This window comes from Salvelinus sp. IW2-2015, linkage group LG15 (assembly GCF_002910315.2).
Source record: "Salvelinus sp. IW2-2015 linkage group LG15, ASM291031v2, whole genome shotgun sequence".
In the NCBI taxonomy this organism is placed as follows: domain Eukaryota; kingdom Metazoa; phylum Chordata; class Actinopteri; order Salmoniformes; family Salmonidae; genus Salvelinus; species Salvelinus sp. IW2-2015.
In genome coordinates this window covers 34,192,708-34,264,796 of record NC_036855.1, presented here as the reverse complement: position 1 = coordinate 34,264,796, position 72,089 = coordinate 34,192,708, and the positions used below count along the sequence as shown (strand labels likewise).

The 72,089-nt window shown below is 43.7% G+C and overlaps 2 protein-coding genes across 4 annotated transcripts; one reads left to right on the top strand and one right to left on the bottom strand.

Moving 5' to 3' along the window:
- Positions 1–19,374: 19,374 nt before the first annotated feature.
- LOC111974042 (rapamycin-insensitive companion of mTOR) lies at positions 19,375–45,041 on the top strand. 3 transcript variants are annotated; one of them, XM_024001545.2, is made up of 39 exons: positions 19,375–19,477; positions 19,603–19,650; positions 21,368–21,465; positions 24,057–24,121; positions 24,338–24,469; positions 25,313–25,376; positions 28,533–28,659; positions 28,756–28,925; positions 29,710–29,777; positions 29,885–29,952; positions 30,222–30,304; positions 30,424–30,511; positions 30,647–30,737; positions 30,984–31,050; positions 31,163–31,243; positions 31,450–31,550; positions 31,648–31,813; positions 31,919–32,020; positions 32,129–32,175; positions 32,270–32,405; positions 32,579–32,778; positions 33,031–33,157; positions 33,296–33,460; positions 33,582–33,658; positions 33,775–33,853; positions 34,409–34,518; positions 34,826–34,913; positions 34,996–35,088; positions 35,318–35,424; positions 35,512–35,741; positions 37,560–38,598; positions 38,950–39,117; positions 39,395–39,463; positions 40,792–41,051; positions 41,180–41,398; positions 41,508–41,657; positions 41,831–41,954; positions 42,931–43,069; positions 43,412–45,041. In XM_024001545.2, exons 1-39 carry the CDS (start codon positions 19,429–19,431, stop codon positions 43,490–43,492), a joined length of 5,376 nt encoding a protein of 1,791 aa, XP_023857313.1. In that variant the 5' UTR covers positions 19,375–19,428; the 3' UTR covers positions 43,493–45,041. The 3 variants fall into 3 exon arrangements, with proteins under 3 accessions (XP_023857313.1, XP_023857314.1, XP_023857315.1); XM_024001546.2 differs by lacking the exon at positions 39,395–39,463; XM_024001547.2 differs by lacking the exons at positions 38,950–39,117; positions 39,395–39,463.
- Positions 45,042–47,009: 1,968 nt separating this feature from the next.
- On the bottom strand, positions 47,010–67,064 carry LOC111974972 (very long chain fatty acid elongase 7-like). Its single transcript, XM_024003088.3, has 8 exons — positions 66,860–67,064; positions 54,369–54,457; positions 53,826–54,016; positions 53,486–53,566; positions 53,090–53,146; positions 49,959–50,064; positions 47,872–48,008; positions 47,010–47,739 (listed from the first exon to the last, which is right to left on the bottom strand). Exons 1-8 carry the CDS (start codon positions 66,877–66,879, stop codon positions 47,476–47,478), a joined length of 945 nt encoding a protein of 314 aa, XP_023858856.1. The 5' UTR covers positions 66,880–67,064; the 3' UTR covers positions 47,010–47,475.
- Between the last annotated feature and the right edge of the window lie 5,025 nt (positions 67,065–72,089).

Sequence of the window (72,089 nt, the reverse complement as noted above, 5' to 3'; positions counted from 1 at the left end):
TGGGGAATCGAGGAGAATTGGAATTTGCAGCAAAGTAGCATACAGTGATGAGAATGTCCCTATCTTGTAGGAGTACGTTTTGTTAATGAGGAGCAGGTGATTGGATTACCAATTTTGAAGAATCCAGTTGATATATCCTAACTGGTGGAGAGAGTGCTGGGTAAAGTGAAGGCTGTGAGGATCACGAGAGGCAGGCTTGTTTGGATTTTTTGTTCTTCTGAGGTTCAAGAAGGAGCGTGTTGCGACTCACCCGATTTKAGAAGTTTGTCTCTTTGAAGCAGGTCACCCCTCAAGGGGGTAATATCTGGCGTTTTGTGGGAAGTCGATGTTGCAGAGATGAAAAATATGTTCAAGTTGTTGAAAAGATAATGTGTTTTAAAAGTGATGAAAATGATACAGGGTGCAATTGTGGTGGGAACCATGAAGCCACGTCTTTGGAATGCCCAACAAGGATAAATGATAATGAGCTGGCCAATGTAAGGGCTGTCCAAAGCATTTCATATGCAGGGGCTGTTAAAAGGGTTGAGGGTTCGAATGGTGCTCCTGAAGAGTCCATGGTGGTGGATAGACCTTCACTGAAGGCTACCGGGGTTGTCGCTTAACAGCAGGGCCCAGATATGTTAAAGGTTAAGAAAGTGGACTTTGTGGCCTTTATAACTATGGTGATTAATGGCACTGCCAAGGTGGAGAGGAAGTCCAGGAAAATAGACATGATTGTGGATGCGACGGAACGGTTCCTGGGACTGAGACTTTTTCGGCTGAGGAGTTGGATGGAGTATTGTCAGAAGCCGTACCACCCCACCAGGTCATAGAGCCTGAGAAGGGAGATATGGAGATTTGGAGGAAGAAATGGGATTTTTTTTTTTTTTTAATGGGGGGGGGTTGATTAAGTTAGTTTTTCCTATCACGAATGGGTTTTATTTATCCTTTAAGAAAGAAGAAACCTAAGGAGGTGAAGAAAACAGAGTTGGCAAGAATAAGGGCAGTCCAAAATGTCTCCTATCTCGAGGTGTTGAGAAGAGTGGAAGAAAGGAGTGAAGTTGAAGAAGTAATGATCAAATCAAACTATATTTGTCACATGCGCCGAATACAACAAGTGAAGAGCTTACTGTGAAATGCCTACAATCCCCTAACCAACAGTGCAGGTGAAGAGTTCAAATATTTACCAAATAAACAAAAGTAAAAAATAATAAAAAGTAACACCATAAAATAACAATAACGAGGCTATATACAGGTGGTACCGGTACTGAGTCAGTGTGCCGAGGTACGGGTTAGTCGAGGTCATTTGTACATGTAGGTAGGGGTGAAGTGACTATGCATAGATAATAAACAGCAAGTAGCAGCAGTGTACAAAACTACCTTGGCTTCCTTGGGCACAGGGACTATGGTGGTCTGCTTGAAACATGTAGGTATTACAGACTCAGTCAGAGAGAGGTTGAAAATGTAATTGAAGACACTTGCCAGTTGGTCCTTGCATGCTTTGAGTACACGTCCTGGTAATCTGTCTGGCCCCGCGGCTTTGTGAATGTTGACCTGTTTAAAGGTTTTGCTCACATCGGCTACCGAGAGCTTTATCACACAGTCATCCAGAACAGCTGGTGCTCTCGTGCATGCTTCAGTGTTGCTTGGCTCAAAGCGAGCAGAAAAGGCATTTAGCTCATCTGGTAGGCTCGCATCACTGGGCAGCTCGCGTCTGGGTTTCCCGTTGTAGTCTGTAATAGTTTTCAAGCCCTGCCACATCCGACGAGCGTCAGAGCCGGTGTAGTAGGATTCAATCTTAATCCTGTATTGATGCTTTGCTTGTTTGATGGTTCGTCTGAGGGCATAGTGTGATTTATTTTTATAAGCGTCCGGATTAGTGTCCGGCTCCTTGAAGAGTAGAGACATATGATATGCCTTGTCAACAGAGGAATCCTGACATGTTAAGGTGTATTTTGTAGTGTTTATTACTTTGGTTATCAACTGCATAGCGCAAACGGAGAGGAAACCGGAGAAAATAGACATTGTGAGTGCTGCTGAGCGTCTTTTGTGACTCAGGGATACAGCGAATCCTGTTGATTAATGCTCAGTCCTCACAGACACGGCCTGTGTAGGGATGTGATTTGAATGTGACTGAAGGAGTAGTCCCCTCCTTTTCCCGCAATGGAATCTTTTTTTGTTTCAATAACACGTACAGTAGGTGGTGGCAATACATCAATAAGTGTAGTTTGCTATAAAACTTTTAAAAAATAATTGGAGGAGAGATGCAACACAAAACAGACAGGAGGAATGAATGACTGTTTGGTCAGGTTTAAGTAGGGTGGTAGTGGTGATTTAAGGAGAGTTAGACCAGGTCTGGGGGCTGATTTGCAGCTGTAGGTTGTTTGAGGAGTTACGTTCAAGGCAACTAGTTAAGTGTTGCAAAAAATTGTTGAGGCCGATTGACAATGGGTAGCAGCTGGTGCTTGTTGAGTTGCTGGCGCTGAATTCAAGGCAGCTAGTTAAGGGTTGCATTCAAGTCTGGTCCTTTCTCCTGAATTGTTGTTCATCCTTAATGCCAGGGGGGGTCAAGCTCATTCCATGGAGGGCCTAGTGTCTGCTGGTTTTTGGTTTTCACTTTCAATTAAGACCTAGACAAACAGGTGAGGGGAGTTCCTTACTAATCAGCAACCTTAATTAATCAATCAAGTACAAGGGAGGAGCGAAATCCAGCAGACACTCGGCCTTCCGTGGAATGAGTTTGACACATTCTTAACGCCATGAAAAACTATAAAACAGCCCTTTACTAATCGTGACTTGTCAATATTCTAGGACCTGAATGCTTGATGGTTTGAATAAGTATGCGACACGACCTTACCTACCAGAATAACTCATCCCTGACGACCACAGAAAGGTACCTAGCTAGCTTACAAACAGTTTTGCTTGCAATTAATTTTGAAATTCATTACAACATTATGCCTTCGCTTAATTTGTGTAATTGGGACATTTTTAAGTCGTATCTTCACATACAATTATCAAACAATTTCACCTGTGTAACACTACACTATTTTGCCAACAGTTGTACAATTGCCACCAGGAAACTAGTTAACCTTTTACCATTGAGGATATGCTTCTCATCTTGTCTTCCAGCAAGTCTTCAGCATTGACTCAGGTGGAGTGGTCTGCATGTGATTCCAGTAACGCTGAGGTGAAATCAAACGGAGAGAACATTGTCAGCTCAGTGGAGGGGATGGCCAGTCTGCTGCTTTCTCCCTCTGGAGAAGAGTTCTCCATAGGCTTCACCTGCACGCTTAGTCACAACACCACAGGCCTTGGAGCCAAGAGCCCGTCACTGAACACACAACAAGACAACCAAACCTGTAGGTCAAAGACTCCTTCTCAAAGAAGTAACACGTGCTGAGCAGCCCAAGGTAAGGCTTGCCATGGAGCAATGCTCAAAGTGCTCTGTRTTCTTGAATGTTTGTTTTTAATTGTAATGTGAAGCCAAGGGCAAGTTTCTTCACGTGGACAATAAACTATCCTATTCTAAGCCAAGAGAGGTATATCTGTCCACCAGAGTGGTCCAGCACCACTGTCTCCTGTGTTCCTTTGGTGTGGTGCTGCCCTCTCTCTCTGGCCCTTCTCCTCTGGAGCACCCAGCCCTCTGGCGAGAAGAGCAGGGGAGACGGCAGAAGAGCCAGGCAGGGAGAGCGAGCTGCCACTTCAGTCAATCGGATCATGCCTCTGTTCCTACTCCCCGCTTACAAGCAGAAACTCAAGAGGGAGCCACCAACACAGAGAATAGTGAGGCGCTGGACAGAGGAGGCGAAATCAGTGCTGCAAGACTGTTTTGAGAATACTGATTGGAAAGGTTCATCCACCCAGGACTCATCCATCAACATTGAGGATAATATACGGGGRAAAAATATAAGCGCAACATGTAAAGTGTTGGTCCCATGTTTAATGAGCTGAAATAAAAGATCCTAGATATTGTCCATATACACAAAAGCTTATTTCTCTCAAATKTTGTGCACAAATTAGTTTACATCCCTGTTAGTGAGCATTTCTCCTTTGCCAAGATAATCCATCCACCTGATAGGTGAGGCATATCAAAAAGCTGATTAAACAGTATGCTCATTACACAGGTGCACCTTGTGCTGGGGACAATAAAATGCCACTCAAATGTGCAGTTTTGTCACAATACCACAGATGTCTGAAGTTTTGAGGAAGYGTGCAATTGAGCATGCACCAGAGCTGTTGAATGTTAATTTCTCTACCATAAGCCAGCCTCACAACTGCAGACCACGTGTAACCATGCCAGCCTAGGACCTCCACATCTGGCTTCTTCACCTGCGGGATCGTCAGAGACCAGCCACCCGGACAGCTGATGAAACTGTGGGTTTGCACAACCTGTCAGAAAACGCCCCAGGGAAGCTCATCTGCATCCTCACCAGCKTCTTGACGTGACTGCAATTCGGCGTCATAACCGACTTCAGTGGGAAAATGCTCACCTTCGATTGCCAGTGGCACGCTAGAGAAGTGTGCATCTCACAGATGAATCCCTGTTTCAACTGTACCGAGCAGAAGTCAGACCACGTGTATGGCGTCGTGTGGGCAAGCGGTTTGCAGATGTCAACGTTGTGAACAGAGTGCCCCATGGTGGCGGTGGGGTTATGGTATGGTCAGGTATAAGCTATGGACAACAAAAACAATTACATTTTATCGATGGCAATTTATGCACAGAGATACCGTGACGAGATCCTGAGGCCCATTATCGTGCTATTCATCAGCTCATRTTTCAGCATGATAAAGCACGGCCCCATGTCGCAAGGATCTGTACGCAATTCCTGGAAGCTGAAAATGTCCCAGTTCTTTCATGGCCTGCATACTCACCGGACATGTCACCCATTGAATCGACTTGTACGACAGCGTGTTCCAGTTCCCGCCAATATCCAGCAACTTCACACAGCCATTGAAGAGGAGTTGGACAATATTCCACAAGCTACAATCAACAGCCTGATCAACTCTATGCGAAGGAGATGTGTCGTGCTGAATGAGGTAAATGGTGGTACCACCAAATACTGACTGGTTTTCTGATCCATGCTCCTACTTTTTTTTTTTTTAAGGTATCTGTGACTAACAGATGCACATCTGTATTCCCAGTCATGTGAAATCCATGTATTAGGGCCTAATGAACTTATTTCAATTGATTGATTTCCTTATATGAACTAACTTTGTAAAATCTTTAATTGTTACGTGTGGCGTTTTTGATATTTTTGTTCAGTGTACATTGTCAGTCACGGGCTTCATTAGGAAATGTGTTGATGTTGTACCCACAATAACAATCCAGACGTACCCCAACCAAAAACCCTGGATGAACGGAGATATCCGCACCATGCTGAGGCCGTACTGCAGCATTCATACAGTATGTGGCAACACCACAGAATATCACAGACTACAAAACAAATTCAGCTGTGTGGTGCCCACCGAAGCCTCCCTTCCAGACGAGCGTAACACCTTCTATACTCACTTCGAGGCAGACCATACCGAACCATCCAGGAAGATTTGCATCTCCGGACGACCAGGTGCTTTCCCTCTCCGAGGCTGACGTGAGTAAAACTCTCAAAAGAGTGAATACGTTCAAAGCAGCCGGCCCCAATGGAATTCCTGATCGCGTCCTCAGAGCGTGTGCTGGCGAGCGTCTTCTCAGACATCTTCAACCTGTCCCAGGCTGCTTCAAGGAGACCATCATCCCAGTGCTTAAGAAAAACAAGGTGACATGCCCAAATGACTATCGACCCTTCGCACTCATGAAGTGCTYCGAGAAGCTGTTCATAGCCCACCTCAAGGCCAGCATGCCAGGCACACTGTACCTACTCCAATTTGCCTACCTAGCCAACAGATCCATGGAAAATGCCATTTACRTCGCTATTCACATGGCCGTAACACATCTGGACAAGAGGAACACCTATGTAAGAATGCTGTTCATTGGCTACAGTTTAGTATTCAACAATATTGATTCCTCCAAGCTCAACACCAAGCCCTGGGTCTGGACACCATCCTCTGYGACAGATTGTGAGGATTGGCAACAACACCTCTTCCACACTGACTCTTAACACAGGGCCCCGACAGGGGTGTGTCCTCAGCCCTCTGCTGAACTCCCTGTTCACGCACGCCTGCGTGKCTTTGCAAGACACCAACTCGAAGTTTTCTGATGACACCACGGTTGTAGGCCTGATAACCAACAACAATGAGTCGGCCTATAGGGAGGAGGCAAGTGAACTAGCGTTATGCTGCCAGGACAACAACCTCTCCCTCAATGTCAGCAAAACAAAGGAGTTGATTGTGACTTCAGGAAGCAGAGGAGGGAACATGCGGGAGAGCAGTAAAGAGAGTCAGCAGTTTTAAGTTTCTCAGTGTCCACATCACTAAGGACTTGACATGGACCAACCACCACCACTCTTGTCAAGAGGGCGCAACAGCGTCTCTACTTCCTAAGGAGACTGAAGAAACCGGTTGCATCAACGCCTGGTGCCGAATTGCTCCGTCCACGACTGCAAGCCTCTCCAGCCGGTGGTGAAGACGGCCCAATACATCATTTGGGCGTGTCTTTACTGTAGGTGGAGGTTCAGGGACTCTGGTACAAGGTGAACAGGAGCTGGACCAAGACCTACCTACAGAACTGGTTAGATTGATGTTGTGCCAAGGGGTGCTGTACAGGTACCTGTATGCAGTATGATACATTAACTTGATAAGGTTTGATGATTAAAGATACTATATTCCGCTTTTTAAATCATAGAAAGCATGTTAAACCTTAACTCTTTTAGAAAGAAGGAAAATAAAAATWGATGTTTCTTAGTCGACAAACCTTGTCCAGATATTTTCTTCTCTTTAATCATTCGATCCATCTGTCCCTGTCTGTCTCCTGTCCAGGATAGTGTATGGCGCAATCCCAGTCAAGGTAGTTTCTCCAGGGGATAGTTCAGTCATTCGGTCTAATGGAGTGCTGGCTACTTCACCCACCACAGAGCTGGCCATGGGCCACATCTCACTTAATCACACTTCAAATTACAAATTTACTCTTGAGGGTGCCCTAAAAATAGATGTTGATACWYTWKWWWWWMWARWGTATGTGGACAGCCCTTCAAATTAGTGGCTTCGGACATTTCARCCACACCCATGGCTGACAGGTGTACAAAATCGAGCACACAGCCATGCAATCTCCATAGACAAACATTGGCAGTAGAATGGTCTTACTGAAGAGCTCAGTGACTTTCAACCTGGCACATCATAGGATGCCACCTTTCCAACAAGTCAGTTTGTCAAATTTCTGCCCTGCTAGAGCTGCCCCGGTCAACTGTAAGTGCTGTTGTGAAGTGGATACATCTAGGAGCAACAACGGTTCAGCTGCGAAGTGGTAGGCAACACAAGCTCACAGAACGGGACCACCGAGTGCTGTAGCACGTACAGATCTTCTGTCCTCAGTTGCAACACTCACTAGAGTTCCAAACTGCCTCTGGAAGCAACGTCCGCACAAGAACTGTTCGTCGGGAGCTTCATGAAATGGGTTTCCATGCCCGAGCAGCCCACACAAGCCTAAGATCACCATGTGCAATGCCAAGCGTCATCTGGAGGGGTCTTAAGCTCGCCGCCATTGTACTGGAGCAGTGGAAACGCATTCTCTGAAGTGATGAATCACGCACGCTTCACCATATGGCAGTTTGATTGACAAATCTGGTTTTGGCAGATGCCAGGAGACTCCTACCTGCATGAATGCATAGTGCCAACTGTAAAGTTTGGTGGAGGAATAATGGTCTGGGGAAATCTTAACGCTACAGCATACAATGACATTCTAGACAATTCTATGCTTACAACTTTGTGGCAGCAGTTTGTGGGAAGGCCGTTTTTCTGTTTCAGCATGACAATGCCCCCGTGCACAAAGCGAGGTCCATACAGAAATGGTTAGTCAAAATYGGTGTGGAAGAACTTGACTAGCCTGTACAGAGCCCTGACCTCAACCCCATCGAACACCTTTGGGATGAATTGGAATCGGCCAACATCAGTGCCCGACCTCACTAATGCTCGTTGGGCTGAATGGAAGCAAGTCCCYGCAGCAATGTTCCATCATCTAGTAGAAAGTCTTCCCAGAAGAGTGGAGGCTGTTAATAGCAACAATGGGGGGACTAACTCTATATTAATGCCCATGATTTTGAAATGAGATGTTCAAGCGTGTGTCCACATGCTTTTGGTCATGTGTATTTCCTTGAGACTTGTGCTACCCTGTGTGCACCCCGTAATTCGAACCGTGCACTGAGTTGAAGTCTGTCCTCATTTATGCGGGCTATATTCTATCCTTCAGCATAAAGCCATCTTTCTTTATTACCATCTCATTCTGCTTTTATTGGCAGTAGACTTGTACAGATGCTTCCATGATTATTTGTGGTATCTTAAAACGATATTTGGGATGCTGACACAAATCGAATAGGAATTGCAGTATTTCTGGAGCTATATGTTCTAAGACAGACTAAAAGCTATGCTCATGTTCTGGCATTTCCCTCTGGTAAAGGATGTGACCTACCACCTGAGCAGTCTCCCTCCTGACACACCTGTGCAGGTCTACTCTGTCTGCTCTATGGTGACTCCAGCCAGCAGGTGAAATACGGCCGTAGACTTGGACCAACTCTGAGGACTAAGGCTAGCTCACCTGTAGTCATCAGGCAGTGCTACTACCTTGCTATTAATCATCAGTAACATTGTTAATGATAAATTACTGTACATCAACAATACCGTCCATGATTGTGGCTAATTCCATTTTAACTCTGTCAATTCATGTTATATTCGTGAGTATAGCGTTATTGCCATAGTTTTGACAGAATCCTGAACTGCTACAACCAGCCAAGGTACTCTGAAGCCCCCTGCTACACCGAGCTGTTTGAAAAAGGTTAGACCATGCACATGTTTCATCCATCCATCTTTTAAATGTTTTTATTTTTATTTAACTATTATTTAACTTGGCAAGTCAGTTAAGAACAAATTCTTATTTACAATGACAGCCAAACCCAGGTGAAGGCTTTATATTCTCTTATATCATCTTGTGCAATTTAGTCCATGTTGTATTGGCCCATAGAGATACGTTGTATTTATCTCTGTGCAGGCGGCTAGTTCAGCGCCAATGTCATTTGTACAGGACTCAGGACAAAGCAGGTCCGTTTTTTTTTCTTTCCCCCAAGCAGGCCTGTGTACCTAAGACATTGAAGTGTTGCACTTGCTAGCATAGCTATTTTTATTAGGGGTTTGAATGTTACCATTTGTTTTCAGTTTCAGGCCTAACTGTGTTGCTGGAGAAGATCAAACACTTCAACTGTATCCTTAGTGTCACTATTCTGGGTGGTGGTCATGGATGATGATCCTGGGTAGGGTACATGACTGTTCTGCATTCTACAAAACAGTTGTGTCTTTAGCAAGACAGCACCAAAGTTGGCTTTAGAAGAAACATACCAGGCTAATGCATCAAGGCTAACAGGTACCTGTCCTTGATTAGCAATCTGTGTTCCTTTAACCAGCTCTGTCCAGTTCTATTGGAGAACCGTCATCTTCTCGAGAGGGGTTCTACAGGGGTGGGCTGTGGTTCGAGTGGTTCTAAAGAGAACGTGGCCCACTGAGCCGGTCAGCAGGAGAAGCATCGCGGAGGCCCTCCAGACCCAGGATATCGACAACCTCCTCCCTGCATGATGGGTAAAACAGTCCTGCATGAAACAAGACTTCTTGAAAATGAGGTACATAAATATTAATTGGTTTCATTAAGTAACACTTGTCAGCATCAAATGCAACATCATCTAGTGCAGTTTTATCGCTTCTTTACTTGCAGTTGAAGTACAGACTGCAGAAAAAATTAAGAGTTTCCCATGATTGTGAGGCTTAGATACAGCTCAGTTGGTAGAGCATAGTGCTTGCCACGCCAAGATAGTGGGTTTGATTCCCGGGACCATCCATACGTAAAATGTATGCAAGCATGACTAACTCGCTTTGGATAAAAGCGTCTGCTAAATGGCATATATATTATATACAGAAGGTCATGGTATTGGCGCCTGTAACTTTAATAGATGCTCAGCAACAGCCTCAACCCATGGATGGTTAGACAGTGGTTAAACCAGACTCAATAGAAAGAAGATGTTGTGTTGAAACTAGGCAGCAGTTTGTAAAAATAAATATTCAATAAAATTGTCTGTCTTAATTTGGTCACCATAGCAGCACCCACCYGTAGCACGCGCTCCAGCAGGTATATCTCTCTGGTCACCCCCAAAGCCAATTCCTCCTTTGGCCGCTTCTCCTTCCAGTTCTCTGCTGCCAATGACTGGAACGAACTACAAAAATCTCTGAAACTGGAAATGCTTATCTCCCTCACTAGCTTTAAGCACCAGCTGTCAGAGCAGCTCACAGATTACTGCAACTGTACATAGCCCATCTATAATTTAGCCCAAACAACTACCTCTTCCCCTACTGTATTTATTTATTTATTTATTTTGCTCCTTTGCACATTCTTCCACTGCAAATCTACCAATTCCAAGTGTTTTACTTGCTATATGTATTTACTTCGCACATGCCCTTTTTTTGGCCTTTACCTCCCTTATCTCACCTCATGCCTTTTGGCACACATTGTATATAGATTCTCTTTTTTCTACCATGTTTATTGACTGTTTATTGTTTACTCCATGTGTAACTCTGTGTTGTTGTTCACACTGCTATGCTTTATCTTGGCCAGGTCGCATTGAAAATGAGAATTGTTCTCAACTGCCTACCTGGTTAAATAAAGGTGAAAAAAAAATTTAAAATCATCATATGAGGCTTCTTATAGAGCGACAATCAGAACTAATAGTAATGTTAAAATAAATTAAAAACTCAACTCATCCTGTGGGTTCCCATTTGACCTAGAGTTGTCAGTGCTCTTTGAGAGGTCAGTTTGTATGATTTTGGAGAAGAAACAAGGTTGGTTGACATGATGCCGCCTGTATCGGGTGCTCGATACATTTTTTTTTTGGGTGGTCCTCATAAAATAGAAATGAACACAGAAAAGGAGCTCAAAGTGTACTAAGGGAGCTATAAGGAATTTATTACTTTGAAAAAAAATGTTTTGGCCTTGAGACAATAAAGCTATGTTTAAAAAAAATGGAAGTGACGTTTTTTGTGTTTGTGTTCTGTAAGTAATACAGCTGTATGTGTCATTTTTATTATTTTTATGAATACAATAAAGTGAAGAATGCCTTACAGTAGAATAGGCTAGATGTGTTTTTTGGTGTTTAATTTTGCTGTGGCAAATTTTAGAGCATGTAGAATTCTCCCTATTTAATTTGTTTGATGCTCATGCCAGCAAAGCCACTACAGCAACACTAAACAATACATGTTAATTGGAACTAATAACGGTGAAAAACCGTGAACACAAACTGTTAAAGGCCTACATCAAAGCTCTCCCAACAGCAGAGTCCCACAGCAGTCCAACATCCTTACCAACTGTTACTAAAATAGCGAAGCCTTGCCTGCCTATTTCACATTTATGCAGCAGCATACAATACATTTTTGGACTTACCTTGTTGTGCTGTGCTCACTTGAACAGGAAGGTGGCACAGCTGTCCTTAGTGGGCACATTTTGTCATCAAACTTTGTCATCAAAGTCTAACATTCTCTGGATTTATGGTGTTTTCAAGACAACTGTGAACAAAGAAAAAAAACAAGGTTGAATCATGACGTTAGTGATCTTCAGGTGGGAGCTCTGAAAAGAGACCTGAGTTCGAGACTTGGAATTCTGAGTTGGATGACTGTTCAAAACTCATTTTCCCAGTTAGAACTAGTTTTTTCCCGTGTTCCCAGTTCTCTTGAACTCACTGAAGTCTAAGATTTCCCAGGTCCGAGTTTCCAGTTGTTTTGAAAGTGGCAGAAGTCATGTTGGATTGACAGCATGACTAATGTTGAATGTTTATCCTTTTAAGCTTGGTAAAGAGACCCTTAAACCCAGACTTGGACCACACATCAACTCCACTGAATAGCAGGCTAGTGATTGCTCTGCAATGCTTGCAGTTAGCCACTGATTCCTTCCAAATCACTTATTGTTGAATTTGCGATTTCCAACTTGTGTGATGTCTATGTCCAATAGAAGATGAGCACTGATACGTTTTATCTATAATTTCTCTTCATAAGACAAGCATTGAAAAAGATTTGCCAGTAGATTCTCGACTTGATTCATGATGACGACTGCTAGCTTGCTAGCTAAGATTTTGAAAGTATGATGTTGACATGATTAGCCCAATCAAAACTATTGTAGATATAATGTGATTTGACATCATTTTATCTGTGACCAATTTTTTTATTTATTTTTTTATTTCACCTTTATTTAACCAGGTAGGCTAGTTGAGAACAAGTTCTCATTTGCAACTGCGACCTGGCCAAGATAGCATTAGCAGTGTGAACAGACAACACAGAGTTACACATGGAGTAAACAATAAACAAGTCAATAACATGGTAGAAAAAAAAAGAGAATCTATATACAATGTGTGCAAAAGGCATGAGGTAGGCAATAAATCGAATAATTACAATTTAGCAGATTAACACTGGAGTGATAAATCATCAGATGATTCATGTGCAAGAAGAGATACTGGTGTGCAAAAGAGGCAGAAAAGTAAATATAAATAAAAGCAGTATGGGGGGTGAGGTAGGTAAATTGGGTGGGTAGTTTACAGATGGACTATGTAAAGCTGCAGCGATCGGTTAGCTGCTCGGATAGCAGATTTTAAAGTTGTTGAGGGAGATAAAAGTCTCCAACTTCAGAGATTTTTGCAATTCGTTCCAGTCGCAGGCAGCAGAGAACTGGAAGGAAAGGCGTCCAAATGAGGTTTGGCTTTAGGGATGATCAGTGAGATACACCTGCTGGAGCGCGTGCTGCGGGTGGGTGTAGCCATCGTGACCAGTGAACTGAGATAAGGCGGCACTTTACCTAGCATAGCCTTGTAGATGACTGACAGGACACATGTAGCGAGGGCCAGCCGACTAGGGCATACAGGTCGCAGTGGTGGGTCGTATAAGGTGCTTTAGTAACAAAACGAATGGCACTGTGATAAACTGCATCCAGTTTGCTGAGTAGAGTATTGGAAGCTATTTTGTAGATGACATCGCCGAAGTCGAGGATCGGTAGGATAGTCAGTTTTACTAGGGTAAGTTTGGCGGCGTGAGTGAGGAGGCTTTGTTGCGGAATAGAAGCCGTTCTTGATTTGATTTTGATTGGAGTGTTTTGATATGAGTCTGGAAGGAGAGTTTGCAGTCTAGCCAGACACCTAGGTTACTTATAGATGTCCACATATTCTAGGTCGGAACCGTCCAGGGTGGTGATGCTAGTCGGGCGTGCGGGTGCAGGCAGCGAACGGTTTGAAAGCATGCATTTGTTTTACGAGCGTTTAAGAGCAAAGTTGGAGGCCACGGAAGGAGTGTTGTATGGCATTGAAGCTCGTTTGGAGGTTAGATAGCACAGTGTCCAAGGAAGGGCCTTCCCAATGATCTTCAGCCTTCTTGGATGGGCACTTCTAATATAAATCTATGGCAGCACCCAAGGGGCTTGAATTTTCAAGGTCTCCCGGTAGATTTTGCGGTGACGTAGTGTCCCCATGARTGACAGAACACTGAGCCAATTACGGCGCAACTAGAGAACATCACCAACCCCTACGCTCCATATTTTCCGCTRGCTGCCCCACCACATAAAGCTCTGAGCTAGGCTGAAACACCTGCATTTTGGAGCTGCCTTACTCAAGAAAGCAAAAAAGAGACCATGTTTGTATGCAGGTTTTTAACTCAAGGATTATAATTTTTTTTACATTGTTTGCAAACTGATATGTGACACATATTAATGCCAAAATAACATTTAAAACAGGCAACAGAAAATGAGCTAAACCGGTAGGGCTAGAAATGTGTAAAACCAGCAGTGGGAGGACCTGTAGAAAGTACAGTAGAGGGAGAGCTGTGCTGAGAATCACCTTTAGTGCTGCTTTCCCCTCAGAGAATCATGGTGAGTCACTTACTCTTTCTCATGACACTTAAATTACAAAATGATGGCCAGACTTCATCAACGCAACTATTTTCCTACAGTCCCAATGGATTGCTGATACATAGAAACATAGCCTACTATACCTACTAGAGATGCCTACTAGAAGCAGCTATTCTGATAATACAGAATCTTCATTAAGAGTCTAGGCGTCAATCTAATGAAAATCCCCATCAAAATCTGACAATTTAAGCTAGAGATATCTTGTATATCATATAGAGATATGTTTTTGCATGTGGTGCATCTCAAGCCACCTCATCCGAATATGTCGCCCTTATGCATCTGTGGTGGAAAGTGACAGCTCTACAGGCTGTTTGTCAGACCAGGAGACATTCCGAAAATCGGTCTTCTCACGAAAATGGAAGCATTATTCTATTCTATGTGACAGGTCCAAAGTTGAGGACTGTGGGCCCTCCTCCCTCACCTCCTGCCCCCCCATGCCAGCAGTTTTTCTGTCCCTCTGCCTCCTTGCCTTCTCTCTCGCTCCCCTGCAGCTTTGTAAGTACACTACTCATCTTGTGAGAATTTTTTGTGTTATTATTCACAAAATGGCTATAACTGTAGAGGTACAACTATGTTTATAAAGTAGTGTAGTGGAGTAACATGTATCGCAGTATGTAGCTTTCAGGGCCAATTCAGGTGATTCACACAGCCAAGGCTTGGGCGGACTGTGAAGGAGGAAAGACTGACTTGCCACTAAAGCAGGGAGAGACTATAGATAGCATACGCATCACTGACAACCCAGAGGGACGTTGGCTGGCCAGGAACAATGTAGTAAACTGTAAGTGTATTCACATACCGGTAGATATACAACAAATGCACACATATACACACACGGCAAGCGCAAACTCTCACACACACGCACACTCTCACACACACACACCACCCTCCACCCTATCTTTACCTGTTCTTAATGCCTCCTGCTCCTTGTGGGTTCTAGATGGGTATGTAAGGACCAGTGGTGTAAAGTACTTAAGTAAAAATACTTTAAAGTACTACTTAAGTATTTTTGGGGGGTATCTGTACTTTACTTTACTATAATATTTTTGACAACTTTTACTTTTACTTCACTACATTCCTTAAGAAAATCATGTACCTTTTACATAATCTGACACTCAAAAGTACTAGTTACAATTTCAATGCTTAGCAGTACAGGAAATCGGTCCAATTCACACACTTATCAAGAGAACGTCCCTGGTCCTCCCTACTGCCTCACATCTGGAGGACTCACCAAACATAAATGCTTCCTTTGTAAATTATGTCTGAGTGCTGGAGTGTGCCCCTAGCTGTTATAAAAAAGGAAATTGTGTTGTCTGGTTTGCTAAATATAAGGAATTTGATGTATAGCATTTACTTTTACTTTGTACTTTTACTCAAGTATGACAATTTAGTACTTTTTCCACCACCGTACTTAAGTACATTTAAAATCTGATACTTTTAGACTTTCACTCAAGTAGTATTTTACTGGGTTACTTTGTCTTTTACTTGAGTAGTTTTATATTAATGTTACTCAAGTATGACAATTGAGTACTTTTTCTACCTCTGGTAAAGACTAAGTCAGTGGACCTTGACTTTGACCTTCTGAAGCAGGTTAACAATGACGTAGCCATCCAGGACAAAACCTGCAGGTAAAATAAACAAAATAAATGACATGTTAAATGTTAGAGGAATATTTGTCAATATTTGTCAACGTATGACAGTTTCTTATCTTTGTATAGTATTTGACTGACATCTAGCGGTCAGAAATGTTCTTGCAAAAGTCATGCTGAAACAGTGGTGCATTGACAAATAGTTGAGTCTTTATCCCTTCTTTCCTTTATGAAAGCCCCTGAACCCCTTCCCATGTATAATCTCAATACAGCCAATACATCATCTGGATCTTTTTGTTCAATAACGGTTTAATCTCGATTCTCAGATTTCCCCCTCCACCACCTCCACTGTTTACAGATGGAGGTAATGATACAATCACTTGTTCATTGGGAAAGTGAAGCTCAACCATTTCTTTCCCAGTCAAATGATTTCCCTGTATTCTATAAATAAAACCCCTATTCTATTTGTTGTTCTGTACAGTGTAAAATGTAAAATCGAGTTAAAGAAGTGTGTTGCTTCGTTGGTTTAAAATATGTGTTCAACAGTACTACTGATGACCTTTTTGTCTTTATGTCCATAGACAAGATATATGACAGTGTGGAGTCCCAGAGCGTCCCTGCCCCTCCTCCTCTCAACAGGTGAGAAGATGGTCACAGTGACATAGTTGGGTCGACCAACTATACTCTCGAATAGTCAGCTCAGACACAAATGAGCTTGAAATCAATTCCTGAGTTGAATCATTTTGTGTTTCTCCATTTCAGTCTCCTTCAGCTGACACCTAGGGAAAAGCAAGGGGGATTAGACAATAAGAAGAAAAATAAGTTTGAGAAAGAGGAAAAGGAAAAGGAAACCGGAAAAAATTCAAAGATTTATAATTTTGACTGGAGAAAACAAAGTAACTTAATGTGTTAGGCTGGCACATAACTGTCTCCCTTCTCGTTTCATACTATCTGATTAAAGTGAAAATACAGAGAAAAAAAAATATATATATATATAAAAAAACAATGTAGTTACTCCCAGATAACATTCTTAAATGTTGATAAACAATTTATATTTTTTATATGATCAGATTGATATTGTACATAATTTGTAGTAACACTGTTGACATTTTACACTGTCAGTTTGAAGGGGAGATCCAGGTGTTATATGATGTTACTATAGCTCCTACATTGGCCAGTAAGAAATGGGGGAACAAATACTTGCAGTTAAAGCCAGGAGAGGTGATCGATGTCATTGTGAAGGCAACAGACGGCAAACTGATCGTCAGGAATAGAGACGGGAAGTGTAACACCTTGCCCAAACCGGCTGCGCGCGTGCGCCATCGTGCGTATCGTGCAGAAATTTATTTTTCCCCCCCCCACACCAAACGCGATCACGACACGCAGGTTAAAATATCAAAACAAACTCTGAACCAATGACATTAATTTGGGGACAGGTCGAAAAGCATTAAACATGTATGGTATTTTAGCTAGTTAGCTTGCACTTGCTAGCTAACGTTAATTTGTCCTGTTTAGCTAGCTTGCTGTTGCTAGCTAATTTGTCCTGGGATATAAACATTGAGTTGTTATTTTACCTGAAATGGACAAGGATCTGAACTCCGACAATTAATCCACATATAAAACGGCCAACCGAATCGTTTCTAGTCATCTCTCCTCCTTCCAGGCTTTTTCATCATTTAAATTATATGGTGATCGCATCTAAACTTTCATTGTATTACCACGACTACCGGCAAAACAGTTTTCRTCTTTCTATCACYCACGTGRGTATAACCAATGAGGAGATGGCACGTGGGTACCTGCTTCTATAAACCAATGAGGAGATGGCACGTGGATACCTGCTTCTATAAACCAATGAGGAGATGGGAGAGGCAGGACTTGCAGCGCGATCTGCGTCAGAAATAGGAACGACATCTATTTTAGCCCTTGGTGTCGCAGACGCTCGTTGGCGCGCCCAAGCAGTGTGGGTGCAATAATTGAATAACATGGGTTTCTAAATTTATTTTGCGACGCTCGCGCACGCGACGTGTCCGGTCTGGTCAGYATGTTAAGTTGGCATCAGTTGTGATTGCGGTGGACGAATTATTCACAATCATTATGAATGAACCTTGAAGTTTGATTAATTGCCATATTTATCCCTCTTTTCCACTTGGTTATGTGTCCATGGTGAATGTTGGACAGTGAGTTCAAGAGTTATTTCTGTTTGTAGAAACACACATGTGTAACAGTATAACTTTAAACCGTCCCCTCGCCCCGACACGGGCGCGAACCAGGGACCCTCTGCACACATCGACAACAGTCACCCACGAAGCGTCGTTACCCATCGCTCCACAAAAGCCGCGGCCCTTGCAGAGCAAGGGGCAACACTACTAATAGGTTTCAGAGCAAGTGACGTAACTGATTGAAACGCTACTAGCGCGTACCCACTAACTAGCTAGCCATTTCACATCCGTTACACTCACCCCCCTTTCAACCTCCTCCTTTTCCGCAGCAACCAGTGATCCGGGTCAACAGCATCATTAGCAACAGTATAACTTTAAACCGTCCCCTCGCCCCGACACGGGCGCGAACCAGGGACCCTCTGCACACATCGACAACAGTCACCCACGAAGCGTCGTTACCCATCGCTCCACAAAAGCCGCGGCCCTTGCAGAGCAAGGGGCAACACTACTAATAGGTTTCAGAGCAAGTGACGTAACTGATTGAAACGCTACTAGCGCGTACCCGCTAACTAGCTAGCCATTTCACATCCGTTACACTTGCATGCATGGGCTCACTCAAAAAACATTTACACGTACATGCGGACACACACACGCACACAAATTATACACAACTAATGTTTTGATATATCATTTTACTTCATCGGGGACGGTGGAGATATTTATAATGACATTAGAGAAGGTATGCCTCTTAACCATTCTAGAAAATATTTTACATTAACTGGACAAAAATTTGTTGAAACATTTGCATTGCCAGCTGTACGGACTGCTTTCAATATGTTTGTTTGCAGTGAAAATTGGCCTACCTATAGAATCATGACAATGAAATAACATATGCCTTTTTTATTGTATGTGTTTCGAATACAATGTATAATTTCAAACATTGTCATTGGTGCTCCCGAGTGGCGCAGCAGTCTAAGGCACTGCGTCTCAGTGCGTCACTACAGTCCCTGGTTTGAATCCAGGCTGTATCACATCTGGCTGTGATTGGGCGGCGCAAATTYGGCCCAGCGTCGTCTGGGTTTGGCCAGGGAGGCCATCATTGTAAATAATAATTTGTTCTTAACTGATTTGCCTAGTTAAGTAAAGGTTAAATAAAAAAATAAAAAATGACAGCTTCATCAAATCAAATTGTATTAGTCACATGCGCCGAATACCACAGGTGTAGACCTGAATTACAGATAAATGTGCCTTGACTACTATTGTTGTTGTGTTTATTCAATTTGAATGAATGGGTTGCAATGTAAATGTATGTGTTTAAGAAAAATTTCTCTCTCAGCATGTGAAACATTTGCTGTGTAKTTTAGTTGGTGTCTTTATATTAAAATATGCTCTCAGACCGGAAAAAGGCTATATAAAGACACTCCTGACCTGCAAACCGATATTTAATTTCAGAATTGGTTCAAATTAGGTTACGATCAGGGTTAAAGGTTTGGTTAAGGTTAGTCGTTTTACAAGTCAAGAGTGTCCTTATTATTGCCTCTCCCTAAAACCATTCGTACTAGTCAATGCGCGATAAACCAATCCATATTATCTCGCGAGATTTCACGAAGTTTCCGGGGTTGTGTATGTTCCTGGAAACATGGCGGTCAGCATCCGCGGCCGTCCGATCCGAAGTCTTCGGATGCGAGGTAAGCTTGAAATACTCACCCCGACATAAGCTTTATAAACTTGAAATTGTAAATTAMTATTTATTCTAGTTTCTGACGACCCAGGTGTGTTGCCTTACAATGTCCCCGTTGTCTATTTTTGACAGGTCGGAATGACAGTGGGGAAGAGAACGTACCGCTCGATCTGACCAGAGGTAACGTTAAGCAGAAAGTATTYACACGAAGTGAAAGCGGTTATTGTACAAATGGATGCTACTGTTTGCAGCAATATATGGTGTTGATGGGGCTGGAAAAGGGCTCAAAATACCTTCTACTGCTTATTGGTTGTTGAATACTTTGATAACCAGCTTGCAGAATCTTAAGGAACACCAAAGAGGCGTAACGTCAGCAAGGGTGTATGTTTTACGCTGATTATGTTAAAAAACGTTCTTAAACGGATGCAAACTGAACCATACCGGGAGGGAACTAACTGATTTTGTCCAATACAAAATCTCGTTTTAGATGCAAAACGCAACTGTTTGGACTAATTAAACCCCAGGGCGTATTTATTACGCCGATTTTGTTGCAAAACGTTAATTAAACGGAGCGAAACGGGGAGGGACCTAACGTTATCTGAATATGCCGAATAAACGCTCGTTTTGCTCTGTTTGGTTCTTAAACAGTTTCCGTAATGAATACGCCCTAGCTATCACACGCAAGATAATGCTCCTGTGTTGTTTTGATTAGTGACTAGTATTAGCTCGCTTTCCTATACAGTGTATTTGTTATGACTGGGTTGAGTTAGCTGGTTAATTATTTGGGCGTGTGGCTAGTTTTATATAGCTAGCTACATTCCTAGGATTGTAATGTGGTAAGCTAGCAAGCTATTAAAATATTGTAGCTAGCTAACGTAAACACGGCCAATCATACAGCCGCTAGGTTTGTTTGAAGGTCGTTCACAACTCAGTTGYTAGCTAACGTCCAGCTGAAACCGGCGGTGGGCGTCACATTTTGACAACTCGAGTTCATGGTTAAATAGACATTGAGTATGAGTATTTACTAGCCAGAAGTCAATACACTCTGATTGCTTTTCCAGCACAGTGTGTCAACTCCTGCCCTGCCAGCGTTTCACTTTTCGTGTGAAAGAAGCCCCTGACTCAGTAATGTCCCTATGCAATCACTTGCATCCTACAACCATGCCCTCAAATTGTTCCCGATGCTGCTTCCACTCCTGTGACAGAGTGWAAACAGATTAATAGGAGTTCATCAATCATGTTTTCAATAAGGATAGAGCATGTAATGTTAATTGTAAACAACTGCCTTCAAACGTTGCACTATGTATCTTCACTAACATCAGTTCTACCCTCACAGTATTTCATGAGATGGAAGGGGGTACCTCGTCAGTTGAACAACTGAATGCATTCAACCAAAATGTGTCTTCCGCATTTAACCCAACCCCTCTGAATCGGGGGGCAGAGCATGGATATACCTGTGGGAAGTCAAATTGCATCACATTTTCACTGTGCCATAGAATAGGTTGCAGTTTGGGATCCAAAGCAGCTTAGTTGAGTGACTGCCTGAGCACCCTTTTCCTCTGGTACATTATCATTAACAGCCCCAGCCTGACACAGATGGAATGGAATTATATGAGATACTGTAGCTAGATGTGTTTATGTGCATGTATCTTTTAGCTACCATGTAATGGTTGAGGTGAATGAGGTGAAAAACAGAAGGAACTTCCTACTTTTGACCCTGCCTAAACATGCCTTCTATTTAGATGTCCAGAGTGTGTTTACTGTTCACAGTGCATTGGTGTGACCAGCTAAAACGAGTTAATGTTAGATACCGATATAGGTACATTGGTTCAGTATTACTGGAATATCAAAAAGCTTTGATGTTTTGTTAGTATTTCAACTCCCTTCTTTTTTACAGAACCCTCTGACAACTTGCGTGAAATTCTTCAAAATGTTGCCAAGCCACACGGCGTCACCAACATGCGGAAACTGGGCCACCTGAACAATTTCATAAAGGTATTACAGATTTATGTAATGATGACAATGGCAGTTGCCCTCATTATTGAAGTGCATGGTTTAGCTTTGCTGTGCCCCAACGTAACATTGTTGGACTGTCTGTAATAGTTTAGKGTCAAAGCTCAAATAAAATGTCACAGCTTATAAGTGCCGACATGGCCGTAATCGTATCCGTAAATTGACATTCGGATCAAGTGATACTCGTAATCGGGAAAAAACAAGTGTTTTAATATAGGTAGCGCAATTGCTAACTAGCGTTAGCGCAATGACTGGAAGTCCAATCATTGCACTAACGCTAGTTAGCAATTGCGCTAGCTAAAGACACAATAGTATCCACGATTTCATCTGACTCTGGGGAAGTAGATAAAGGGCCTCATTGCCAAAATCTGAAAGTATCCCTTTAACATAAGATCAAACTAATGAAAAGCACAAATGGGACTAGTAAGATCACGATTTATGTTTGTGTGTGGATAATCAGAGGAAGCGTTTGGTCTGCTGAAGCTGGTCATGAAGATCCATATATTGTTAATCGTATGGCCTATTAATGACACACATACACTGAGTGTACAAAACATTAAGGACACATTCCTAATATTGAGTTGCACTACCCCCTTTTGCCCTCAGAACAGCCTCAATTCATCGGGGCATGGACTCTACAAGGTGTTGAAAGCATTCCACAGGGATGCTGGCCCATGTTGACTCCAAATGCCTTCCACAGTTGTGACAAGTTGGCTGGATGTCCTTTGGGTGGTGGACCATTCTTGATACACACAGGAAACTGTTGAGCGTGAAAAACTAACGCTGCTGGGTTTTTGACAGTACGCCTGGCACATACTACCATACCCCGTTCAAAGGCACTTAAATCTTTTGTCTTGCCTATTCACCCTATGAATGGCACACAATCCATGTCTCAATTGTCTCAAGGCTTAAAAATCCTTATTTATCCTGTCTTCTCCCCCTCATCTACACTGATTTTGAAGTGGTTTTAACAAGTGACACCAATAAGGGATCATTGCTTTCACCTGGATTCACCTGGTCAGTCTGTCATGGAAAGAACAGGTGTCCTTAATGTTTTGTGCACTCAGTGTATAGCTGCATCTTTAGTTGTCAAAGTTTTGTTTGGTGTAGGTGTCTGGTGCTGCATTGTGCATTCAAGCTCTTAGTTGGGTCAAATTTCACCTATCTTCACCTAGTGACTTCATCATCCTGACCAACGTGATACAACTGGTCAGGTGACATTTAATTACTGGCAGATATACACTATTGCTTTCACCTAGCTTTTCAAATCTGTGCTGATGGAGAGGAGATTAAACTACTTTAGGCTGCTGATATCCACCTAGGGCTGATCAAAATCACATGACATGCAACCTTCATTTAGGTTAATTTAGCTTTTATTTAGGAAGCAACTTTAGAGTATTGAGATGCGTCTGCTGAACATATTCTTCTATGTGTAGCCGTTGACCTCTCCTTGGCCCACTGTTCCTCAGCTCCTGTAGTCAGGCCTAGCTGAGTTTGTCATTGTGATGCTGACAGTGATGGTAATAGGAGCTCTGGCCATGGGGCAGAGCTGTAACCTCATGTGCGTCAACAGCACTCTGACTTTGAAACCAGAGATTGTTGTTATTGTTGTTCTTTTGAAACTGGAGATGTTGCATGTGGTCTCTGTTTTCCAAGGTTGTAGCAAGTAGATCTGCAGGTTTAGTTTCCCTCCAGGCGCCACACCATGTCAAGGATATTATTCTGATAGTTGCGGCGAGGTTATCGACAATCAGGTGTTTGGTGGAAGATGTTTAGTCAAATTGTATGGTGACTTTTTGAAACGTTCATGTCAAAGGAGAAACATTGGTATTCCAAGCCTGTGACATCCCCACTATAACTTAGCATGTCCTGTCCTGATAGGTTAGTGTAAGTGTTATTGTCCTATGTAAGATTAGAGAGGTGAAGGCAGCTACCAGATACAGTTGGTCTGAGCTGTGTGTATACACCTGACTCTCGGTTTACCGCTGGACAGAGTGAGTGAGTGTGGTGTTGAGGCCTGCAGCTCCTTTTAAGGATTCCAGGACAGCGAGAGGTGACCTAATCCCCCTGTAGCATGTTCAGTGCCCCCCTTTCCGCCCCCGCCTGCCTGCCTGGGCTCTGACATCACTGCTGATTCCAAACTCCCTCACACACTGACCTACTCCCTATCCCTCTCACTCCGCTCCCACCCTGCACTGGGTTTTACGGAGTGTGAACGGTGGCTTCTTTTCAACCCTACAGCAAACTGTATAAGCGCATTGATTTAAAGCATTAAAACACTATGAATTGAAGCTTTTGTCAGTTTGTCACACTGTGCAAAAGATGCCATGGCCATACAAGCTATGAACAAGTAATAAACGTGTACTTGTTGTAATGTTGCCATACTAAATATCAGGGAAAAAATCCTTATGACTGTAAATGTAATGTACATACCCCAAACATATGGGTCTCTGTCTCAATTCATATGTTCGCTATATATCAAAATGTCTTCGGTCTGTATTGTTATGGACAGCCAAAGGATCCAATGCATCCTCTGTCAACTGATTGTAAGTTCAATCCTTTCTCTGTTTCAGCTGCTAATCAGCATTGGCCACTGCGAGGAGAAGTTTGGGTTTACATATGAAGAAATCATCATCTGGTAAGTAGTCCCATATAGTGTAACCTAAAACACTTTAAATGCTATTTAACAAACGCTTTTATCCAAACACTTCATTGTTTGTGGAACATATCCAAATTAGTGATAGGTCATTGTAACCTATTTTTGGGGCCAAGCTATGCGAGTGTCCATTCTGTGTCCGTAAGTGTACGTTGCCATTTAGTGTCAATCTAAGCTGTGTTTTGTGTCCCTCCCTAGCYTGCGGTTAGCCCTGCTGAATGAGGCCAAGGAGGTGCGTGCTGCAGGCCTGAGGGTTCTGAGGTACCTCATCAGAGACAGCAACGTGCTGCAAAAGGTCCTCAGATTGCAGGTGGACTACTTGATTGCCAGGTGAGAGAGATACTCTGTCGCGTCACCACACCTGCGCAGGGACACACTGGATTCATCTTGTACAATTTAGCATGCAGGTAACTGCCAAAATAAAGGAAACACCAACATAAAGTGTCTTAGTAGGGCTTTGGGCTAGCATGAGAAAGAACAGCTCGAGAAAGAACAGCTTCAATGTGCCTTGGCATAGATTCTACAAGTGTCTGAAACTATATTGGCGGGATGCGACACCGTTCTTCCATGAGAGATTCCATAATTTGGTGTTTTTGTTGTTGATGGTGGTGGACAACGCTGTCTTAGGCGCTGCTCCAGAAATCTCCCGTAAGTGCTGAATTGGGTTGAGATCTGGTGACTGAGACAAATACACACACACAACCTTTAAAACCTGTATGCTCCGTTGAGACCCCTCTTTTCAAAGTCACTGAGATCTCTTCTAGCCATGGTAGCCAAAATAATGGGCAACTGGGCATTTTTATATATGACCCTAAGCATTATGGGACGTTTTAATTGCTTCATTAACTCAGGATTCACACCTAAGTAGAASCACCTGCTTTCCATATACTTAGTATCCCTCATTTACTAAAGTATTTTCTTTATTTTGACAGTTACCTGTATGTTACATATGTTTAACATATTTTACAACAATGTAGTTCATAAAAATAAGGGAGTTAAAAGTTTTTGCACTCGAGTATACTACTGTGGTAGTCTGTTGCTTGCAAAGTTGTTACTACATCAGCGGTACCATAGAATCATGGGGACTATTATTCCATAGGGATAGCATGATGTATAACCTGGTGTAATATGAACCGTGGCTGTGATGTCATACCCCCTGTGTGCTTTGATCAGGTGCATTGACATCCAGCAGAGCAATGAGGGGGAGAGGACTCAGGCCCTCCGACTGGTCAGAAAGGTAAGTCTGCTTTCTTCATATTGCACTAACTTTATATTTTTTTCTGTAATATCATGTGTATATTAAGCAATAAGTCCTGAGGAGGTGTGGTATATAGCCATTATACCATGGCTAAGGGATGTTCTTGAGAACGACCCAACACAGAGTGCCTGGACACTGCCCTTAGCCGTGGTATATTGGCCATATATCACAAACCCCAGAGGTGCCTTATTGCTATTATAAACTGGTTACCAACATAATTAGAGCAGTAAAAATAAATATTTTGTCATACCTGTGGTATATGGTCTGATATACCATGGCTGTCAGCCAATCAGCATTCAGGGCTTGAACCACCCAGTTTATAATATAAATTATTGCTGCCCACATGCACGAATCTTCCCTACCAACTACGCAATTTTCTGTCCATGTACGCAGATACGAGATCGAGTTAAAAGTAAAGCAGAAATTAGTAAAGCAGGGCCTGATTTGTATAATTATTTTTATTTTTTTACATTTTAATAAAAAAAGAAATCCACTGACTAGATATAACATCCCGATTCTCGAGTTGCAACACACAGACATGTACAGAGTTTGTGTCAACGGACATGGAGATAAATACATCATTATTCGACATAGCTATCCCTTGTCTGCGCCTCCTGTTTGTTGTGATGCTGCGTCATCTGTACGTAAACACATGGACAAATCCCTTTTCGACTCCGTGTGTTGTAGAAAGTTAAACACTAATTATTTCAAGCTAACGTTAGCGAACATAAGATTGACATTCAGTGGGCTCTAAAGTGCCAGCAGTTCACTCGCATTTGCTAGTGAAATAAATAAATAAAATGCAAATACGAAAAATAACTGGTCGCATTTGTGCGAGTGTGATATACGTTTAATTCTGCGCCCCATTAGTTGTATTTCCCACGTAACATTATGAGGATCACGCAACCTGATAGACTGTAATTATGATCCACGTATAAGTATAATCAAAAATAAATCTAAACATATTGGCATTAAATGGAGTCTGGAGTTTAGAAGACTGCGCGATGAAGAATGGAGTGTCCATTATTGGCTATAGAGGCAATACTTCTAAAATGCATTTGCACTAGATTTGAGATTTTATCAATTTCGAAAACCTGAAATTATGTATGTGCTGCAAAGAAATACGAAAGGCACCTTTACATCGGCTGAAACACCGGACTCTTCTAGCGAACAGCGTTCAGATTCCCTTTGCGGTAGCCTACTTAAGCTTTGTGTAGCCAGTTTGCGGTCTGTGTCGATGCAATCATTTGTTCATGTTTTCAAAATTATTTTGCTTTTAGTGTTGATTAGGAACCGTGTCTAAACAGCCAATACTTACATTTACATTTAAGTCATTTAGCAGACGCTCTTATCCAGAGCGACTTACAAATTCTTGTGAGTTGGCCCTATTGATTGGCCCTGTTTGAGAGGTGACAAGCGTTTCTCTACTATAGAAACTAAACTTGGGGGCATGTGCTGAGAAAAATGTTATAGATAATGATCTCAATTCTACACTGTAGATTACACATGTAATCTCCAGTAATAACGGCCCTTTGTGTGTTCTTTCTAATTAGATCTTGTTAGTGACTTWTACTATATGTGTAAATGTAAAATATCATTTTATTTCAATGTTACATTGCTACATAGCCTACAAGAATATACTTTTTTATTTTTTATTTAACTAGGCAAGTCGGTTAAGAACACATTCTTATTTACAATGACGTCCGAACCCTAACCTGGAAGACACTGGGCCAATTATGCGCCGCCCTATGGGACTCCCAATCATGGCCGGTTGTGATACAAACATTACATTTATACATTTTATTAATTAACACAAGTTTTGAGTGCACTCCAAAAAAAATACATTCTGTCTCTGACCACGCCTTATTGTTTGTCAATCAAAGCGGCTTTACAGTCTGAGGCTCCATAAGTTATCTACCATACCATCTGGTAGTGCCTGTCATGACCGCATCAAATCGTTGTAAAGAAGCTAGCTAGCTACAGTAGCCAGCTAAGTTAACCAATTCGCTAGCTAACGTAGTAAGGCTAATTGAGGCTATTTTTCCGCGCTCCCCGTACTTGTCTACAACTCCATTCATATTAAACAACAGCCTACCTGTTGGTTGATCGTTTTAGCCTACTCCTTCTCATTTAGCCAMCTTAATGCCGAAATTTTAATTCCATTTTGCATCGTTTAGAAATCTCCCACTTCACTTCCTACACATGGAGCCTCTGACTGTAGCGCCGCTTTTGATTGACAGACAACAACAAGCTACAAGTGTGAAACGGAAATATTGAATGTAGTGGTCTATCCTTGTAGGCTATGTAGCAGTGTCACATAGAGGAATTTTRGACAAAGCCTTTTCATTGTTAAAATAGGCCGTCATTTATTTTTTATTTTCCATTTCGAACGAAAATGAATACTCTCCCAAGTAATCGAATACTAACGTCCGTTCTGAGTTTTGAATATTCGAATAACGGTGCCCATCCCTACAGGATATCTGAGAAAATATCATGGTATTATTTGAATACTGAAATAATTTTAARTGCTCATCCCTAAATTGGGTTGAGATCTGGTGACTGACATACACACACCCTTTAAACCTCCTATGCTCCTTTGAGACCCCACTTTCAAAGTCACTGAGATCTCCTCTTCTACCCATGGTAGCCAAAATAATGGGCAACTGGGCATTTTTATGCATGACCCTAAGCATGATAGGATGCTAATTTCTTAACTCAGGAACCGCAACTGTGTGGAAGCACCTTCTTTCAATATACTTTGTATCCCAAATTTACTCAAGTGTTTCCTTTATTTTGGCAGCTACCTGTATACTAAGCTACATTGACAGTAGCCTACTTAGCCCAGGTTGGTTAGCCAGCTAGCCTCTTCCAGCTGGTGGTCTGTGTCCTTGCCAGTTAATGTGGCTTAGCTTGATTAGATTAATCCGGAGAAAGTGTCTTGGAGGAAGGGCCTAGTCTTTAAAGACTTGCTCTACTCGCACACAGATTAGACCCACCACCTTCTGAAAGTGGCACTCATGCTGTGTGACCTATTTGCTGTAATGTTGCTTCTAAAATAAACTGAAGTGCAAAATTAGTTCTGTAACCTTTGCTCTCAATCTCTTTCTCCCTCTCTCTCTCTCTCGTTGTCTCTAGATGATCACAGTGAACGCTCTACTGTTCCCCAGTTCTGTCACCAACTCTCTGATCGCCGTGGGAACAGACGGGCTGCAGGAGAGGGACCGCATGGTGCGCGCTGCCATTGCCATCGTCTGCGAACTTGGTGTGTGGAGCCTCGGCACTGAGAGAACCGTCCTGAAGTTACACACATAGTTACTGTGTAATAACACTGTGTCTTTATGTCAACCATACTCTGCAGCGTTGAAGAACCCAGAGGTAGTGGCCAATAGGGGGGGTCTCAGCACCATATTAAAGAGTGTGATCGACTGTCAGCTGAGCCGCATCAATGAGGCTCTGATCACCACCATCCTCCACCTGCTCAACCATCCACACACCAGGCAATATGTACGCAATGATGTGGAGCTGGAGGTACGCACAGCCGCCATGCACGTGCCAGTATGTACATACAGGCATCAAACTAGAGGTTCACACACTCCCAGTCACACATCACACTTTAAGTCGGCGGTGACTTTCTCTCCTCGTCTCCAGGATAGGTAAAAGTAATATGGTGTGTGTTCTTACTCATTTTCATGGGAAGCCTCTTGGGAATTGGCTTTCACCGGTACCGTTCTTTCCCATGAGTGCAGAGTGCAGGCTGAGGAACAGAGACTAGGAGAGGTCAGTGTAGACTATTTAGAGCAGCCACTAGCCATGCCAGTGAGGATTCACCCTTGGGTTGTTTTTCTCTTTCCCAGGGAGATTACAGTGATCAGTTACATCAGCCCTCTAAAGCCTCTCTCTCCAACACATCCTGTCTGTGTGTAAACTGATACCCCCCCCCTTCCTTCATACCTGCAGCATGGCCACTCCAGTAACCACTCAGTCTTAACACGCTTATGGAAGAAGAATGCAAATATTATAATATGGATTATGTGATCATATGGATGAATACGGATAATGTATATGATCTGTTTGGAGAAATATCTGTGCCCCTCTGACTTGGAATGTCCAACCAGGAAAAATTGTGAACGTTCAATAAAAATCTGGCCTATTGCTGCTATGCTTGAATGTTTTGTCACATTTAAGTGGAATCTCAGCAATAGGAGAGAAAAAAAATCCACTCATGATATTGGGACATTATTTAGCCTTGCTGATAGTGAATACATAGAGAAATGTTTTGTTCTGTGTATGAACCTGTGTTCTGCTCTTTCAGCAAATCCTAGCACCTTTCACAGACTTCCACTACCGTCACAATGCAGACACATCAGAGATCCAGCTCAAGTAAGTGGTGTGTGTGTTGTAAACAGAGGCTCTGTTCCAATGTTCTGTTTAGTGTGTTGTGTGTCCGTATGTCGTGTAGATTGTGATCCTGTTGTGTGTGTAACCAGGGAGGACCGCGATGCTCGTTTCCTGTCCAGCAGGATGGCTATAGTAGCTGCCTTCCGCTCCTGGTCTGGTGAGTCTCTTTCTCTCATTCTCTTCAGCTTTCCATTCAGTTTGGCTCGGCTGGTTCTCTTTGCATTGTGGGTCATGACTAGAAACGTACCGTCAGTATTTGTTTAATGCCAGCAGCTTTGAATGGGTCAACGCTCAAATACCCCTGTGAAGAGAATGCTGAGTAGATTCCCTTTTTAAGCTAGTATCGCATTGTTTGCTCTCTGTCTTCACTTTTGCTGCCAAGTCATGAATGTGTTAATGGTAGACTCTGTCTCCGCTGCGATCCAGGGATCATTAACCTCTGTAGGGCCGGGAACTCTGGGATCCAATCCCTTATTGGTCTGCTGTCTATACCAAATGTGGAAGTGAGGGTGGGTACTGAAATATGAGATTTGTTTAAATAAATATAATGAAAAGTATGCCTTCTCGATCTGTTCTTCGAGAAACACTATTTGGTTGTGTCTCTGACCTTTCTCCTTGCCCCCTGCAGAAAGGTTTGATGGAGGTATTGTATGAGATATTTAGGCTACCTCTCCCCATCGTAACCCAGGACTTTACGGAAGCACTTCTCAGCGTGGGTGAGTGATATTAGCGTTTCTAATTTCTTTACCCCCCCCCCAATGCTCTGGTTATAAACATTTATCAAACATGCGTTCAAAAACTACTAGGTTTAAATAGTTTATTTTGTTGATGTGTGTTGTGTTCTCCTGTAGACCCCAGTAGGTGCCAGGACAGCTGGAGACTGTCCGATGGCTTTGTGGCTGCGGAGGCTAAAGTCCTCCTGCCTCATCGAGCAAGGTCCAGGTAACGCATGACACCACAGATAATGAATATATATTTTTAAAATAAATTAATCAATATCGCTTTATGCTCCCAGGTAGGAAATGCATTCTACCCACAGGAATTTACAATATAGAACATATAGAATAGCAAGTTTTACACCTTTATTACACACTTGACAAAAACTGTGAATATGGGTGCCTCTCAGATCCAACCACCATCTCTCCTGTGGCTATAATGTCTGCTTGTTTGTCCTGCTGTGTTTTTCAGGCCTGACCTGATGGATAACTACCTGGCTTTGGTACTGGCTGCCTTCATCTCCAGTTGCCTGCTAGAGGTAAGGAGACAGGAACGCCCAAACATGAGATTTTTTTTYCATGGGTTATGGATATTATTTTATTATTTCTCGCTCGTTCTTTCTTTTTCTCTTCTTTCTCTCCACCCTGTAGGGCCTGGTAGAAGTTGTGACCAGCAGTGAGGACCAGATATCAGTGAGAGCCACCATCCTACTGGGAGAACTGCTACACATGGTAATACACAGGGACATGGCTCTCTGATATACCGTATATAGCTACTGTAGCTCCTTCTGAGGCGCGTGCTGCTCTGCTGTTGATGTGGCTCTATTTGAGGACACGTATGTACTTGGTAGTTCAGCTGTGCATAAATGGTTTGTTATGTGTTTGCTTCACTTTCTCTCTTTCACCTTTTCTCTCTCGCGCTCTCTTTTTATCGCTAGGCCAACACCATCCTCCCTCACTCCCACAGTCACCACCTGCACTGTCTGCCCACCCTTATCAACATGGCTGCCTCTTTTGACATCCCCAAGGAGAAACGCCTGTGAGTGTACACACACACACACACACATGCACGCAATCACTCACTTTTTCACGTCTCTGATATTTTTATTTTTTGGGCACCTTTTCTGTATTTTTAGACGGGCGAGTGCGGCAGTCAACCACTTGAAGCGATTCCATGACAAGAAGAAACAAGGACCCAAACCCCATAGTCTGTATCTGGACCACATTGTCCGCAAGTCTGTGTCTGCACACCACCGGAGAGAGACACACACACGCGTACACAGAGACATCTATGCTATTAAGGTACGCCTCACACAGGCATCTTTGCCATCTAGGTTAATTGTTCACCTATAGCCCCAAAGCCTTCCTTAGCAACATTCAGTGACGCAAGCTGCGTGTGTGTTGTAGGACACGGAGGAAGCCCTGATGTTGAACCTGAGAGACAGTCAGATCCTTAACCACAAACAGAACCTTGACTGGAACTGGCTCCTCATCGCAACTATCCTCAAGGTCAGTCATAGCAATATTATAAAACTTGTAGAAGACTGACTGGGAGTGTGTTTCAGTTGGTTGATTTGCTATTGCCATATTTCATATGTTTTGGTTCTCCTCTCCCAGTGGCCTAACGTTAACCTCAGGAACAACAAAGATGAACAGATGCACAAGTAAGACCCACCTTCCATTCACTACTACAACTAGTGAAATACTGAGCTTGACTGTGGTAAGGTGTCCCCCTTTATTACTGTGTGTGTGGTCCAGGTTTGTGCGGAGACTGCTGTACTTCTATAAGCCCAGCAGTAAGCTGTATGCAGGGCTGGAGCTGGACCATCCTAAAGCCAGACAGCTCACTGTGGTGGGATGCCAGTTCATCGAGTTCCTCATAGAGTCTGATGAGGTGAGGAAATAGAGCAGAAAAATAAAGGTGCAGAGGAAACTTCTATGTGGGACACATTTTTCTTTTGGTGTCACCTTTTTAAAGAAAGGTAGCTTTGAAATTGATCTAGCCCCAAACCAATAGCTTTCTTTTCTCATGGTTTTTGTCCACCCTCTACCTCSCCCCTCTCGCAGGATGGCCAGGCGTACCTGGAGGAGCTGGTGAAGGACATGGTGGCCTGGCTGTCCTTGTCCTCTGGTCTGAAGCCTGACCGCTGTCTCCAGAGCAACGGGCTGCTCACCACCCTCAGCCAGCACTACTTCTTGTTCCTGGGGACCCTCTCGRCCCACCCACACGGGGTTAAACTGCTGGAGAAGTGCGGCCTCTTTCAGAGGTCAGTCTGGACTATTGCCCCTTTAAAAATTGTCAGCGTGAACTTGAATAGGAGGAAAACACTGATTGGTTGAAATAACAGCAGCTCCATTTTTATTGGCCAGATGAGTCAAAGTAAGCAGTAGGCTATTGAGTGCCAAAAATCCATTGTTTGGACTGGGTTCCTACTGAATGTCTAGGTTTTGGGGAATAGAGTTCCAGTTGAGACACAGCTCAGACAACTGCCTGATTCCGTGCGTGTTCTCCTCCTCAGTCTGCTGAACCTGTGCTCTGTGAAGAATCAGGACGCTGTGTTGAAGCTGGCTGTGTCTACTCTGGACTACAGCACAGATGGACTGGCCAGAGTCATCCTCTCCAAGATCCTCACTGCTGCCACTGATGTAAGGCTTTACCCAGGCGGGAGGGATGGATGAATGAATAGATGCACGGGCTTCAATGTGGGTGATGATGGATAGGTTGTTGCTGAAACAATACTGATCCTGAACAACCTCTTTTCCACCCTCTGTGTCAATACACAGACGTGCAGGCTGTATGCCACCAAGCACCTGCGTGTGTTGCTGAGGGCAGGGGTGGAGTTCTTCAGTAACTGGGGCATGGAGCTGCTGGTCACCCAGCTGCACGACCACAGCAAGGCGGTCTCCATGGAAGCCCTGGACATACTGGACGAGGCCTGCGAGGACAAGGTGGGAGAGTGTTGGAGAGGGCTGACGATGGGCTGGGGAATGTAAGAACGAGGGTGTATGGAGTGGATGTTCTATTGTGTTGTCCCTAACGGCTCCATGATGTTTTATTTTGTCGCCCCAGGCTAACCTCCATGCTCTGATCCAACTCAAACCGGCTCTGACCCACCTGGGAGACAAGGGCCTTCTGCTGCTCCTCAGGTCAGTCTGACACACACACACACACACACACACACACACACACAAATGAATACACAGACACATAGGTGTGCTGAGAGGTTATGTTCCACCTCTAAAAACCAGAGTCCTTTGTGCAGGTTTCTGTCTATTCCTAAGGGCTTCTCCTACCTCAATGAGAGGGGCTATGTCAGCAAACAGTTGGACAGATGGCAAAAGGTAAGCCTGCTCGTTCATTAATTTCCCCATTAGTTGCAACTGCTACTCTTCCATTGGTCCACACAAAACACAGTACAAAACAATCATTCACAGATAGTAAAAAAAAACAAGAACATAAAGACAGATTTTCAAATCAAATGGCATTTAAAGCTGCAATATAATTTTTGGGGTGACCCGACCAAATTCACATTGAAATGTGTTATAGAACAAGTCTTAGAAGTGATAGATCTGTTCAACTAAAGTTTTTAGTTTTTGCATCTTTTACTTTCGATTTTGTACACACAGTTGAAAATACAATATTGTTGGTTATGGAAAATATATATTTGACAGCGGTTTAGATGGTATAATGATTCTCTACACTATACTTGCTTATTTTGTCACATAAACTGAAATTTTGAAAAATATTTGAAATTTAGCAACCAGGAAATGGCAGAGCGATTTCTGCGTAGTGCAACTTTAACTGTATTGATTGTGTTTAAAAATCTCAATATCAGTACAAATGTAATCCACTAATGATTCGTTTTCTGCACCCCCCCCCCCGACTGTGGTGAACAGGAGTACAACCTGAAGTATGTAGATCTGATTGAGGAGCAGTTGAATGAAGCGTTAACTACATACCGGAAACCTGTGGACGGAGACAACTACGTCAGACGCAGCAACCAAAGGTGAGACTGCTTACCTTACTAAGCTGGACAGTTAGCCATGATACAGTGGTCACCAGCCCTGGTCCTGGAGGGTTGCAGGCTGTGTGTGCAGGCCTTTGTCCTGGCCCAGCACTAACTCGCCTGATTGGTCGCGTCGTAGTCTTGTTTAGATAAGTGGAAGCTGTGCTGGGCTWAAACAACTGTAAAGCCTGCATACCGTGTTGCTCTCCACCACCAAAACTCCATCGGCTGTGATCTTGAGCCAACTGTATTTATTTTTCTCAGTTGTTGAACATGAGTATATTGTCTTTGTGTGTTTTGTCTCTAGGTTACAGAGACCAAATGTTTATCTTCCTGTGCACTTGTATGGTCAGCTAGTCCATGATAAGACAGGCTGCCACCTACTAGAGACTCAGGTAACTCTGCTTTACAAAGGTCTTTCTTAATGTGAAGAACCTATGGGTTTTGGTGTCTTACCGACTGTCTCACACTCTCCAGAGCGTGGTCCCTGACCTCAGCTACACGGTTCGCTCCCCGATGCTGGACACCTGGGAGGGCATCAAACAGCTGAAGGCAGCCCTCTGGGCTCTGGTCAGTCCCCCTAACCACTCGGCACATAAATCACAACGTTGTATGATAAGTACACGTGTTGTCAGTTACAGTAAAGAAAAAACAAACACCATTGGTTCATAATGGTCTTTATTTTCTCTTGGGTAGACGCTATAGACAGTCTGCGTCCTCCAGTGCTCTGACATTGGTTCCGACTGTGGTTCCCAGGGTCTGTTGTGTTAATGATAGTGAATGTATGTCTTGTTTCCAGGGTAACATTGGGTCATCAAACTGGGGTCTGAACCTGCTTCAGGAGGAGAACGTCATCCCTGACATCCTGGCCTTGGCACAACACTGTGAGGTCCTGTCCGTACGGGGGTAAGGACACACACACACACACACGCACACACAGAGATGAACCTGATGTCTCGCCAACAGTCTCATGTCTGTTTTCTCTCCCTCCAGAACGTGCGTGTATGTCGTTGGCGTGATCTCCAAGACGCGGCAGGGCTGTGAAGTGTTGAAACAGTATGGCTGGGACACAGTCAGACACAGTCGCCAGACACTGTGGCCCGTCACCCCAGACGAGGTGGACAAACCGATGACCTCTGAACTTTCCTCCGTACCGAGCACGCTCAGTCTCAACTCCGAGTCCACCAGCTCCCGGCACAATAGCGAGAGCGAGTCTCAACCCAGTGAGTTAACCATGAAACTCTTCACCAGGCAAAAAAGACCGTTTCTGTTAAGCACATCCTCAGTAGCACTTTCTTTCCTATTTTTATTTTTTCATTCGATTTGTATTTATTATGGATATATGTAGCTTCTGTAGGTGTTTTTAAGCAGGGAATAATTGTTTGTTTTGTGTGTATTTTCTGTCATGTACAGTACCAGTCAAAAGTTTGGACACATCTACTCATTCAAGGGGTTTTCTTTATTTTTACTTTTTCCTACATTGTAGAATTAACAGAATTCTCACATACTGTACACTACCGGTCAGATGTTTTTGAGCACCTTTTTTTATTTAAAAAAAACAACTATTTTCTATATTGTAGAATTATAGTGAAGACATCAACACTGAAATAGCACATATGGAATCATGTAGTAACCAAAAAAGTGTTAAACAAATCAAAATATATTTGTGATTCTTCAAATAGCCACGCTTTGCACCCTCTTGCCATTCTCTCAACCAGCTTTGAGGTTGTCACCTGGAATGCATTTCAATCTACAGGTGTGCGTTAAGTTAATTTGTGGAATTTCTTTTTTTCTTAATGCATTTGAGCCAATCAGTTGTGCTGTGACAAGGTAGGGGCGTATACAGAAGAGCCCTATTTGGTAAAAGTCCATATTATGGCAAGAACAGCTCAAATAAGCAAAGAGAAACGACAGTCCATCATTACTTTAAGACATGAAGGTCAGTCAATACGGAAAATGTTAAGAACTTTGAAAGTTTCTTCAAGTGCAGTCGCTAAAAACCATCAAGCACTATGATGAAACTGGCTCTCATGAGGACCGCCACATGAAAGGAAGACCAGGAGTTACCTCTGCTGCAGCGGATACATTCAGTAGAGTTACCAGCCTCAGAAATTGCAGCCCAAATAACTGCTTCAGAGTTCAAGTAACAGACACATATCATCAACTTTTCAGAGGAGACTGTGTGAATCAGGCCTTCGTGGTTGAGTTGTTGCGAAGATACCACTACTAAACGATACCAATAAGAAGAAGAGACTTACTTGGGACAAAAAACATGAGAAATTTACATTAGACCGGTGGATATCTGTCCTTTGGTCTGAGTCCAAATTTGAGATTTTTGGTTCCAACCGCTGTGCCTTTGTGAGACGCAGGGTAGGTGAACGGATGATCTCTGCATGTGTGGCTCCCACTGTGAAGCATGGAGGTGGTGTGGTGCTTTGCTGGTGACACTGTTAGTGATGTATTTCGAATTCAAGGCACACTTAACCAGTATGTCTACCACAGAATTCTGCAGCGATACGCCATCCCATCTGGTTTGCTGGTTTGCGCTTAGTCCCACTATCACAATGACCCCAAACACACCTCCAGGCTGTATGAGGGCTATTTGACCAAGAAGGAGAGTGATGGAGTGCTGCATCAGATGACCTAGCCTCCACAATCACCTGACCTCAACCCAATTGAGATGGTTTGAGATGAGTTGGACTGCAGAGGTGAGGGAAAAGCAGCCAACAAGTGCTCAGCATATAGGAACTCCTTCTAGACTGTTGGAAAAAGCATTCCAGGTGAAGCTGGTTGAGAGAATGCCAAGAGTGTGCAAAGCTGTCAAGGCAAAGGGTGGCTACTTTGAAGAATCTTTAACAATTGTTTGGTTTCTACATGATTCCATATGTGCTATTTCATAGTTTGATGTCTTCTACTATTCTACAATGTAGAAAAAAGTACAAATAGAAAACCCCTTGAATGAGTAGGTGTGTCAACTTTTGACTGGTACTGTATGTTGTGTAATGTTTGTCACGTGTGTGTGTGTGTGTGTGTGTATTTAGACATGTACATCCTGGATGATGACAAGTCTGAGATGTTGGACCAATCAGACGACGCCTCCCTCTACCTGCGTTCCAAACCCATGAAGGACCGCAGCCCCTTCACCATCCTGGCCTCCACCCGCTTCGTACGCAACCGCTTCCTCAACTCCCTGACCCTCCCCAGCAAGAAGCTGCGCTCCACCAGTGACCCCAAGGCAGTGGGCTGCACCCCCACCGAGCCCAAACTGGGAGGCCTGAGGAGGAACAGGACGGTAACGGAGCCCTCCATCTACTCCTCGTCGCAAGGCGATGTGTTTACGTCTGTGTTCAATGTGAGAGGCATGCCCAAGAGTCCCACAGTCAGCCTGGAAACCTCCTTTGTGGGGATCAGGGACTCTGTGGGGGGGTCTGAGGAGCAGCTGGGAGAGGGGAGGCTATCCCGGGCTGGTGGAGGGGGGTCTGGGCTGGGGGGTCCTGGAGAGCCCCCGTCCAGGGAGCAGAGTAGCCGGGAACATCTAGCGGGAGGAGATGGGGGAGGGACTCAGTTTAAAAGCCGCAGTCAGAGCTTCAACACAGACACCACCACAAGCGGCATCAGCTCCATGAGCTCCAGCCCCTCCCGCGAGACTGTGGGAAACCCTGAGCATCCCGAGCCAGACTCGTCGGACTGTGTCAGCCTCAACACAGTGGTCTCGGCTAAGACGGTCAAAACGCTGTACACCCTCGCCCCAACCCAGGCCCACACCAACCACCTGCCTCTCTCCAAGTCTAGCTCTGTCTCCCTGGTCCCCCCTGGCTCCTCACACACCCTCCCCCGCAGAGCCCAGAGCCTCAAGTCTCCCTCGGTGGCGGCCATTAAGAGCCTTGCAGACTGCAGTTTCATGTACACCAGCCCGCGGGATGCACTAGGCTATGCTACTCTGAAGAGGCTGCAGCAGCAGAGGATCCACCCGTCTCTGTCTCATAGTGAGTCGTTAGCGTCGCCCGCTAAAGACGTGCTCTTCACTGACACTATCACTATGAAGACCGGTAGTCTGGACTCGAGGCTAACGCCGCGCAGGTAAGTTACGTCGCACGCTACACATAAGGTATCTGAACGCTGCACACAAACGCACACATATATGGGAAATGCAATATGCACGTACAAACGCACACCTATATTCACACTCGAACTCACACAAGTAAGGACAACTTCTGGTGGGTTTTCACTCCCCGTCATGGCTGCTGGCTGCCATTGCTCATGCTTTTCTCAGTCATAGGTCCTTGTGTCTGTCTGTCTGTGACTGGTCATATCAATGTTCTACTGCTCTGTCTAGTCATTCTCCACTCTCCTTTTAATCTGTTTGTCTTTTATTGTGGGTGTGTGTTGTGTGCTGGTTTGTGAGGTCATTGAACTCTCTGTTCTTTCTAGCTCAGCTTGGGCCCCTGAAGGGTTCTTCCCCACAGCCCAGTCTTGGTCGGTAGACAGAGAGAAGCAGACTGAGGTGGAGTACCTCAGGTTGTCTGCTAAGAGAGTGAGCTGTCCAGCCCCCCGCCCCTCTGATGCCCACCGCAGGCCATCCAGAGCCTACGTCCCTCGGTGGGTGGACCACTCCAGTAGTGTCCACCTCTTCCCCCTTTAGATACCTGGATGTGCTGGTCTGTCAGCTTGTCTGAGGGTTAGCTGTAGTCTCTAGCTGTAATGGTGGCACGTGTGTGTGTTTAGAGGTAATGGCTCTGTGTGCTTGTGTGTTATATCTCCGGGTTATTAGTCATCTTTAGCAGCAACGGTGTGTCTCTCTTTTGGTTCAGAGCAGTAACAGCTGTGTGTGTGTGTGTGTGTGTGTATGTGTGTGTATGCGCTGGTGATCTCTCAGGTTGTCTGCTAAGAGGGTCAGCTGTCCAGCTGTCCAGCCACTCCGCAGGATGTCCGTCTCTATGCCTTGGTGGGTGGACCAACCTAGCCTCCATTTTTTTTGTAGAGCAGTTCCCCTCCTGTGTTGAAATTGGTGTCCTTAAATGCTTAATGTTAAGAAAAATCACTAACCCAAAAAAACGATACAGAAAGTAGATGCAGGAAGTAAACGACATAGTGGGTCAATTTCCGCAACTAAGGGCGTCGACGATCGAGGCTCAACTTCTCCACTGTTTTGGTGACCTGGCTACCACTCTGTGAACAGCGTGAAGTGAACCCGTGCACATGCGCAGATACTGTGAGAGAGAGGTGTTGCATCTCAATATCCTAGCCTATTCATTGATGATATACCGTGCTTTACTGAAATTGCAAGCCAAGAAATTGCGAGATACAGCATTCCATTGCGAGAGAGTTTTTGATTGCCGATAGATCGGCCTAGTGCACGGTTTGACTCTGCCTAGTGGCTGACCTGCCTATACTGTGACCCTCCACACTCTGTCCTCTCTCTCGCTGTGAAAGATGCAAGTGTTTGTTTTCTCGGAAGTACGGCAAATAATCAAGTGTCCTCCGTTCCAAAAATACTGAATCTTAGGAGCCGATTCCTGGCGGAATCGAATCTTGACGCACATAAATGGGAGTTGACACCGGCAGTCGATGTGCAAGGAGTCGAGGAATCAGTCATTTTGGTGTTTGACGCTCCAACGCTACGTCATCATCGTTAACAGTTGGAAAACTGGCAAAGGCAAGCGACAGCAGCGAAGTCCTGTATGGCAATACTTTGAGAAGTTAAATGAGAAGGAAATGCAAACGTTGCTAGGTGGAATTGGGGTACAGTAATGGTAGTACAGGTGCAATGCTTAACCATCTGAATGGGACGTACCGTGAGACCCAAACCGTTCCTGGCAGCAGCGTTGTGAATTCCTGTGGAATTGTATTCATTGTTCTTATCGAGGAAAAAAAAAAACGATTTGCAGTTCAAACGTTAAGACATTTTTTTCAATTGTCACATCCCTACTACTCAGTTTCTGCTTACGCAACACAGTTTCATAGGTATTTCTTAGTGTTGACTGTCCTTCCCACAGTTTTGTTTTGGAGTATATTGATAAGACTAGGAGGCTAGATTCCCTTTTATAGATCCAAGCAGATGAACCCTGCTGTTTTTATAGATGGCACTGTGTAGTTGTGGTGTGGATTAGGAGCCCCACACTTCCATGTGTTTTTGTGTGTTTCTCTCTTTGTCAGAGTTTTTCATTCTCTCTCTACTTCTCTCGCCATATAGCTACGTCTAACTGTGTCTGCCCTCGCTCCCCTCGCCCTCTTGTCACCCCTCTCTCTCACCCGTCTCCCTCCGCCCGGCAGGTTTCTGAAGGCGTTGAGCTTTGCGTCTCTGGACAAGGAGGATCTGCTGAGCCCCATCAACCAGATCACTCTGCAGCGTTGCTCGTCGGTGCGCTCCATGGTGTCCAGCGCCGCCTACGGCTGTAACGACGACTACGTGGGCCTGGCGCTGCCCATGGACATCAACGACATGTTCTACATCCGAGACACGCCCTATTTCCAACAGAGGACTAGCCCGCCCGCCGGCGAGAAGTGTCCGTTCTACTTTGGAGACTCAGACGGTAAGGAAGGAGAGGGAGAGATTGAGAGATGGGTGGGATAGTGATGATAGTTTAACGTGAATGATAGAGATGGTTTACTTCCAGTTCCAGTAGGTGTGACTGCGTGTTCTATGCCCTGTGTACTGTAGGTGACGGTGATCGTCCCTATCCTCCTATCCCACTGCTGAAGCAGCAGTTCAGTATCTCAGAGCTGATGGCCAGCAGAGAGAACAACCAGAACCATATCCTGGGTCCAGAGGAGACGGGTCTACAGGAACACACTGACGACAACTGTCTCTACTGCGTAGGAGCTACTGTACTGGGCTACCCCACACAGCCTCAGATCAACAACGCACACACACGCACTGGTGAGAAATCACACACACACCGACTACTCTGAGTACACACGCACACACATACACACTCAGAGTAATGGTTGCCTTACMMCCCCCYCCCSCCCCATCTCTCTTTTCATAGACTACATAGACTTTCCGTGGTCGAGTCAGACCAGCCATCGTCTGGAGGTGATGCCTCAGTCCAAGTTCTCTGGCGTCTCCGGCTGCAGCGACGCTGCTGTGTCACAGGGATCCGTCTGCAGCACACCTACTCCTGCTGACATAGTGCTAGGTATACACACACACACACACACACACACACACTGCAGTCTCAGGAGGCTGTCTGCAGCACACGCACAGACTGCATATGTACACCTTTGTTAAGCGTTCTAATTCCGATCAAAATGTCTGATTTGGTCAGGTTGTGTGAGTGAGCTCTGATAGGCTGTTGTGTATGTCCGTCAGGTGGCAAGGCAATATCTGAAGATGGCCCGGCCTGTCGGGTCCTGCTGAGGAAGGAGGTGCTTCGCCTCGTCATCAACCTCAGCTCTTCTGTAGGAACCAAGGGCCACGAGACAGGACTACTGACGTAAGACACACACACACACACACACACACACACACAATTAAACCCCCTCCCCCAACACAGATTTTACTGTGTTTTATATACAGTTCCACACTGAGGTTGGAGTGAAATTGTGAGAATTATGATAATGGCCTTCCATGGTGACATCATCATGCGGTAAATTAGTTAATAGACCAATAAGAAAGAGTTATAAGAGCCAATAGATGTGGTAAAGAGGTCAATGGAACGCAGACTGGGGGGATAGAAGAATGCTGATTGGCCCACATTCAACAAATCTAAGTGGATATTCGTCAAATCCGTCATGGTTGATGCATTGTAACAGGCACACAATGTGGTTAATAAAGTCCGATTTGGATATATTTGGCTGTTTTTGCTGCATAACATTTAGAAGTAGTCCCATGTCAGGTTTAGAAGAAGTGACTGCTAAATGCTAACTCGTGTTCTTATAAGCTGGTAGCGTAGSTAGCATGGAGAAATCGTTAATGTTAGTCATTTTTAACTGTAATGCAGTTGGTTGGTGACGATGACATGAAAATGTATTGGTATTGACATCCATACAAGCTTTACACCGATTTTTAAAACAATTAAAATAGGTTATTTTAAAAAACAGTGTGTGAAATGCACATATAAACAGTAGCCTAAATATAGGCTAATTTTGCTGAGGGGCAGTGAGGAGATTCAGGATCTTTCCCCCCAGGCGTTTCCATGGCATTTCCATTGTTTTGGTCGAGTTCCATTGACCTCTTTACCGCATCCATAGCAAATTTTCAGATTTCCACTCCCAGATAGTCCTAGCAGAGTTCTTGCTTGAGAAATTGCCCTTTGCTATGAAGGTATTTGTTTTTATTTTTGACCATTTTAATTGGAAACATTCACTGAAAGGTACTTCATTCTTACCCAGAAATTATTTTGATATTAAGATACAAAAAAAATGGCTGCATTGGAGCTTTAATGGTGTCTGCTTTCTCTGCCTCTCCAGGATAAAAGAGAAGTTTCCCTATGCGTTTGATGATATCTGTTTGTACTCTGAGGTGTCTCACCTGCTGGCCCACTGTATGTTCCGCCTGCCCTCTCGACGCTTCATACAGGAACTCTTTCAGGACGTACACTTCATACCGGTAAGGTCCTCTTCTATACGGTCTCTCCATTTCTCCCCAGTCCCAAATTCACTCCTAGCCCCTCTCTCTAGTTACTTATGTAGATCTGGAAGAATTAGATGGGTTTATGGTAATAGCTCCACGTCTTTGTTAGGCTAGGTCGATTTGTTTTTGCCATATTGCTTATACATCCTTTCAGATCTTCTCTAGTAGTTAGGATGTATGGGTGATGGGTTGATTGGCAGGGAGAGGAGACCGATGCTCCTCAGCCCCTACACTTCCGATTTACGTTAGTGGTTACAACAGAAATATGACAGTCATCTCCTGCGACCTCTGACCTCATGTCACATCCTGTCCCCTCAGATGTACGAGGAAGCAGAAGCGATCCTCTCGAAGCCACCAAAGCCCGTCGGAGTGGATGTAGACCCTCCCACGAAGTTCTGACTTTCCTCGTCTCTGTCCTCCCCTCCCTGTTGAGACGCTGCTTTCCCTCCAACCCTCACATAGAGATACAGAGCGCAACATAGTGAAAAAAGGGAGGGATGGAGAGAATAGGGGAGAAAGGACAAAAGAGAAGAGGGGAAGTTTTGCTGAAGTTCAAGATGGAGGGAGCATGGGTGAGAGAAGGAAGGGATCATGGATGTTAAAGAATGAGTGTGAAAGGGTTGTCTCCCTCCGGTTGCTTGAGAAAGAGGAGACGGACTGTCTGAACAAATGAAACCTGACATGTCTAGTTTTGTTCCTGCCTATGGCCAACAGGGGGAGTAGTTTTACCAAATGCTGTTTTCAGATGGATGTACAAGCCTGACCAACAGACATGACACATCAACTACTTAACACATCACACTTAACCTAAACATAAGCTGGATGAAATATGACTAAGTCTTGAAAAATGTGATCTTGCGCTGGTGTATGCTGATATGAAAAGGGCATGTTCAGTCCATCCTAGTCAGTGCTGGACTCATCCTCTTCTCCCTCATAATGGAAACACTACAGAATGTTCTAGAAGCCTCCCTCATAGTCATACCCTCAGTTTGTTTCTGCTAGAGATGGTTGTGCTGTGATCTCATAAGTTTATTATTTCCAACTCTGCTTATGATCAAAAGACTAATTCTTGTTTAAACAACCATTTTTCTATTTGTCTATAGACTGTCAGACAATCAAACATCAGTAGTGGTTTAAAAAAAAAAAAAGTATTTTAACCATCACACTCTTTTCCCATCTGGACACATGGAACATAACTGCTGTGGCTTGCTGTCTGTCATCCTTTCTGTATTCCTCTATCTCTGACCCTGGTTTGGAAGGACACTGCCTCTGACAGTGGCAACAGCTGGGTTCTCACCTTTTCATTGGTTCTTTTTATGGAGGTTGTCAGAAACCCTACCTCCGTGCTTCACTCTCACTGCATGTACAAACGGCATGTCAAAACTGTAATATTAGATCACTGTTTCTGAAAAGTGTTAATTTATTTCTTCCAAATGCTTCTAATAGTTTCATTGTCTTAAATCATAATAGGTTGCCATCACTTGTTTGCAAACTGGGGAAAGTAATTGTCCCTAAGTTGTTTTCACAATGCAGATATTGCTGTCTATCATTAGCTGAGATGAGAGGACAGGGTGACGTGATCATTTATGGATTGCTGTAAGGTTTCCATGGGAACAGGTTTCTGTTTCTATTGGTTAGTTTTGCTATTATGCTGCTACACAAGTGGACTCCTAGTGTGATTTATAGGTCTGCTGAGGGATGTCAGATCTATTTATTATATCTGTACCATAGCAGAGTGACTGAGATGAGAAGAGTTATTTATATTTTTTTCCTTGAGACTGTATTATAATTTAATGATTCTTTTTTTTGTTGTGTTTTTTGCTTGAATCGTGGTTTCCCTTGTATAATGTGTACAGTGTGTTTTGGGGCATTGCTGACCTAAAGAAGCATACGATCTTATTAAAGGGATACATTGTTAATAAAAACAACAAATCTTGAACTACACAAACTGAGTGATAGTCTGTTTTTATTTGTCTATAACAGCCTGTTAATGTTGATAGTTGGTATTATGCATTTTTAATCAGCTTTCACACAAGTAAGCATTTCACGGTAAGGTATACTGTTGTATTCGGCTCATGTGACAAATAAAAATGGTGTTATTTCTATCAAAAAATAAAGTAGATGCTTTTCCCACTTGGAACCAGTAGGTTCGCTAGACCTTCATGGTTTCCTCGCACATAAAGGTGGTGGAATTAGCCTAAATCAAGGTCATAATATGGCGTATCTGTACACACCTCCGCCACACCTTAATTTAAAGGTCTGAATTGGGCCCATAGTGTCATTTCGTTGCATTAAAGCTCAGGCTCTAATCAATGTTCAAACAATTTCAGTTCTGAAAAGGTTGAAGTGTTTGTAAGACAATTCTGAATAATAATTTTAAAAAATGAACAAACTGAAGTGTAGTTACAGACCAGTGTAAAACATTACACTGTTTCAAAGCACCTCCCTGTGGAAAAAGAAAATATTAATATGTTCTCAGAATGTTCATGTGCCTCAGGTCAGCTGTGCTGCTTTTTACTTATCATTCCAGTGTCTAAAATTGTCAAAATGTGGACTCCAGATTCATCCATTTCAAAAAGTTATACTACTACTAATATCCGGCATTGGTTATGGGTGAATGACTGTTGAAAACAGTAAAAAATGCTGAAGCAAATATCTGAACTGCTACAAACTAAGCCCCAAGAATAGAACACAGGTGATGTATAAAACAGAATTTATTTTTATATAAATACAAAAATAATTACTTTACACATGACTGTTTTTATACAGAATTAGCGGCATCATGTGTGGAGGACACTCATAACCACAATGTGGAGCTGTAGGGGCTTCGACAAAGGCACTGAACAGTAACCCATGTGGATAACACGCTCACACTAGAGCCAACATCAGCAAATACATTTCAAATCAGCTAGATCGCTGTTGCTTATTGGACTCAGCCTACACCCAAGGCACTGGGGTTTTACTACACCTGTGGAGGCCCATCCTACACGTAGCTAATGCTGTGTCCTCGATCACCAGTTGAACAGAGCTCGGAGGCGAAAACCAAACGTGAACACACCCAGTGAGAAAGCATACTAACTGTCATACGTATGGCATTAAGACTGAACTCAATTTGGAAGAGTGGTTATAAAATGAATATGCATGCAGTGGTAAACAATGGCTACAGTTTTTCATGGGTCGTTCTTTGCTTGCGACAGAGCTAAAGCGAAATGTGCACTCTGCTCCGGTTCCTGCAAGAACGGTGCCACACTTTTCTCTCTGGCTTCAAATGTCACACCGTCACTTCTGTTGGACATAATACAGACAGATTTCAATGAGATTCAAGTAGGCCTACAGCTCTTTAACAGTAGGAGCAGGTTGGCTTCCAAAGTTTCTCAGCACCAGTAGAGGCTGTGACTCAAACCAGAGAGAAATGGGTGCGGAGTTTATGAAAGGGGGGGGGGGGGGGGTCAACACCAATATACTCCACTCAGTATACATGTAAACATCGGTTCTTACTGGCAAAATGGTTATCCTCTATCCTTCCATCATTACAGGTATACTATGGGTAGGGACCAGAGTTTTTCCCAGCCATGTGACCAGACCCAGGAAATACATCAGGCCTCAACTATGGAAGATGGCTCACAATCAGACACACAAAATCCTGCTAGACTTTCAGTAGCAGAATATATAAAATGTTTACAATTAAATGCACAGACAATGTATTAAAATTATAAAAAAGTACAGGTATTGAAATATAGAAACCAGCTGAAAGCAAGGTCACATTATAAAGCTGAATTCTACAGCAAAAGCTAGAGAGGTTCAGCACCAACTCTAAAACGGCAGAGTTCATTTGGGCTGGTGGGACAAAGTTACTGAACTGCCCCAACATCGGCTAACCTAACACACGTCTAACATCAACAATCTGTTTATAAAAATAAAAAACACTCAACTTGTGCTTTCACCCTGAACAGGAAAGAAAAGCACAGGTATAAAAGTTGGAAAATATCTAATACAAAAAGTCCAGTAAAGCTTTGGGTCATAACTCTGAGAGATTGCTGTAGCAGAGAGAAAAGAATATATCAGAAGGTCCAGAGGTGAGGGGTCAATTCTCTTTGAGTTCAATAGTGCACTGACTTTTATATTGGAAAACAAAACTCCTGCATACCTAACCTGGGATGTAATCATTAGTCCAAAAAATGTTGCAATGGAAACCGTTTACGCCAAATGGAAAAAGACAGTTTCTATTAGACAAATTCAGGTAGGTACCTATCCGTTTGGTTCCTAGTGAATACACCCCAGTACTCTAAATTCTAAATTCCATGTCTAATTTCAGTTCATGAATAGGCTCATATTCAAATGAGATCGACCCTTGATCCTGAGCCTGATTGATTGACCTCCTGTCACTTATCCTTGTCACAGTAGAAACCATTCCCGTTGGTTATTTCACCGTTGGTTTTGTTGTAGGGGTGGGCCCAGGTTTTGGCCTGAAGTACCTTGGGAAGCCTCTTCCCCTTGGTGTAGGCGTGGTACCAGAAGTTGAGGAAGAGGAGGAGGAAGACCAGGCCATAGAGGCCAATGATGTAGATGAAGATGGGGAACTGGTAGGGACAGTCCTTCATGAAGAAGTACTGCCAGATGTGGGTGGTCACGATCACAAACTGGATCTGAGGACAGACAGAGGAYGGTCAAATATGACTTGTTTTTAACAATCCTATCCTTGCTCATAAAAAACGTATGACTTCTGATTCAAATTCAAGTTCAACTCCCACACTAGTCTAGTGCAGTGCAGTACGTACCAGCTGAATAGTGGTGAGGTACTTCTTCCACCAGAGGTACTTCTGGTAGGCGGGGCCCAGGGCAGACAGGCCGTAGTAGGTGTACATGATGACATGGACCACACAGTTCAACAGGGCATGGAATGTCCCCTGGCCACCTAGAGGACGAGATGAGCAATTAGCAGTTAGGATTTCTTTTGTTCTATAGGGCAGTGGTTCCCAAACTTTTCAGTCCCGTACCCCTTCAAAACATTCAACCTCCAGCTGCGTACCCCCTCTAGCACCAGGGTCAGCGCACTCTCAAATGTTTTTTTGCCATCAATGTAAGCCTGCCACACACACACACACACAATACATTTATTAAACATAAGAATGAGTTTGTCACAACCCGGCTCGTGGGAGGTGACAAAGATCTCTTATAGGACCAGGGCGCAAATAATAAATCAATAATTTTGCTCTTTATTTAACCATTTTACATATAAAACCTTATTTGTTCATCGAAAATTGTGAATAACTCACCACAGGTTAATGAGAAGGGTGTGCTTGAAAGGATGCACATAACTCTGCAATGTTGGGTTGTATTTGAGAGAGTCTGTCTTAAATAATTTTCCACACAGTCTGTGCCAGTATTTAGTTTTCATGCTAGTGAGGGCCGAGAATCCACTCTCACATAGGTACGTGGCTGCAAAGGGCATCAGTGTCTTAACAGCGCGATTTTCCAAGGCAGAATACCATTTGGCAATGCAGAAATCTGGCTGTGGCTTCTGATTAAATTCAATTTTCATAGAACCACTTGTTGCAATTTCGATGAGGCTCTCTTGTTCAGAAATCGATAAGTGGACTGGAGGCAGGACATGAAAGGGATAACGAACACAGTTGTTTGTGTCATCCATTTCGGGAAAGTACCTTTGTAATTGCGCACCCTTCTCACTCAGGTCCTTCGCTATATCACATTTGACATTGTCTGTAAGCTTGAGTTCATTTGCACACAAAAAATAATACAATGATGGAAAGACCTGTGTGTTGTCCTTGTTAATGCAGACAGAGAAGAGAAGAGCTCCTTAATCATAGCCTCAATTTTGTCCAGCACATTGAATATAGTTGCGTAGAGTCCCTGTAATCCTAGATTCAGATCATTCAGGCGAGAAAAAACATCACCCAGATAGGCCAGTCGTGTGAGAAACTTGTCATCATGCAAGCGGTCAGACAAGTGAAAATTATGGTCAGTAAAGAAAACTTTAAGCTCGTCTCTCAATTCAAAAAAACGTGTCAATACTTTCCCCCTTGATAACCAGCGTACTTCTGTATGTTATAAAAGCGTTACATGGTCGCAGCCCATATCATTGCATAGTGCAGAAAATACACAAGAGTTCAGGGGCCTTGCTTTAACAAAGTTAACCATTTTCACTGTAGTGTCCAAAATAGTATTTCAAGCTGTCAGGTATTCCCTTGGCAGTAACAGCCTCTCGGTGGATGCTGCAGTGTACCCAAGTGGCGTCGGGAGCAACTGCTTGCACACGCGTTACCACTCCACTGTCTCCCTGTCATGGTTTTTGCGTCATCAGTAGATACCAACATGAGCAGCAGCTACGTTCGGCCACATATGGACCGTTAGTGGAATTCCCGCGAGAGAGTAACGGTTAATGTGATTGGATGTTAATTATTTGACTAGGCTACCTGTATTTGACATTGTGTTGTTATTTCGCTGAACACTAGATGGTTTAAWWWWWWWTKGGGCAGTGAAACGAGGCCACTCGGGTGAGAAGAAAACTCACCCAAATGTATAGCCCCGTTGGAAAATATAAATTAACTGTTTGAAAAAARAAAAAAAAACTTTTTTTAATGTGAATCACATTTATATTTGGCGTACCCCCGACGGCATTGCGCGTACCCCAGTTTGGGAATACCTGCTATACGGCAATGCTATCCCTAAGTGGCCATGTTTCTGTGTTCCAATTTGACAACAGCTACTAAGGAAGTCAACATGCTGAATACTGACATTTTCCTGGTAGAGACCATCACTAATCTGCTGGTATAACCCATTAGGAGTTATGACACCAATGTGCTAATACAGTCACTGTACCAATTCAAGCACTTGTATACTGTACCTGGAGCGAACCGGACYCCAAACCACCAGGTAAAGGGCATGATAGAGTGATGATAGACATGGAGGAACGTAATTTGACTGTTCTTCTTCCTCAGAACAAAGAAGATCTAAAAGAAGGGAGAATTCAGCCATTTAACTTAAAGGCCCAGTGCAGTCAAAATTCATKTTTTCCCCCTGTGGTTTATATCATATTGTACAACAGCTGATGAAACTAACACTGTAAAAGTGTGAAAAAATGTGATCAGTGTAATTTCCTAAAAAGTTGCTGGTTGAAAATACAATCTACACAGGACCTTCTAAAATCAGCATGTTTGAACAGGTGGGAGTGTCTGCTTTCCATGGTGACATCACCATGCAGTAAATTGGTGAATAAACCAATAAGGAGTGTTCCAAACCGCTTTGCCAATAACAGCTATTTTTCAGTTTCTCTCTCCCCACTCAGACCACTTACAGACAGTCCTAGTAAAATTATCGCTTGAGAAGTAATTTCGCTAAAAAGCTATTTTTGCTCAAATGAATGGAAATCTATTACAAATCAAATCAAATTGTATTAGTCACATGCGCCGAATACAACAGGTGTAGACCTAACAGTGAAATGCTTACTTATGAGCCCTTAACCAACAATGCAGTTGTTGGATAAGGATAAAGATAAGGATAAGAATAAGAAATAAAAGTAAAAAGTAATTAAGAGCAGCAGTAAAATAACAACAACGAGACTATATACAGGGGGGTACCGGTACAGAGTCAATGTGCGGGGACACCGGTTAGTTGAGATAATATATAACTTGTAGAGTTATTATAGTGACTATGCATAGATGATAACAACAGAGAATAGCAGCGGTGTAAAAGAGGGATAGTGGGGTGGACAATGCAAATAGTCTGGGTAGCTATTTGATTAGATGTAGAAGCTGTTAAGAAGCCTCTTGGACCTAGACTTGGCGCTCTGGTAACACTTKCCGTGCGGTAGCAGAGAGAACAGTCTATGACTTGGGTGGCTGGAGTCCTTGACCATTTTTAGGGCCTTCCTCTGACACCTCCTGGTATAGAGGTCCTGGATGGCAGGAAGGTTGGCCCCAGTGATGTACTGGGCTGTCMGCACTACCCTCTGTAGTGCCTTGCGGTCAGAGGCCGAGCAGTTGCCATACCAGGCAGTGATGCAACCAGTCAGGATGCTCTCGATGGTGCAGCTGTAACCGATGTGAAATGGCTAGCTAGTTAGCGGTGGTGCGCGCTAATAGTGTTTMAATCGGTGAATTTTGTGGAGCGATGGGTAACGATGCTTCGTGGGTGACTGTTGTTGATGTGTGCAGACGGTCCCTGRTTCGCGCCCGGGGCGAGGGGACGGACTAAAGTTATACTGTTACACAGCTGTAGAAGCTTTTGAGGATCTGAGGACCATGCCAAATCTCTTCAGTCTCCTGAGGGGGAATAGGCTTTGTCGTGCCCTCTTAACTACTGTCTTGGTGTGCTTGGACCATGTTAGTTTGTTGGTGATGTGGACAGCAGAGAACTTGAAGCTCTCAACCTGCTCCACTGCAGCCCCGTCGATGATAATGGGGGAGTGCTGGGTCCTCTTTTTCCTGTAGTCCACAATCATCTCCTTTGTCTTGATCACGTTGAGGGAGAGGTTGTTGTCCTGGCACCACACRGCCAGGTCTCTAACCTCCTTCCTATAGGCTGTCTCGTCAATGTCTGTGATCAGACCTACCACTGTTGTGTCTTCGGCAAACTTAATGATGGTTTTGGAGTCATGCCTGGCCGTGCAGTCATGAGTGAACAGAGACTGAGCACACACCCCTGAGGGGCCCCAGTGTTGAGGATCAGCGTGGCGGATGTKTTGCTACCTACCCTTAGCACCTGGGGGCGGCCTGTGAGGAAGTCCAGTTGCAGAGGGGGGTGTTTAGTCCCAGGGTCCTTAGCTTATTGATGAGCTTTGAGGGCACTATGGTGTTGAACGCTGAGCTGTAGTCAATGAATGGCATTCTTACATAAGTGTTCCTTTCGTCCAGGTGGAAAGGGCAATGTGGAGTGCAATAGAGATTGCATTATCTGTGGATCTGTTGGGGCAGTATGCAAATTGGAGTGGGTCTAGGGTTTCTGGGATAATGGTGTTAATGTGAGCCATGACCAGCCTTTCAAAGCACTTCATGGCTACAGATGTGAGTGCTACGGGTCGGTAGTCATTTAGGCAGGTTATCTTAATGTTCTTGGGCACAGGGACTATGGTGGTCTGCTTAAAACATGTTGGTATTACAGACTCGGACAGGGAGAGGTTGAAAATGTCAGTGAAGACACTTGCCAGTTGGTCAGCGCATGCTCGCAGCACACATCCTGGTAATCTGTCTGGCCCTGCGGCCTTGTGAATGTTGACCTGTTTWAAAGGTCTTACATCGGCTGCGGACAGCGTGATCACACTGTCGTCCAGAACAGCTGGTGCTCTCATGCATGTTTCAGTGTTATTTGCCTCGAAGCGAGCATTTAAGTAGTTCAGCTCGTCTGGTAGGCTCGTGTCACTGGGTAGCTCTCGGCTGTGCTTCCCTTTGTAGTCTGTAATGGCTTGCAAGCCCTGCCACATCCGACGAGCGTCAAAGCCGGTCTAGTACAATTCGATCTTAGTCCTGTATTGACGCTTTGCCTGTTTGATGGTAAGTCAGAGGGCATAGCGGGATTTCTTATAAGCTTCTGGGTTAGAGTACCGCTCCTTGAAAGCAGCAGCTCTAGCCTTTAGCTCAGTGTGGGTGTTGCCTGTAATACATGGCTTCTGGTTGGGGTATGTACATACGGTCACTGTTGGGACAACGTCATCGATGCACTTATTGATGAAGCCAATGACTGATGTGGTGTACTCCTCAATGGCACCGGAGGAATCCCGGAACATATTCCAGTCTGTGCTAGCAAAACAGTCCTGTAGCTTAGCATATGCTTCATCTGACCACTTTTGTACTGATCTAGTCACTGGTGCTTCCTGCTTCAAGTACAGTAAGGTACTCGATTGTTACCCAGAGATGATTTCATATTGATATAAAAACAGCTGCATTGGGCCTTTAACAGAACAAGACAAAGAAGAAAACGGACAACTGAACAAGCGAAACACAGACAGTCAGAAAGCTGTACTAAAGAGAATCAGCTTACTGTGTCCAACATCTCTATGAACTTTGAGAAGTAGTAGAGCCAACACGTCCCAGCCATCTAAAAGGAGGAGAGCGAGGTTATTTGTAGCAAGACAGGAATCATTAATTTTCTTACAGATAAGCAAGACCATCAAATTCAAAATGGTGGTTACCTAACAGGCCTCACGACCACACGACTAATGACATTATGCAACACAGAAAACGTGGTGTGAGTCACGGCTATGGAATGGCCTGCGCTCAATGATTCTTTGTTCCAAAAGTTTGTTAGCATTCTAGAGTCAGTGGAGGAATCCACAGGTGAATGGGTGTTAATAGAGACAAAGGAACTACCCGTACTAGTAGTTTGGAGATCTCTTCCTGTACTGTAGCAGGTTGCGTCACATTCTACAGCTCTTACCCTCAATGCCTGCGGCGAGTCCGAGTAGTCCACTAGGTCGCAGTGGAACGTGTAGCCCGTCCCCCAGCCCGACATCACATACTACAGTAAGAGACAATTCATTCAAATCAACATACTCCTAATCACAACACAGTTGTTGTTGCGCTTGCTCTCCTTTAAACAAAGACTAGACGCCAACTGAAATGCACCGTCTCCACATTGAAACGAAAGAATGTAGTGTAAAGTTTCACAAATTGGAAACCACGATTGGTTGAGTTTTTTGCTAAACAAGATCGTATTGCTTGACGAGGCAGTAACAAACACTAGAGCCTGTCAGAAGTCCATTGAGAAAGAGACCCACCTCATAGCACATGTAGAGGGACAAGGCGACCACGCTGAAGTTGTAGAAAATTAGAATTTCTTTGAGGTGGAAGGCCTTGCGGTTCTCCATGAGTCTGGGCCCCAGCCGGGTGACAAAGTAGATGTACGCCACGATTATTATGGTTTGGGGGAGCGGCGACGACATGAGAAACCAGTCTTCTGTCCTGGGGTCTGGAAAGCAGAGAAGGGTTGAGTGTGATTCAACATAACTCAATACATCATGCTATCTAGCCAACCATTCAACTGAGATACACCAATATGAACAAATTTAAGAGGGTAGATTTAGAATCGATCCCCATGGCTTGTAATTATCAGCACCATTTCATCAACCCCAAAAGACCAACATGGCTAGATGAAGAGTCTATATCTGTCCGTTTCCACCAAGTAACACAATAGAAGAGAATGTTGCATAATGCTTTTATGCGTTATCCTTTGGCTTCCACTGGAATTGAACATTTACCTTTTAAATAACAAAACTAAAAATCTATGCATCGCTGGACAGCAGTTAGTGATGGATCCTCACCTGCATTCTTCATGAAGTTTTCATACCAGAGTCCGGCCCTGGCCGTTAGATCCCTGAACTCCATGTCTCTCTGAGCTCCTGTAGCCGTCCTGGAGGAGGAAACACACAGGTCAGAGGTTAAAGATTAGTGCTGTGACAGAGGTAAGACAGTGGTTCTTGCTATCCGGGATCCTTGGGACTGCCAACTATGATGTCACCCAATTGAAATGTCAAAGAGTTCGGGTTAGGTCAGGGTTATGGGTAGGGATGTACCAAGAATTCCGTATAGCACTAACCCAGAGATCAGATGTATACGTTCAGGCAGTCCTACAGTAGTTTTCATGGACGGGATGATCCACATGAAATAACATCCCTTAAATTTCAATCTTACTCTCTTGGTCATAACATTTACATGATCTAGTCCTAGATCACCCCATTTCCCTCTAATAAATAGGCATGTACCATATTCAAATACTCTGTGACCAAAGTGRATGGGTCATATACAATATACCAGCCCTGAATGAAAGGCTGTATTGTTAAAGTGAAATGAGTCCAATCAGCATCTCTCTCTCTCTCTCCTCTTGGTCAGTATCTCATTGGAAGACAAGGGATGGAGTGTTGACAGCACAATGGCCATCAGTCAGGCTTCCTCACCCATAGGGCTCTGGTGCACTAAATAGTGAATAGGGTGCCATTTGGAAATACAGACAGTCAGCATGCAGGGAACAGCAAAGCACTCATTCACTGGAGTGTGTGGCACACGTGCACACAGGGACAGTCATTATAATGAAGACAATATTATAATAATTCTGTTATACAACTAATAGCCCATGTAGTCCTACTCAACGTCTTCCCATTCAAGATGACCTGCATTCTAAATATCAGTCTACCGTTCCCAAGCCGACATGCCTGTTGCTAGGCGGGAGGGAAAGATTAGGATCCACACAGACAGATTAAGGAGCAAGACTGGATCGGTCAACCAATGATACCCATTAACAGGGAGGGAGCTAAGGATAAATGGCATTCACAGAGAACAGCTACATGAGGCTAGGGTTACTATCCTGACATCTCTCTATTCAATAAAAGTACAACCTGAAGACACAGAATGCCAAGCCAGATAACAAAGCTACATTCTAGAAAAATTAGGACAATACTCAACACAAGTGGATTGCTGACTGACATGTACACCATGTCCATGTCAGACTTCCTTTCAAACAGTCTACTGCAAACTAAACCAGCGGATAGCTAAGCCGTCATGCAATATATTATAAGCACGGAGGGGGTCCTTTTATTTAACCCATGAGACACAATGCTCGTTAAGATTCAGCCTAACATGATGTAGGCCTAAGTACTAGTAAAACAAGACAACATTTAGAGCCATGTGAAGCAGTCACTTTACATTCCTAGAAGGGTGGGGGGAGGAAGACGAGCTCAACCCTTAGTCTCTTTCCCATCACTGGAGACACCAAGAAACCTACCGATTCTAAAGATCCACACAATGCAAGATCATCCTACATACCTGAAACTATAAATTCAGTCCTTTGGAAGTACTTTACTTAAAAGTATTCCAAAATACAAACAGGTATTGTGCGCTGCGTGTAGTTGAGAAGAGACTTCTCCAACTCAAACCCGCAGTCTACAAAATCCAACAGAACAGACCGTGTAGAACATTCCAGACTACGGGATACACAGTGTTATCTGGCAAAGCCTGCCGTGTGAAACTTCCAAGATAAGATAAGCTTTAAAAAGGTGCATTATACAGATATCGCTCTGCCATTTCCTGGTAGCTAAAATTCTGATAGTTTGCCTAAATCAAATCAAATTTTATTGGTCCCATACACATGGTTAGCAGATGTTAATGCGAGTGTAGCGAAATGCTTGTGTTCTAGTTCCGACCATGCAGTAATATTTAACAAGTAATCTAACAATTTCACAACAACTACCTTATACACACCGAAGTGTAAAGGAATKAATAAGTACATATGTACATATAAATATATGGATGAGCGATGGCCGAACGGCATAGGCAAGATGCAGTAGATGGTACAGAGTACAGTATATACATATGAGATGAGTAATGTAGGGTATGTAAACATTATATAAAGTGGCATTGTTTAAATTGACTAGTGATACATTTATAAAAATCMAWTTTTTTATTATTAAAGTGGCTAGAAATGAGTCAGTATGTTGGCAGCAGCCACTCACTGTTAGTGATGGCTGTTTAACAGGCTGATGGCCTTGAGATGGAAGCTGTTTTTCAGTCTCTCGGTCCCGGCTTTGATGCACCTGTACTGACCTCGCCTTCTGGATGATAGTGGTGTGAACAGGCAGTGGCTCGGGTGGTTGTTGTCCTTGATGATCTTTTGGCCTTCCTGTGACATTGGGTGGTGTAGGTGTCTTGGAGGGCAGGTAGTTTGCCCCTGGTGATGCATTGTGCAGACCTCACTACCCTCTGGAGATCCTTGCGGTTGTGGGCGGAGCAGTTGCCGTACCAGGCGGTGATACAGCCCGACAGGATGCTCTCGATTGTGCATCTGTAAAAGTTTGAGGGTTTTTGGTGACAAGCCAAATTTCTTCAGCCTCCTGAGGTTGAAGAGGCGCTGTTGCGCCTTCTTCACCACGCTGTCTGTGTGGGTGGACCATTTCAGTTTGTCCGTGATGTGTACGCCGAGGAACTTAAAATGTTCCACCTTCTCCACTACTGTCCCGTCAATGTGGATAGGGGGGTGCTCCCTCTGCTGTTTCCTGAAGTCCACGATCATCTCCTTTGTTTTGTTGACATTGAGTGTGAGGTTGTTTTCCTGACACCACTCTCCGAAAGCGCTCACCTCCTCCCTGTAGGCCATCTCGTCGTTGTTGGTAATCAAGCCTACCACTCTAGTGTCGTCTGCAAACTTGATGATTGAGTTGGAGGCGGGCATGGCCACGCAGTCATGGGTGAACAGGGAGTACAGGAGAGGGCTGAGAACGCACCCTTGTGGCGCCCCAGTGTTGAGGATCAGCGGGGTGGAGATGTTGTTTCCTACCCTCACTACCTGGGGGCGGCCCGTCAGAAAGTACAGGACCCAGTTGCACAGGGCGGGGTCGAGACCCAAGGTCTTGATCTTAATGACGAGTTTGGAGGGTACTATGGTGTTAAATGCTGAGCTGTAGTCGATGAACAGCATTCTTACATAGGTAATCCTCTTGTCCAGATGGGTTAGGGCAGTGTGCAGTGTGATTGCGTCGTCTGTGGACTTATTGGGGCGGTAAGCAAATTGGAGTGGGTCTAGGGTGTCAGGTAGGGTGGAGGTGATATGATCCTTGACTAGTCTCTCAAAGCACTTCATGATGACGGAAGTGAGTGCTACGGGGCGATAGTCGTTTAGCTCAGTTACCTTAGCTTTCTTGGGAACAGGAACAATGGTGGCCCTCTTGAAGCATGTGGGAACAGCAGACTGGGATAGGGATTGATTGAATATGTCCGTAAACACACCAGCCAGCTGGTCTGCGCATGCTCTGAGGACGCGGCTAGGGATGCCGTCTGGGCCGGCAGCCTTGCGAGGGTTAACACGTTTAAATGTTTTACTTACGTTGGCTGCGGTGAAGGAGAGTTCGCAGGTTTTGGTAGCGGGCCGTGTTGGTGGCACTGTATTGTCCTCAAAGCGAGCGAAGAAGTTGTTTAGTTTGTCTGGGAGCAAGATCGGGGTCCGCGACGGGGCTGGTTTTCTTTTTGTATTCCGTGATTGACTGTAGACTCTGCCACATTCCTCTCGTGTCTGAGCCGTTGAATTACAACTCTACTTTGTCTCTATACTGATGCTTAGCTTGTTTGATTGCCTTGAGGGAATAGCTACACTGTTTGTAGTCGGTCATGTTTCCGGTCGCCTTGCCCTGATTAAAAGCAGTGGTTCGCGCTTTCAGTTTTGCATGAATGCTGCCATCAATCCACGGTTTCTGGTTGGGGAAGGTTTTAATAATCACTGATGCACTTGCCAATAAACTCGCTCACCGAATCAGCGTATACATCAATGTTGTTGTTCGACGCTATCCAGAACATATCCCAGTCCACGTGATCGAAGCAATCTTGAAGCGTGGAATCAGATTGGTCGGACCAGCGTTGAACAGGCCTGAGCACAGGTGTTTCCTGTTTAGTTTCTGTATATAGGCTGGGAGCAAACAAAATGGAGTCATGGTCAGATTTGCAGAAAGGAGGGCGGGGGATGGCTTTGTATGCGTCGCAGAAGTTAGAGTAACAATGATCCAGAATTTTCCCAGCCTGGGTCGCGCATTCGATATGCTGATAAAATTTAGGGAGCCTTGTTTTCAGATTAGCCTTGTTAAAATCCCCAGCTACAATAAATGCAGCCTCGGGATATGTGGTTTCCAGTTTACATAGAGTCCAATGAAGTTCCTTGAGGGCCATCTTGGTGTCTGCTTGAGGGGGAATGTACACAGCTGTGACGATAACTGACGAGAATTCTCTTGGAAAGTAATACGATCAGCATTTGATTGTAAGGAATTCTAAGTCAGGTGAACAAAAGGACTTGAGTTCCTGTATGTTGTTATGATCACACCACGACTCATTAATCATAAAGGCATACAACCCCGCCCTTCTTCTTAACAGAGAGATGTTTGCTGTCTCTTATACACATCTAGATGTGTATAAGAGACAGGTACACGACTGTGATTATAAACGCAGAGAATTCTCTTGGTAGATAATGCAGTCAGCATTTGATTGTAAGGAATTCTAAGTCAGGTGAACAAAAGGACTTGAGTTCCTGTATGTTGTTATGATCACACCACGACTCATTAATCATAAAGGCATACAACCCCGCCCTTCTTCTTAACAGAGAGATGTTTGTTTCTGTCAGCGCCATGCGTGAAGAAACCAGGTGGCTGTACCGACTCTGACACTAGATTTACCTATATAATTTAGATACGAGTACAAGTAAGCCTACAGGATATGCCCTGAACTGGCTGTACATGTTCAAGCACCGGGTTTCCCTGTATAAAACTTACATCCATTAAAGCCACCATTGTTCCTGTACCCAAGAATGCAAAGGTAACTGATCTAAATGTCTATCGCCCCATAGCACTCACTTCTGTCATTATGAAGTGCTTTGAGAGACTAGTCAAGGATCATATCACCTCTACCTTACCGGTCACCATAAACACACTTCAATTTGCTTACCGCCCCAATAGGTCCACAGACGATGCAATCGCCATCACACTGCCCTATCCCATCTGGACAAGAGGAATACCTATGTAAAAATGCTGTTCATAGCTCAGCATACTATAGCTCAGCATTCAACACCATAGAACCATCCAAGCTCATCATTAAGCTTGAGGCCCTGGGTCTCAACCCCGCCCTGTGCAATTGAGTGCTGGACTTCCTGACGGGCCAACCCCAGGTGGTGAAGGTAGGAAACAACATCACCACGTCGCTGAACTGGGGCGCCACAAGGGTGTGTGCTCAGCCCCCTCCTGTACTCCCTGTTCACCCATGACTGCGTGGCCATGCACACCTCCAACTCAATCATCAAGTTTGCAGACGACAACAGTAGTAGGCTTGATTACCAACAACGACGAGACAGCCTACAGGGAGGTGAGGGCTCTCGGAGTGTGGTGTCAGGAAAATAACCTCTCACTCAACGTCAACAAAGGAGATGATCGTGGACTTCAGGAAACAGCAGAGGGAGCACCCCCCTATCCACATCGACGGGACAGCAGTGGAGAAGGTGGAAAGATTAAAGTTCCTCGGCGTACACATCAAGGACAAACTGAATTGGTCCACCCACACAGACAGTATGGTGAAGAAGGCACAACAGCACCTCTTCAACCTCAGGAGGCTGAAGAAATTTGGCTTGTCACCTAAAACCATTAAACTTTTACAGATGCACAATTGAGAGCATCCTCTCGAGCTGTATCACCGCCTGGTACGGCAACTGCACCGCCCGCAACCGCAGGGCTCTCCAGAGGGTGGTGAGGTCTGCACAATGCATCACCGGGGGCAAACTACCTGCCCTCCAGGGCCTACAGCATCCGATGTCACAGGAAGGCCAAAAACATAATCAAGGACAACAACCACCCGACCCACTGCCTGTTTGCCCCGCTACCACCCAGAAGGAGAGGTCAACGCCGGGACCGAGAGACTGAAAAACAGCTCCTATCTCAAGGCCATCAGACTGTTAAACAGCCATCACTAGCACAGAGAGGCTGCTGCCTACATACARACATGAAATCATTGACCACTTTAATACATGGAACACTAGGCACTTTAATAATATTTACATACCTTGCATTACTCATCTCATATGTATATACTGTATTCTATCTATTGCATCTTAGCCTATCATTGCTGTCATTGCTCATCCATATATTTATATATTCTTATTCCATCCCTTTAATTAGATTTGTGTGTATTAGGTATTTGTTGTGGAATTGTTAAATAACACTTGTTAGACGTTGCACAAGCATTTCGCTACACTCGCAAAACATCTGCTAACCATGTGTATGTGACCTATAAAATTTGACTTGAAATCACTTGAGTTGAGCCGAGGGCAAGTAATGTTACTATGGCAAATTGAATAAATAAATCAGAACGAAGAACACACAAATGTGACCATTAGCTTCTCCTTCACCCAAATCCAGATAGCAGATGTTCTGATAGAGCTGCAAAACCTGGACCCGTACAAATCAGCTGGGCTAGACAATCTGCACCCTCTCTTTCCAAAATTATTAGCCGCCATTGTTACAACCCCTACTACCAGTCTGTTCAAACTCTTTCGTATCGTCCAAGATTCCTAAAGATTGGAAAGCTGCCGCGGTCATCCCCCTCTTCCAAAGGGGGTGACACTCTATACCCAAACTGTTACAGACCTATATCCATCCTGCCCTGCCTTTCTAAAGTCATCGAAAGCCAAGTTAACAAACAGAYCACTGGCCATTTCGAATCCCACCGTACCTTCTCCGCTGTGCAATCCAGTTTCCGAGCTGGTCACTGGTGCACCTCAGCCACGCTCAAGGTACTAAATGATATCATAACCGCCATTGATAAAAGACAGTACTGTGCAGCCGTCTTCATCGACCTGGCCAAGACTCTGTCAATCACCACATTCTTATCGGCAGACTCAACAGCCTTGGTTTCTCAAATGACTGCCTCACCTGGTTCACCAACTACTTCTCAGATAGAGTTCAGTGTCAAATCGGAGGGCCTGTTGTCCGACCTCTGGCAGTCTCTATGGGGGTACCACAGGGATTCAATTCTCGGGCCGACTCTTTTCTCTGTATATATATCAACAATGTTGCTTCTTCTGCAGGTGATTCCTTGATCCACCTCTACGCAGACGACACCATTCTGCATACATCTGGCCCTTCTTTGGACACTGTGTTAACAAACCTGCAAACGAGCTTCAATGCCATACAACACTCAGTGGCCTCCAACTGTTCTTAAACGCTAGTAAATCTAAATGCATGCTCTTCAACCGATCGCTGCCCGCACCCGCCTGCCCGACTAGCATCACTACTCTGGAGGGTTCTGACTTAGAATATGTGGACAACTACAAATACCTAGGTGTCTGGCTAGACTGTAAACTCTCCTTCCAGACTCATATTAAACATCTCCAATCCAAAATTCAATCTAGAATCGGCTTCCTATTTAGCAACAAAGTCTCCTTCACTCACGCTACCAAACATACCCTCGTAAAACTGACTATCCTACCGATCCTCGACTTCGGCGATGTCATTTACAAAATAGCCTCCAACACTCTGCCATCCGTTTTGTCACTAAAACCCCATATACCACCCACCACTGCAACCTGTATGCTCTCGTCAGCTGGCCCTCGCTACATATTCGTCGCCAGACCCACTGGCTCCAGGTCATCTAAGTCTTTGCTAGGTAAAGCTCCGCCTTATCTCAGCTCACTGGTCACCATAACAACACCCACCCGTAGCATGCGCTCCAGCAGGTATATCTCACTGGTCATCCCCAAAGCCAAGACCSCCTTTCCTTCCAGTTCCCTGCTGCCAATGACTGGAACGACTTGCAAGAATCACGGAGGTTGGAGACTTATATCTCCCTCGCTAACTTTAAGCATCAGCTATCTGAGCAGCTTACAGATCACTGCAGCTGTACACAGCCCATCTGTAAATAGCCCATCCAACTTCCTACCTCATCCCCATATTGTTTTTATTTACTTTATTTGCTCTTTTGCACACCAATATTTCTACTTGCACATCATCTGCACATCCATCACTCCAGTGTTAATTTTCTAAATTGTAATTACTTCGCTACTATGGCCTATTTATTGCCTTACCTCCTTACGCCATTTGCACACACTGTGTGTATATATATATATATATATATATATATATATATATATATATATATATATATATATAGACTTTTCTATTGTGTTTTTATTTGTGTCGCACTGCTTTGCTTTATCTTGGCCAGGTCGCAGTTGTAAATGAGAACTTGTTCTCAACTGGCCTACCTGGTTAAATAAAAGGTGAAGAAAAAAAACACACAAAAAACTAATGGCATCAACATAACATAAGATCAACATTATAAAATAGTAGGTGATTCCTTGGGCAAACTGCACTACCATGTGGATCTACACAACACTTTACAGGTCATGCAGGTTTCCTCTTTGACTGATAAGGTGTGGTGCCACACAATGGGATAGCACTGGATGTCTGAGTCATTCAAATCCTTGGTTGACATGGTGACACCATTATTAGACACAGACACCCACACAAGCTTTCACATGTTCATTTCAGTTCATGCAATTGACACCTTTCCTGTCTGACAGCTCCCACCCCTTACAAAAAAAGATTAGAGCAGTCAGAGTGCAGTATAACTGCAGTATGCTGCAAATACTGTGTCCAAAATACGCTTTTTTTACTGCAGTAATTTTCAGTTCAACTGCAGTTATTCTGCAATGACCGCTTCCAAAATAACACATTCGACTGCAGTTACTGCACTTTTATTGCAGTTTCAAAACTGCAATCTTTTTTTTGTAAGGGACCCTGATGAAGCTAGTCCAACTGGCCACCAGATGGCACTATTATTCCTTTTACATCATTTGTCATCTGCATCTGACTTTAAAGTGCCCAGGCAGCTAAACACTCATGTACCCCTGGCAGCCTGCTTGTACATAAATAATCCTCAATTCAGGCTGCAAAGGTGTCAGTTTCCTCCTTAACTCGATTCGACAGGGAAAATATGCAGACCGTCTTAATAAAACAATTTTCCACCACTATTTCTAGATGTTGCACACTCTTTTCAGTGCAGTCTTTTTTACCCATGAAAATGGTGCTGGAAAATGGTGTTTTATTATGACAGTATGCATATTTTCCCAGTTATTTTAGGCAGGCGGGTCATTAAACCGAGTTAAGGAGGACCCCGACACCTTTGAAGCCTGAATGGAGGATGCTTTATGTACTAGCCGGACTCCGGGGGACACGAGTGTATAGCTGGATGGGCTGAGAAGGGTAACAATTACCCCATCTGTTGGGCATTGCTTTCCTGCAGGTCTGTCAACGATGGCAGGTGTTTGGCAGGCAGGAGCGAAAGACATTGTGTGCGTCAGTACACAGCAGGCAGGATAGGTAGCTAGCTAGAACACGGTAAACTGTTTCCTTCAACCCCCGCCTGCTGGGCACTGCTTTCCCACAGTTCTGTAAACAACAGTGAGGGCAGATGTTTGGCAGGTGTTAGCAAAGGACATTGTGTGCTAGCTAGCTAGGACACCGGTTGACTGTCCTTTGCCCCCCAAAAGACTCTGATAATACTTTCATTTTCTTTTTGACCCACATCTTTAAATCGTATAGACAATGAGGGGAAATCCAGGAGACCAGTCAGTATCTGGTGTGACCACTATTTGCCTCATTTGCAACATCTCCTTCGCATAGAGTTGATTAAGCTGTTGATTGTGGCCTGTGGAATGTTCTCCCACTCTTCTTCAATGGCTGTGCAAAGTTACTGGATATTGGCGGGAAATGGAACACGCTGTCATACACGTCGACCCAGAGCATCCCAAACACGCTCAATGGGTGACTGGTGTCTGGTGAGTATGCAGACCATGGAAGAACTGGGACATTTTCAGCTTCCAGGAATTGTGTACAGATCCTTGCGACATGGGGTCGTGCAATATCATGCTGAAACATGAGGTGATGGCGGCGGATGAATAGCACGACAATGGGCTTCAGGATCTCGTCACGTCACTCTGTGCATTCAAATTGCCATCGATAAAATGCAATTGTGTTTGTTGTCTGTAGCTTATGCATGCCCATACCATAACCCCACAGCCACCATGGGTTCACAACATTGACGTCAGAAAACCACTTGCCCACATGACACCATACACGTGGTCTACGGCTGGTTGGACACCAAATTCTCTAAAATTATGTTGGAGGCGGCTATGGTAGAGAAATTAACATTACATTCTCTGGTAACAACTCTGGTGGACATCCCTGCAGTCAGCACACCAATTGCAGGCAATGTGTGAGAAAACGGCACATTTTAGTGGCCTTTTGTTCCCAGCACAAGGTGCAACTGTGTAATGATCATGCTGTTGAATCAGCTTCTTGATATGCCACGCCAGTCAGGTGGATGGATTATTTTTGCAAAGGAGAAATGCTCACTATCAGGGACTTAAATTTGTGCACAAATTTGAGAAATAGCTTGGAACATTTCTGGGATCTTTTATTTCAGCTAATGAACATAGGACAAAACTTTATATTTGTGCTCAGTGTTTGTTTGTCCTCTGTTGTTGGATTTGGTTGCTAAATTCCATACTGTTTAATAAAATGTTAAATACAACCACCAACTGTTACCTCATTGCTGTTGCTATAACATGGCAACTCAGCTCAATGCACATGTGCAATTGAATCTCAACAAGCAAACAGTCAGTCCGGTGGTTGTATTTGATTAACGTTTTTTTAATGCATTTCAGCAAACAAATAAAGGCACGCAACAAAAGAGGCTAACCATAGGTACACGGGTAAGGGTTTAAGAATTTAATCTGTAAGTATAGATTGCATAGCGACTTGAAGGATTCAGAGATTACTTCAAGTGAGAATGCATGCATTTGCCAGCAGCATACCACCCTGCATACCACTGCTGGCTTGCTTCTGAAGCTAGCAGGGTTGGTCCTGGTCAGTCCCTGGATGGGAGACCAGGTGCTGCTGGAAGTGGTGTTGGAGGGCCAGTAGGAGGCACTCTTTCCTCTGGTCTAAACAAAGATCCCAAAGCCCCAGGGCAGTGATTGGGGACACTGCTCTGTGTAGGGTGCCGTCTTTCGGATGGGACGTTAAACGGGTGTCCTGACTCTCTGAGGTCATTAAAGATCCCATGGCACTTATCGTAAGAGTAGGGGTGTTAACCCCGGTGTCCTGGCTAAATTCCCAATCTGGCCCTCAACCATCACGRTCACCTAATAATCCCCAGTTTACAATTGGCTCATTCATCCCCCTCCTCTCCCCTGTAACTATTCCCCAGGTCGTTGCTGCAAATGAGAACGTGTTCTCAGTCAACTTACCTGGTAAAATAACGGTAAAATAAAAATATATATTTTTTTTTTAAGTATTCCAATAAGGCCCAGTAGCATAGAACGTCTTTAGTGTATTTCCCACTTTAAATCAGTTGCACAAAACATTTTAGGGCGAATTACCCCCTTAAATTAAGTGATCAAGTTAAGGGTGCCCGTGATTTCCCTTAACTGCATCATTCAGTACGGATATCAATGTAAACAGCATTTGTGGAGATGAATGTCGCTTTCCTCTGCCCTGGTTTCAAAAGGAATACAGACACCAGTTAAACAATGGAAGGGGCACAATCCAAGACCTACAAAGCTACCTACTCTAAATTAACTTGACGTGCTAGAAAGCAATAGAAACAAGTTGAGAACAAAAATAAATGGTTTAATATCTTCGGAATCAATTCGTTTCTCCTTTCTTGAACGCAGAAGTTCTATTTTGCGATCTCGTTTTAAGACGTTCAGTAAGTAACTCAAGTCGTCTCCATGGTAACCTGAGTCTTTCTGCCGTACCTGCCTTCAAACTACCGTAAAACTCTTCAATTATGTCCTTACCTAAGGAAATGTTTGAGGGGCTCTAGGCAACACCCTTAGGTATGAGGATGTTATTCCTTAAAGGAATACTTAAGATGTTTTATGCAATTAGGCTTCACAGAAAGGAATTCCGTCATAGTAATCCCGGTAGTAACTCGTCGGTCAAGACTCATCACCGGCCCACGAAGACAAGCTCTAGAGGACTGGCACGAGACCTGATTAAAACAGGAATCGTTCAGCAACACAGGATAACAGTCATCCCAAAAATGGATGCCACAACACGGACTTCAAACTAAAAATCCCTTCAACCTCAAATGTCGGACAAACTGTGACGTGACTATCAATTAAGATGTTTAGCCTATCACATACGGTAATATGACATCCTCACAGAGTAGACTGTTGAAGTAAAGTTATTATTCAGTGTATCAATGCCGTAACATAGCCTAATTCACAAACCTCCAATATAGTGAGAGCATCCTACTACTCCGTCCTACGTTACTTCTCCTCCAGTGCTTTGCCGGTGGATCAGCTGTGAGCGTTTGACGAATGGRGTGTCAAACTAGCAATTTGCAAGGAGTCCCATAGTCCCCTCCCTACTGTGTAACTGCCGTGCATTGATACGGAAAGAGGGCGGAGAATGAGCCTGACGTTTGCTTTCTTCGAGAAACCCGTCGAAACGGATTGGCAATATTAGGAAATCTGTCGTTATGAACTTTGAATAATACTTTTAAGATAAATTGTGCTAAACATTTCTTAAAGAATCCAACTTCAATTTAGAATTTCATCCCTCATATCTTCTTCCATTTTGGTGGCTTCAATTATTTTACTTTGTAACTATGACATTGATAAGATTCCTACAAAATGATCTGCTTTTCATAGAAGAGTAACGTTATTCTTAGCGTGGTCGTTAATATATATTTTTTAAATTCCCCCGCATAGGTATTACATTTGGAACAATAAGGATATTTTGTATAGAAACAAGTCTTTTATTTTTTAAGAACTGGTACAATAATATCCTGCTGGTGAGTCAGCTTTATAATTCAGGATTGTTACTCAATTATGAGGAATTTTTATCAAGTTACAATATCCCGGTTACACCTAGAGTTCGCCATAGTCTTTGATGCTATTCCATCTGGGACTCTCGTGTTGTTTAGAGGTGTAACCAGACCTCACCTTCTTGACCTACCCTCCCTTAATCCAGTTGACTCTCCAATAGGAAAAATGTGTTTCTCCTTGCTCCCTCAGAACAACAGATCTATACGTGCTTTATTTCAAAGGGATAATGTATCCATTCCTTATGTCACAACTTACTGGAATACATTTGTCAATAATATCTGTTGGAAAAAAGTCTGTTTATTACCACACAAATCACCAACACTATACATTTCCATTTTTGTATGAAAAATGAAAACGATAAATCAGTTATTACAACAGACATTCAAATTCTGTTAAGGTTTATTCTCTAACACCACAGTAGGTGTTAAACTGCATTTGTAGTTTTAGAGAAGTTTTCAGTAGCACCATGATTATATTCTTAACTACACTCCCCTACATATTTATTTGGACATTGAAGCTAAAACGTTTAATTTGGCTCTATATTCCAGTATTTGAGATACATGTTATATTATCCAATGTTTCCTATAAAGGGACAGTGCAAAATGTCACCTTTTATTTKAGGGTATTTTTATTACATATGTGTTATACCATTTAGAAATTAAAGAACTTTATCTATCTAGTCCCCCCATTTGACGGTGTCATAAGAATTTGGACAAATTCCCTTTATAGTCTATTAAATTTAGTCAAGTTTAGTATTTGGTCCCATATTCCTAGCCATTCTTAGAAATGAATGGTAAATAATGTAATGTGTGATTTTGGAGAAACTTTTATAAGATTACAATGATGTTTCTGAAAACTTCTACAATGATGATTACGGATAATCATGAATGAATCGTGAATAATGATGAGTAAGAAAGTTTGAGGCATAAATGTCATTCCCCAAATAAATGTAATTGGTGAGAGGAAAAGCATGTCTTGTCGGGTATGATATTTGTGTCTAACTTTCTTTTTCATCATTATTCATTCATGATTATCCGTAATCATCCACATTAATGTAGATTACATTTTTTTTTTTACCTTTGTTTAACTAGGGAAGTTAAGAACAAATTCTTATTTATAATGACGGCCTACACCAGCCAAACCCGGACGAGGCTGGGCCAATTGTACAGGTAGGTGTGTTTATGCATCAGTCCTCATCACGGCTCCATGCATCTTCAAAAGCAGGGTACACCGTAGCCTGGCTCCCACCCTGGGACAGAAAAATACCTTGCTCTTTTGTTGTTTTGAGTGAATGCGATTAGGTAATCAGGAAAGCATTACATAAGTGCAAGCAATTGCAGTCATTGTAAATAATAATTAGTTCTTAATTGATGCACCTGGATAAATACATATATTATTCAGTTTCCAAAGCTAAATATAAAAACCAGTGAATCTGGATAGGGAGGTGGCCTAAGATACTTACAGACATAATTTTATCAGCACCTGGGAAATGTAGCCAAGGTGAGGCAGCGTGACTGTGACTGCCTGTGTGTTGGTGTGTGTGCATGCACCTGGTTACCCGAGTAAGGTGCAGCACAAGCCACAACCCCTATGATCTAATTCCTGTGTGCACAAAGGCTTGGTTGGTCTACATTGTTGACTGGAATCAAAGAATAAGTCCCTAATAGATGGCTGTCTATTAGCTTGGCTAATGCAATTGCATTTTAGAATGAGAACAGGGACCTGCCATCCCCCAAACGTTTTTCAATTGTTCCTGCTTATTCAGCCTCCTACTTTCTTGGCGGCTGGCCCTTCTTCCATGTCTGGGGGTCGGAGAACAGGAACCCAGGCTAGGATGTTAGTCTTTACCCCCACTGTACAGGAGGTACCCCCCTGGACACACAGAGGAGAGCAGAGCTTTATCCTGGGTATCAATACTCTCTGTGCTATTTACTTCCTGGCCAGAGCCAAATACAGTCAAGTCCATAACTATTGGCACCCTTGATAAAGTTGAGCAAAAAAGACTATAAAAATAAATAATACAAATACTGAGCTGTATTGTACGCACACAAAAAAAGGGGGGGGAAATTATTTTATACCAATACAATTGCTCAGAAAATAGATTGTTTAAAAAGTAATAAAAGATAAGGGTCAAAATTATTGGCACCCTGTTTTCAATCCTCTAGCACCCTCCCCTTGGAGAACACGTTGGGAGGGATCTTAGACCATTCCTCCATACTGAATCTTTCCAGATCCTTGTTAACCACAGGTTTTCAATGGGATTCATGTCTGGAGACTGAGATGGCCATTGCAAAATGTTTATTTTTGTGGATTTTGATTAGTGCTTGGGGTTATTGTCTTGGTGGAAAATCCACTTGTGGCCAAGTGTCAGCCTCCCGGCAGAGGCAACCGGGTTTTGGGCTAAAATGTCCTGGTACTTGGTAAAGTTCATGATGCCGTTGACGTTAACAAGGATCCCAGGACCAGTGGAAGCAAAATATCRCCGTAACATCAAAGATCCACCACCATATTTTACTGTAGGTATGAGTTATTTTTCTGCATACAGGTATGCTTMCATTTTGATGCCAAACCCACCACTGGTGTGCGTAGACAAAGAGGTATATTTCTATGTCATCTGACCATAGAACCTGTTCTAATCCAAGTGCCATTGCCGTTTATCAAACTCCAGGCTGTGCTATGGTCAGATTACATAAAAATAGAGCTCTCTGGCCATGCACACCAGTCTGGCGACAAAAAACGGAAGCATACAGTGCATTCAGAAAGTATTCAGATCCCTTGACTTTTTCCACATTGCTACATTACAGGCTTATTCTAAAATGGATTAAATACATTTCATCATCAATCTACACACAATACCCCATAATGACATAGTGAAAACAGGTTTCAAGAAATGTATATAAAAAAAAAAGATACCTTATTTACATAAGTATTCAGACCCTTTGCTATGAGACTCGAAATTGAGCTCCGGTGCATCCTGTTTCCATTGATCATCCTTGAGATGTTTCTACAACTTGATTGGACATGATTTGGAAAGGCACAMAMCTGTCTATATAAGGTCCCATAGTTGACAGTGCATGTCAGAGCAAAAACCAAGCCATGAGGTCGAAGGAATTGTCCATAGAGCTCCAAGACAGGATTGTGTCGTGGCACAGATCTGAGGAAGATTACCACAAAATGTCTGCACCATTGAAGGTTCCCAAGAACACCGTGGCCTCCATCATTCTTAAATAGAAKAAGTTTGGAAGCACCGAGACTCTTCCAAGAGCTGGTCGCCCTGCCAAACTGAGCAATTGGGGGAGACGGGCCTTGGTCAGGGAGGTGACCAAGAACCTGATGGTCACTCTGAAAGAGCCCCAGAGTTCTTCTGTGGAGATGGGAGAACCTTCAAGAAGGACAACCATCTTTGCAGCACTTTATGGTATAGTGACCAGATGGAAGCCTCTCCTCAGTAAAAGGCACATGACATTCCGCTTGGAGTTTGCCAAAAAGCACCTAAAGGACACTCCGACTATGAGAAACAAGATTCTAATGAAACCAAGATTGAACAATTTGGCCTGAATGCCAAGCGTCACGTCTGGAGGAAACCTGGCACCATCCCTACGGTGAAGCATGGTGGTGGCAGCATCATGTTGGGGGGGATGTTTTTCAGCAGCAGGGACTGGGAGACTAGTCAGGATCGAGGCAAAGATGAACGGAGCAAAGTACAGAAAGATCCTAGATGAAAACCTGCTCCAGAGCACTCAGGACCTCAGACTGGTGCGAAGGTTCACCTTCCAACAGGACAACGACCCTAAGCACACAGCCAAGATGACACAGGAGCGGCTTCGGGACAAGTCTCTGAATGTCCTTGAGTGGCCCAACCAGAGCCCGGACTTGAACACGATCGAACATCTCTGGAGAGACCTGAAAATAGCTGTGCAGCGACACTCCTCATCCAGCCTTACAGAGCTTGAGAGGTTCTGCAGAAAATAATGGGAGGAACTTCCCAAATACAGGTGTGCCACATTTGTAGCTTCATACCCAAGAAGCCTCGAGGCTGTAATCGTTTCCAAAGGTGCTTCAACAAAGTACTGAGTAAAGGGTCTGAAAACATATGTAAATGTGATATTTCTATTTTTATTTGCAAAAATTTATAACTTGTTTTTGCTTTGTCATTATGGGGTATTGTGTGTAGATTGAGAAGAAAAAAAGATTGAATCAATTTTAGAACAAGGCTGTAACAAAATGTGGGAAAAGTCAAGGGGTCTGAATACTTTCCGAATGCACTGTATGCAGAAAAGTACCTCATGTTAGAATTTGGTCCTAAATTAGCCAAGGTAGTCAAGTGGAAAGAAACATGTTGAGGAAGTATCCTGTCACTCAAGTGTTGATGGCAGGAGGAAGTCAAAAGCTATTACAGCAGTGTCTACCTTTATGAAACAGTAGACTCAAAACAATGACAATCTTCATCCAGGGAGAGAACAATGGAGACAAACAATAGAAGTTCAAACCTGCCAATCATTTGAGGTGGTGTAAGTGGCATTAGCCTACTTCAACTAAAAAAGATCAGCAAAAATTAATTCCAGAACTGTGTGTTCTTTCTAATTAAAAAAATAACTGACAAGTTGCGCTGCCACATTCTTACAACTTA